The following is a 72,089-nucleotide window of genomic DNA, read 5'->3' on the forward strand; positions in this document are numbered from 1 at the left end:
TCATTAAAATGATTGAACGTTAATACACTTCTTTTTATTTGGTAAGTTTCTTCCAGATTTTGTTGTATTATAATGTACTAATATATTATGTTCTGGTTAAAACTAGTACAGGGCCGGCGCTTTTTCCGTACCGATACGACTTGGGAACTTTAAAAAAAAGAGCCTAGACGTTTCTTAAAGGCCGGCAAAGCATCTGCAAACCCCTGGTTTTGCAGATGTCCATGGGCGGTAGTAGTCACTTTCCATCAGGTGAGCATCCTTCCCATTTGCGACCTACAGCATAAAAAAAATAATATTACGAGTATAATCTGATACAAATCTAATGTTATGTTATTTTAAAGTAGGTATACATACTTTTTATTTATTTACTATTTAAATAAATAAAATCGAGTCGGTATATATTTTTAAAAGAATGACTAGTAATAAAAAATCAAGGTGCCTGAACTGACCATTAACGTGAGAATCAATTGAGTTCACATATTCTAATAAGATACCGTTCCGTATTCGTTTACGGCTTGACTTATAATTATTGTTTAAGGACTGTTTATAGATACTAATATAATTGATTCTTTCGAATATCAAATCGATTATGAACTGTGATAAGGAAAGAGCAATGTGTGTTGGATTAAATATCGTTCATAAATAAGACTATTACTTTGTTAATGTCATCAAAGTCATGAACTTCATTGATGAAAATGACCGGGTAACATGACGGTTAATAGATTATTTTTATGACAATATTTTCAAAAAAAATATTATGAAACTAACATTTACAAAAAGAAAAATAACCATAATACAATTATTTATCTATATAATTATATTCCCCATATAACAATTATTAGTGATTCTAAAAATATATCTATTAATATTAAAGAATAGGATAATATAACTCTATTACTAAAACCTACAATAAATAAAAAAGGCTTTTATTATTTATAAATAATACCATTTACGAGAATTGTAAAGTTGTAAAATTACATACAAAAAACGATAAATTTTCTTCCCTGTAAACATCGTCTCATTTTCATATTATTTGGAAATGATGTAAATACAATGAAAAACTGGCTGTGTAAGTTTTTTATAACAAAATATTGCGTAGAAGATAAGTTATTATCATCTAAATATCTGTATTATTGACTTAAAATGTTCCTTGAGCGTTAATTTTCTAAGATAAATTAAACTGAATTACTGAAAAAGAAAAACGTATGAACTATTACTATTAAGGTATTAAGTATTAAATCTAATGAGATTAAAATTGTCTCATTTCGTAAAGGTTTAGGGGGACGAAAACCTTATCGCCTGAAACATATTTCCAAAAGGAAATATAGGTATTCGCGTCCAAGACGTGCAACTCTATCGCACGATACGATTCGGGGTGAGGGTTGTATGAAACAGATAGTATTTTTGAAAATACCTACTCACACCGCGTATCGGCACTTCACAATCCTCTTAAAGGACACCAAGTCAACACCAATATCTTGGAGCAAGCAATATGATATATTATGAATATCCTCTAGGTATGACGGGTTTATCAGATTATTTTTAAACAATTACAGTCACGGCAGGCATTATTAACAGAAAACTACCCAACTGCATGGGACTTACAAATACACTCTAATAATTCTATGACCATAACCTGATATGATCCTTTCCGGTTTAGATATATGACCAATATAGTTACGTGCTTTCCGTTTTCCGAGGGAATGTAAAAAAACAGTTAAGTACCGAACACGAGGGCTCCTGCTCTTGGGAATTTTAGTTGGGAACACTCAATAACTGTATTTTTGCTTAATGGATATTGTAACTTTAAAGATTTGTTTGTATTTTTGTGCTAACATATGAATGGTGAGAGTGACACTGTAAACGAAACGACAAACATTATTCAATACAAGATTATATAGATGATAAAAAAAGCGTGGAGCTAATACTTGTTGACTTCCAGGCAAGATATATTACATACATATATAATTGTATTTAACTGACATGACTTCGTATTTTAAATGTTGAAAATGTTGAACCGGCAAGAAACCTCTTGCCGGTTGTTCTCGTTAGTACTAGTAATGTTTTTTTGGAATTTAGTCATTAATTCCTGAGATTACCCCCTACATACCAACAAACACATTACACGTCTTATAAATAATATTATAGATAATATTTGTCGGAATTGTAATTAAATATTGACCTATGATAACAATTTTGTATCGCAAACTTCTAAAGCCAACTTAAATTTTACGACCCTTCGCTGCAGTTATCATTGCAAATGGTATTCACGTCTGTGATGAATGTAAAGGCCATTCATTTTTGTGGCTGTACAGGTAATTTGTATTGTTTTTTATTTCATAGCCAACATATATTTTAAAAAATTAAGGTATGTGGAAAGCGTCATATATATATACAACCTTTATATTTACATTGAAAGTTAAGATAAGGTTATTTAAAAATTGGGTAATTATGCTTCATTTTGTTTATTTATTAGTATATATGGTACTATATCAACATAATATATACAACTTATAAAGTCAAGTATTTATTTTGTTTTTATAATATATACAATAAAGGAAGTATTATTCGCCTGTAAAATTCATACATATATACGCATCCATTACCCTCCATTAAAGTAAAAAATGCTAAAACCATTTATTCGCTCACGTTATAAAATTAATCAAATTTCTCCGTCCCACGGTCAGTAGTTTGAGCTGTGCGTTGATAGAGTCAGTCAGGAGAAACGGTTTTAAAAGTACTTATGTTTTCAAAAATACAGAGTAAATCAACATTATAAAAACAAAGGAACAGATTAAAATATAATCGTCAAATTAAATGTTAAATAAATAACAATTATATCACCTATTTACATTTATTTATTTGATTATATATATATTATTTAATTAATAATGTATTCGTAAGTAGACGCATAAAGTTAGTATTCGTTAATTTATAAATATGATAAGAGATAATTATTATTTGTAAATCGATTAGTATAAACTGGTCGAGGATGATTCACGTTTGCGTGAAGAGGGTTCCGTACAATAATAAAATATATATCAATAATTCCCTATATTAATCTCTCTCGATTACGTCTCAATTATATATATTAATGTAATAATGTTGCAATATTATAATAAGGAATTAAAAAAATGTACATTCGTCGTTCGAAACGTTTTATGCGAATGCCTGGAATAGTCACAATGAAAAAAAAACAACCTTTAAACTATTCCATGCACTAAAACTGTATCTATCAGACTGTATTGTGACCTGCACCAAAAGCGTGCGCATAAATTTCAGTCAAATTCTGTGAAAATAGTTTTAGTTCAATTGTATGCTTTGACTGCCAAACATACTAAACAGTGAAAATAAATAAAAATCTCCTTAGAAAAAAAAATTTTAATGTCAACCTTTCAAAAACAATCATTATCTTCCTAGATATTAATATATTTTTTTTTTTTGTATTAATGGCTTAAGAAAGTTTATAGTGTCTAAAAAGATTTAGAAAAAAAAAATCTTTATTATGCTCCAGATTATAATACAAATATACTATGCTTTCGAATTATTATTTTCAATGATGATGATATAGATCATGTATGCTCATAGGTTATATATATTTTTAAATAAAAATCAAAGACGGTACAAATGTTTTTTGTTTTAATCTTACGATTTGGGAAGGTCTGGCCGGTTCTTGTTGTGAAATCTTCATTCATATATATTATAAATGCGAAAGCAACTCTGTTATCTCTTCCCGCTTAAATCGCTGACCTGATTTAGATGAAATTCGGTATGGTGATAGCTCGAGTCCGGGGATAAGACAAAGACTACTTCTTTAATTCACCCCTCGAGGATGTAAAAAGGGGGGAAAGTATAATCTCCTATAAAATTTTGATTCAATAGCATTTTTGAATAGCCTGCTTGAATAACATTGAAATATTTAGATATAAATATTAATATTTAGATTATAGGCACCGTTATTATTTTTCTGTCACAACATTAATATCATTCGAGGCTGCAATATGCATTTATTGAACAGATATTAAAAGTTTAAATGAAAATATTAAAATAAAAAAAATTCAGACTATAAAATAATATACAAAGGAATATGAAAATTGGTTCACTCCGACTACACTTATTGAAGAATGAATCGTCAATCCTTTCCTCTTGGAAATTGTGGAAATTCCGATTCCTGGCAATCAAAGTTCATAAAGGGTATACAGAAATTTCATAGGCATTGTGAGTTCCGACTATCATTATGATTTTCAATATCAATTTTGTATTTTTTTTGTCTGTCAATTTTGGCCATTTCAAAGTTATTTAAAACGATTATTCGCTTGCAGTACCCTGATATATATGCACTAAGCATAAAAGTAAGGCTGTGTGAAAAAAGGGCGAATAATTGAACGGATACTTTATAAAAACGTAAATACGTGTCTTTGTTTTTTGACGATAAATCGTAGTAACATTGGCGTCGAATGTCAAATGCTTTTCTTTATTTTATTTTATATCAACTAATCAGTACAGGAATGATTAGATAATAAACTTTTACAAAAGTGAGTTTTATGGCCTTTTGAGGAACGTTCGGTTATATTTGAGTATTTCATGTACAACAAGCTTATCTCTTTTATATGTAAAGCCTTAAGTTTAAGCCTTAAGGTATACGTTGAGAAATAAAAATAAATAAGAATACTGGAATAATTAAATAATATAAATGTTAACATTAGTCAAAATCGATATTACTTTTAAAAAAAGAATGGCTGTCTATTCGGTACCATTTTTATTTTTTTTATCGACACGTGGCTAACGAACACGAGGCTCACCCGATGGAAAAAGACTACCACCGCCCATGGAAACCGCAACAACGTCGGACTTGTAGGTGCATTGCCGGCCTCTAAAGAGGATTTGTGTAGAACTGTCTGGGTACCATATGTATATATATATCAGTTTTTTTACCATCGAATCTCAATACAAAAATTATTTTAGTGTATTGAAGTGTTCGGCTGGGTGAGCCAGTGTAAACTGAAGATTATAATATCCTATTTAATTTTCAATTTTCTTGTCAAGCAAATTATACTTATTATTAAAATAACATAATTATCCAACGTATTATGTTAGATACCTTACCGAAATAATATAAAATGTATCTGAAAAATAAAGTAATTATTTTGATTGGTCTATAACAAAAATAATCGACGTAAATATATTGTGTTATTTATTACCTTTGTCAATTAAAACTAGCTTGGTAGAGCGCCATTTCATTAAACATATTACATATTATTTAAACGATTCTGGCATTATAAATTAATTTTGTCCCTATTTTAGGATAACTCTACAATTACATTGATTTTATAGTATGTATAGTATACGTGCTAATAAGTTATGTAACAACAGGTTCGCTGTTGGCAAAATGCCCGTCCCCGAAACAAAAGAGGACTCCAATTCTAAGGCTTTGTAAAAAGATTATCCGATAAACGCAATGTATGGCTCTAGTCTTATTTCATGTCGGAGCACTTTCCTCAGTATCTAACTTGGGTTATTTTTGTGTTTCAAAGATTTTTCAGTTTCAAATGTTGTTTAAGCTTTTGTAATAGTATATTAGTATGAAGTCCTCCATTTTCTAATGAGACTAGCCAACTGCGACAAACATATTATATGTCTGCGCAAGCCCACAAAAACAACAGAAATTCTTCCGAAGACGTTTAATCTTGAGATCTAATGGTCTTATTAATCATTACTTTCTCATCTCCTCACGGATTTCGGCCATTCTCAAGTGAGACTGCAGGACAAATTATAGTGCACAAGTGCGTGTACAAACACAGGTGGGCTCTATTCCTTCACTCTCACAATCCAACGGATTTCCGTGCTTTCCGAGTACGAACTCTAAACAGCAACTAAGAATTTCTCGACTGAAAAACCCAATGACTATTGATTAGCTGGCCCTGCACTTGAACTAGGGACCTCAGGTTTTGTTACCTTATAAGCGAGTCACTAGACCAACAAAGTGTGGTATTATGCATTGTAGACAAGAATATTTTAAGACGCCTACGCTTACGTTAAAATGATATTAATTGTATAATTGTATCCAACACTATTTAGTTGGCACAGACGCCTGTAGAATGCCATCGAATCCGTATTTATAATGATCTAATTTATTTTTATATCAAATGCTAACACATTTTGTTCGTAATTAATACTTTGTCGGTGTTTTGATTTATTTTAATTTAAATAATTTAAAAAACGATTTTGGGTTTGAAATTACGTAATGTACCATTCATTATTATTTTCCGAGTGACCGTAACCATGATATACATTTAATTTAATATTTGTCAATATTACTTTAATATTTTTTTTACTAAGTGGCACGGCTTTCTACCCCACTGAGTAGGTACCACTTATCATATATTTTACCACTAAATAGTCACTATTTGTATTGTTGTGTTCTAATTTGAAGGGTTAGTGAGCCTGTGCAACTACAGGTACAAGAGACATAACATCTTAATGCAGTAAGAATTAAATAATTTCTAATTTCCAAACATTGGTCAAATTTTTGTCTTTGTATTTTGTTTAATTTTGTTGCTTTGTTCCGTTTGTTTCCTTAATAAAATAAAAATAAACATTAATAATAATTGTTTTATCATTTTTTTGTAATACAGATGGAATTGAACGTCTAAAAACCGTATCTACTGAATTCTTTAATACGGTAACTATTCAATTCAATTCTTAGTTTAATGGCTTTTAGTTGTGCCGACAGGGCACAGATTATTTCGCCAATGTCACGTAGGACGGAGAAGACACGAAAGAGATTGATCGGTACGGTTGAGGAAACAAACTCAATTAAATTTTGAAGACTAGCATAGTAGTATTTCCTTGTTAATCCTTAACCTAGAACAACACAAACATTAAGGGTTAATAATAAGGCAAATTAAAAATAATTGTTAGTACTCTAAACTATATATACTAAAATGTAACACTCAATTGGACTATTCACAACTTAATTTTATTACATTTAATATATTTACATAAAAAAGAACAAAATGGACTAAACACAAACGTCAACAAACATTCAACATTTATAGGGCGATATATGAAGATCAGCTGCAGTTAGAATGCCGTTCCTCCATAGTCTATAGTCCTCCATAGTCTTGTGAAACAAAGAGGGTGTCGATCATGGAATCAACAGACTCAGCATATGCAGACCAGTTAACATTTTTTAATTTAAATTTTAATAAGAGATTTGTTTTGATATGGGGAATGGATCGGTGATTTAAAGAAAGGAGGATAGGAAAGTGGTCACTGCCAAAAGAGGATGAAAGGACATTCCAGGATATTTGGGTAGCAAGGACTGGAGAGGTTAAGGATAAGTCTACAGCGGATTTTGGGTTTTGGTTAGGGTATACTCTACGTGTTGGTGAGCCATTTTTGAGGATGCAGAGGTTTGCATAATCAAATATGTCCATCAACAAGACAGGGTCACAGAAATGTGAACCCCAGGTGGCGTGATGGGCGTTAAAATCCCCCATGACTAGGATAGGACTAGGGTGAGAGGAAATGATGGCAGATATATCAGGAATTAAAGCTAGATTAGGATGAGGAATATACTGGGAAAGAAAAGAGATGTTAAGGGCTCTAACAGCAACAGCATTAATATGCTGGCTGGGAAGAGATAAAGGAATTTGGGAGAAGAGAAGGGAGTGCCGAACGAAAATGGCACTCCCAGCATAACCATCACTTCTGTCATCCCTCAAACAGGAGAAGCCTGGGACCCGGAATCGGGATCCAGGGATCAACCATGTTTCAGAGATGGCAATAATGACAGGTTTATGGAGGTTTATTAGATAGAGGAGTTCATGTTTTTTAGGCCGGACGCTCTTGCAGTTCCATTGAAGGAAGCTGATTGGGGCCATTGTGAAGGATGGATAATAATTGACATAAGTCTTGAGCAACGTTGGAGTATTTTAGTTAGCATTTCTAAGAAGTTAGGATTGTTATTAAGAGGATTAGGAGTGTTTTGGTTGAGAGCGCAACCATTAGGAATAGAGGGACAATTACTAACGATCGATTGATGGGCCTGCTTATCATACCCTTTCCCAAGACGTGATCTTGGGCGAGTACTGATAACAGTCTTCCGATAGGACCTGGTAGTTGTAGGGATAGATTGACTAGGGAGAATTGGAGAATATGTGGGAGGGGTAATCATCTCCTTTGCAATCTCTGCATAGGATCTACGTACAGGAGGGAACCGAGAGGATGCTTCGATATATGATATGTTGTCCTAAGACATAACAATTTTAATTGATTGTTGGCGAGAAAACTCTGGACAGTCCTTGTCTGTTGTGAAATGGTTACCAGAGCAATGTAAGCAAGTGGCGTTATCCTTACTTACACTACAAGACTCACCTGTGTGGGATTTGGAGCACTTAAATCACCTAGGTTGAGATCGACACTGAGTTTTAATATGACCATAACGGCAGCAATTCAGGCATTGGATTGTGGGAAGTTTGTAAGTTTCTACTGGAAGAGACGTATGGTAGGAATACACTTTTGAGGGAGCATTTGACCTCTAAATGTGATTACCACAGATTGGGTAGGAACCCATGTAGTTATACTGTCAGTAATTGTCTTTCTATTTAGACGTCTTATTTTCATAACTTCTCCACATCCAGTGCAAAGCTCGAGTGACGTTGCAAGTTCTTCCATCCTCCAGTCCACGGGAATACCCTTAATCAATCCCAGTCTAGTTACATTAAAAGTCGGTACAGTATCTTTATACTTTCCCATTTCAACAATAGGGTTAGCTAGAAATGAGTTTGCTGCTTGGGATGTTGAAAATTCAACTGAAGTTTTCTTTCGGCCTATGTTTTTAACACCATCGTTAATAATTCCATAAATTTTATGTGTGTGCAGGAATTGTCCAAATTTAATAGCCCGTATAGTAGTTCCTGAAGCTGGGTCAGAGACTTCCCGGGACACATGAACGATGAAAGGACCGTTGTCATCATCAGAATAAATTTTTGGGCCTTCAGAGAAGGATCGATGAGTGTAAATCGTTTGTATTGAAGGATTAGGAGTACTTGGATGTATTATGTTTTTTTTGCATTTAAGTCGGAATTACTCGAGTCATTACCTTGGCGTTTTCGAGAAACGGGTATAGAGGGAGGAGGACAAGTATCGGGAACTGATTCTATTGAGCCACCTGGATCAGGGGGTTCGGGAGGAGGATCTACCTCCATTATAAAATTTAGAAGCTAAATAATATTAAAATATGATAAATACTTACAAGATTTACAAATATTAATAACACCACTTAACCCAACTACCAACTAAAGCACTATTAACAATAAAATATACTATAGTACTAAACGAAAACACTCAAAATCTCTTAACACGTTTGTTAACCAACGTTAACGCAAGCGAAAAAAAAACTTTTCTCACGAATAGAGAACTGTCAAATTGACGTTTACATTTTTTAATTAAAAACACTAAGATGCGTTATTTATCCTACTATCCGTTATTCGTAGCGATACGGAAGTTCATGGTTATATATGAATTACTCGCAGACAGTTCTCTTAACGGAAACAAAATATCGATTCTTAGTAACAGGGCATTACCCAATGTAATTTTTAAAATACAAATTATTTTAACAAAAATAAGAGATATTTTTGAAGTATGTCTGATATATTTTAAACGTGTCAACTGGAAAGGCGGAAGTTTAGCTAATTATCACTCCTGAAACTGAACGGTTGTTACGCAACGGCGAAAATACACGCTTTCTCGACCCACAAACGTGACCTTGATGACTACGCTGATAGATCACACGTCTACTTTGAACTGGTAATGGCCGCGCTGTTTGGGTGTGTGTTTAAAATGAGAGACTGTAGTGTATTTATACGCGACATTGTTTGTGTGTGTTTGAAATGTGAGAATGTGTAACATCTGCACGTGCCTATTTATGTTTGCATTTCTTCGTATTTTAGCTACGTTTTATTTATTAATTTTATAAAATACTTCCTATGTTATTTTTTTAATTAAATCCAAGTGTGATATACTAGCTGTGCTACTCTGCGTTATTAGCGTTAAATTATTATTATACATGAATTAATCCTACAAATATTAACGAAATAAAACCAATAAAACCCAATAAAGTTTTTTTTCAGTTATTACAATTTCCGTTCCTATAAGTATACACTTTAAACATAATATTTTGACAACGCCATATTAATTTAAAAAAAAGTCATTTCTCTTTATAGTTTATGTATTTTATTATATATGTATGTATGAATTCCTTTTTAATTTTATCGTCTGTTAATTCAACCTTCCGTGCCATATAGGCCCCGTGCGTATCGCGATGCGCCTACTGTTGCGCCATCTCGCGGAACAGTGGTGCCCAGATGACTGGCGCCTTCCCAAGTAGTATATGATACATACGCACTTCGAGGTCATTATTAATCGAAAATAATTAATGTTATGACCTCGACGATAAACCAATGTGGTTCTCAATCAATCTATTTACATTTTTTTCGTGCAAAATCGATATCAAAAGGTAAGTAATGTACCAAAAAAAATTAGAAATCCAACTCTTCCGAGTGAATGTGTTGCCGCTTATTATTGAATTGAATTTTAGGTAAAAAACTATTCGAAATCAGGCATGTCTCCAACGTGAGAGAAATTATCGATGTAGATGGTAAACGTATCATCGAGGGAAAGTTTTACCACAAACTAGGGTAACAAACCCTCCGTACGATGTTACGTTGAAGGTCTATGAAAAAAAAATGTTTATTTGAAATTGTATTATTAAGATCTGATGCAAACGACACTAAATCATGAATTTTTACAGTTACTTGTATATACAACTCGTTGAAGCAAATATGCAGGATCGTACAGTCAAACTAAATAAGTATTTTTAGAGTAATTGTAGATTCTAGTTTCATATCAATTTCACTAGCCTCTTGCACTTATAAATGAATGCTTTGCTCTTTCGTTTTCCTCAAAGCATGATGGCGCTGGTGCTGTGGTCCTTGTGTGATTAAAAACATAATTTTTGTGTTATTTTGTTCATAACTATAAATTAATGAACCATTCGACATTTTTTTGTATCCAGTGAACACTGAATATTTCATTGGATCAATTTCTTTATCGCTTGGCTTTTTAACTCTTACACTATTTTATTGTTATAATAATAAGAATGCATTTTTATAGTTGAATGGGGACGCACAATATCCACGACGCAGTGCGGCTGCAAGGCCGGCTTATCGCTTCGAGGGTGTAAGCACGTCGCTGCTGATGCCATTTTCATAACAATGAAAGTTCAAATTCGAAAACTGATCAGCCACAAGTTTGGAATCAACCAAAGAAGAGTCAGGTTGAAAAATATAAAAAGGTGCTACGATAGAAAGTCTCTTTCCTCTTCCTATCCACTTTTTCCTTCGGTCAATTTCATGGCTTTTTCTCGGAAACGAGTAAAATTTTAATTGCCGACTATTTTGTTCGGAGTTGTTGCACCCAATAACACAACAATATCTTTTGGCAGGCATTATTTTCCGATATTTTTAGGTATTATCACAAGTTCAATCCGTATGCACGAGCTCACTCCCGAACGACGGTTGTCACCACATGGCCACACGGGCATCTACTAACTTTCCGATTGAGCCGCGAGGGCGGCGCCACATGTGACGCGCACGGGGCCTATATTTCGAAGAACGGAAACAATGAATGCAGGCAATTGAAAAGCTATGATTGTTAATAAAAAAGATATTTGGTATTTTATTTTTCGTTTTCATTTATAGGTTGTATATATTTTTTCCAACATTATGATTTATTAATTTGAAATTTGATGTGTATCTTTTATTTTTTTTTAAAACGTCGTATCAAGTTCTCTATTATATCTACTTGTATAACATAACATTAGAAGCCTGTGAATTTCTCACTGCTGGGCTAAGGCCTCCTTTCCCTTCGAGGAGAAGGTTTGGAGCATATTCCATCACGCTGTTCCAATGCGGGTTGGTGGAATACACATGTGGCAGAATTTCGTTGAAATTAGACACTTGCAGGTTTCCTCATGATGTTTTCCTTCACCGCCGAGCGTGAGATGTTATAAATTCAAATTAAGCACATTAAAATGCAGTGGTGCTTGCCTGAGTTTGAACCCGAAATCATTGGTTAACTGTCTGTCTATGTATTGCACTTGCACGTCCAAACCACTGAACCGAATTTGATGAAATTTGGTATGAAGCAAACTTGAATTCCTAGGAAGGACATTTGATTTGAAGGATGAATTTGATGACCAACCAGACTGTAGTTCATATTTTTCTTGCAAATATATATGCATATAATTCTCAAATGTATCGATTTGGAATAAATATATTTATTATATAAGAATATTTAATTTCTAAAAACGTTTCCATTACTTATAAATGATTCATTACACAATTTGAAGAATCATAAAAAACAGGCGAGTTATTTCATATATTGGAAATAAAAACCTTCATTATTTTAAGACTTAAAAATGAAAATCGATGTCATTTAACCATATTTGATAAATTATATCAATTCAACGATAGATAGCATTAATTGTTGAAATAATTAATTTGTATTTAAATGATATAAAATTATGGTTATGTATACTTTCATTAAAATTTTATATTATTTATATTCTACATAAAAAGATCAAAATCATCAAATTTGATACTATTACTATAACTATTACGTAATCTTATTATATTTACTTAAATCGACCCAAGCGAAACTTTTATATAATTTGTCTTTGAAAATGTATATCCATTTTTATCTACGACTTCTTGAACTACGAGTAAAATTCATGCGAAGTTACCGTCCCCATTATGCTTAATGTTTAAATTTTCAAAAATTCTTTCTTAGTGATTAGTCTTTGTTGCGAAAGGAGTAACTATGCTGAATTTCAAATCAATCGGACTTATAGTTTAGATCTCGTGATAAATCAGTCAGTGGTATTACGTTTATATATACATATATATGTATATGTGATAATATCAGTAAGCAATTATAATGCTTCTGTGTTATATATGTTCTATATTGAATAAATAATTTGCCTATGACTTTGACTAGATACATATCTAAATATACTGTTTATATAACTAACTTTAGTTATGTACTAAAATAATACGCGTCTACCCAAATTGCTTGCTGTTTTCCTCGATGGGAGCGTTTATTTGGGGCATAAATTATTTACTATCTAAATGCTGATTTAAGCGTAAGAACGCCGTTTTGTAACGATTCAGGAAATCAGGTTGTTAGGCATTCATCATTGAGGCTTTGGGGTTTCCTTCCTCATAAGTAATAGAAATACATAAATACAGTATACAACCGTGAAAACGGAATTTTCACGGTTGTATACTGTAACAACAAACGTTTGCCGAATTTGAATGCTTTAGAATGTGCCCTGAAAAGTGGTTGTTAGTAAGTAACGCAGTTTGTTAATGATAAATTATTGTTATTATTAATTGACATGTTTATGAGTTTTCAGCAAGAGACCATAGAGCTATAAATGTATAGAGTATTACTAGAAACATTTATTAGACTGTGGTGTACGGTTGTGGTAACATTTATTCAACCACCAAACATTTCTTTTTATTGATGTGTTCCGTTTTAAGTGACGATTGTAGTGTTTTACTTGGTGGTAGGGCTTTGATTAAATTTGTTTAGTTTAGTTTAACACCAAAATTTCGAGACCCAATATATGTATTTATGAGCGAACCAAACGATAGTGTGATTCAGGAACAAAAGTTTTCACACAAAATTTTAGCACAATTTTATACATATAGTAAGTAGTATTTCATAATTTATAAAATCGGATATCGTGCCTTATACAAAATACAAGATTGTTTTCAATACCAAAATACAAACAAAGTATATAATGTGATCGAATGTTATATATTGCGTTGTAAAACGTGAAATAAACACTGGCGAGGTTTATGGAATTCCCAGCGCAGACATAGTAACAAAACAAGAAAAACCGAAGATTATATTTTAGGAACGCTCGGATCAAGACTGGACGTAAACAGTTTTATTCTTAAGTATTTTTAAAGGGAAATTGTAGAAGTATCAATGTTGCGTATGTTTTATTTTTACTGTGTTATTGGCTAATATATTTCTAAAAAATTTTATAATTAAATACATTAAATTACTTATTTCAGTTAAGTGTGATTTGGCATTTACGTATTCCTTTAAATATTTATTCAAACTTGCAATAATCTACAAGATAAGATTTGACGTGATAAAAAGGCTGGATAAACAAATAAAACGGAAATGAAACAAAAATTATAAATACGAAAGTAACTCTGTCGGTCTGTGTGATGTGGTTAGAAGCAAGTTTGAATCCCAAGCAAAGATATGGAATGCTTTTATTCGCTTAAACGAATTTTACCAAGTATATAACATTTAAATAAAACAAAACATTAAAAATATCGTCAGTGGGTAGAACGTGTGGATCTTAACCGATGATTGCGGGTTCAAACCTAGTCAAGCACCACGAAATTTTCCTGTGATTAATTAGCGTTTGTAATTCATCTCGTGCTCGGCGGTGAAAGGAAACATTGAGGAAACCTGCATGTGTCTAATGCTGCCACATGTATATCCACCAATCCGCATTGTTGCAGCGTTTTGGTATATGCTCCAAACCTTCTCCTCAAAGAGAGGAGGCCTTAGACCAGCAGTGGGAAATTTACAGGCTGTTACGTTACGGTTCTGTCACATTAAATTTCCTGGTAAGGCAATAAATTATTTTGTAATAAAGTATTAGCATCTCTTATTCATTTTCTCGATAAATAATTTGTTTACGTTTTACGATCTCAATATAAGCATACAAACGAATTATATTTATATAACACTAGCTGGCCGATATCTTACAGATCCTATGAGAGGTTAAATAAGTCATTAATTACTGGTAGATACGTGAGACTCGCCGGAGCTGAGTGCGCTGGAATACCGATTAAAACCAGCGGTACCCACTCTGTCTCTTTGTGATGCATCACGAGGGCTTGCGTATACTACTGTGACGCCCTGAAGGTTGGCCTATGTCCTCCTAGGTCCTCCTTTGAGGAGAATAGTAACCGATCTATTCGCGGTAACACTTACGGTGGTCGAAGATAGCGTCTACGAATTTTTTTCGGTGTGATTCCACCGACAGTGGCCTTAGGAGTAAAGCTACCTAACGGGACCAGCTAAAGTAAAGACACAAATACCTAATTCCATAAGAATAAAAAAAATATTGTCAAACTATTTAGGAGAAAAATAAAGAACACTGACACACATATATTTTATAGATAAAGATGTTTGCACACGCATGTTTCAATATTAAAACTTAAGTATTTGGCACAGAATAGACCGTCGTAATGCGATTAAGTAACTTCATCTGTTGAGCAATTTTGTTTTTCTAAGAAATTTTCCTTTGATTCTGGGAACTGAAAATTGCTACGCAGTAAATAATTTATTCCTGTTTTATGAGTTCCCTGTGTGTATTCAGGGGTGGGATTAAGCCATGTTCGGCTTAAGATATTTAAATCGCATCCCTAATCTTTCATTCTAACTGAAAAACATTAATTGTTACTTCTTAAAAATAACAATTCTAGTTGCGTACCTTAATAAAAGAAAAATAGTAAATCAATTTCAAGATTTTTTTTATATTTTCATATTTTAGGAACAAACTTTAACTTAAAGAATATCCAAAGAAAATGATAATAATAGACTATATTAAATAAAACTATACAGACATTATTAGATATTAGATATTAGAAAAGAGCGTACACAATTCTTAAAGGCAGGCAACGCATCTGCAACCCCGGTGTTGCAGATGTCCATTTGCAGTGGTAGATGCGGCGACACTTTTCATCAGGTGAGCCTCCTGCTCGTTAGCCACATGTACAATAAAAAAAACACGCCATTCAAAAGTTTGTCCTGTGGCATTGTACCCAGGGCACAGGCACGCACGCACGCAAATATGCGCTTTGATATTTAAATAACGGTCAAGTAAAAAAAAATAACATTTACAAAAAATATTGTTTTCTATGATTGTATATTATGATGAAAAAACACTATGCTGGATACAAGTCAGTTTTTTTAGATCAATTCATTAATAAAATGTAACATATAAGAATTTAATATATCTGTAAATTAAACCAAATCAATAGTAATAAAAAAAAAAAAATTGAATGTAAAAATAAATAAATTGCGTGTGCGCTCTATTAATGTACAATAAATAATATACATCTTTATATACAAAATACGTCAAGACACAGCTACAGACTAATAATCATACTAAGAAGTTATAACATATTTTGAGCCAAAAACAAAATTCTAACTATGACTTCCAGAGAACTATTAAAAATGTTAACGGTCAAAGCGATGTACTCAGTTCTTATTTGATAACGAGATTATGTTAAATTATAAAAATCCTCCCACTCAAAGGATATATTTTAATATATCATTCATAATAAAATCTATAACCAAGATTGGGTATATTGAAAGTTGCTTTTTTACTTTACTCAACAAGAGTAGGTCTAGATTGACTTTGATGAATGTGAAGCTCGCTGGGATGTGGCTGTAGTCAAAAAATAATATAAAAGTTGGGAATTGCACGAAAATCCTTTTAACGGATCCAGACATTGACAAAACGGAACTGTTTTTAAGCCGGTTTCCAAACAAAAGTGTCAATAGATATAAGGACTTATCTATAGTTCTGGTTTCCATTATATTTTCTTCATATTTTATATGTTACTGTTACGAAAGCTGCTTCGTTGGTTAGCTTGGATCCCGGGTTCAAAACCGTTATTAAAATATTCTGATATCTATTTGGTGGTAGGGCTTGACCAAACAGTGTAGTAGAGTAGTGAGTGACCAAACAGACGGACTCAAAGTCCTACCACCAAGTAGAAGTCCTATGTAATCTATATTACTTACGCAAGTAAAAACTGACTTTATTTATAAGTAGTTTTTACACTTGGAAATGAAAGAGTTTCCATTTGTAAAATGTTTTTCTATTCATGCCAGGGACTCTCAAACTTTATAACATTAAGACTATTATTTATTACGATTATATGTAAAAGTCAGACCTTGAGCAACAATATATTATCCTAAGTTATAAGAATAAATTATATTTTATGTAGTTATAAATAAATTTCAGGAAGGACCATTGAACTTGGCACCCATTTAGATCTCACTTCTTTTGTCGTTGAAGACAACAACCAAGGTATATATCATAATAACATTGGACTTGGCTCTCATTTTTACATTTATGTTTTTGATGGGATATCACTACTATTTGTATATAAATTATTCCTGTCAAAAGTGGCTCCAAATGATTCGTGTAATATTACACTCGCTGCTGCTCGCCAGTTCTGTTACTTGAACTTGGCTAACACCCTAGCGCGTGTCTAGATATTTTTAATATACATATATTTTTTTTGTATCCCTAAAAGTTACCGTAGCTCATAAAATATAACATAATCAGCCTGTAAATTTCCCACTGCTGGGCTAAGGCCTCCTCTCCCGTTTGAGGAGAAGGTATGGAGCATATTCCACCACGCTGCTCCAATGCGGGTTGGTGGAATACACATGTGGCAGAATTTCGTTGAAATTAGACACATGCAGGTTTCCTCACGATGTTTTCCTTCACCGCTGAGCACAAGATGAATTATAAACACAAATTAAGCATATGAAAATTCAGTGGTGCCTGCCTGGGTTTGAACCCGAAATCATCGGTTAAGATGCACGCGTTCTAACCACTGGGCCATCTCGGCTTCATCACCGTAGCTCAGCAGTCTTAAGATAAAACTTTAAAAAACAATTTCATTCCTCATAATAAAGTAACAGATTGACTTAATAATTAGGAAAACACCGTGAGGAAACCTGCATGTGTCTAATTTAAACGAAATTCTGTAATAACATATGTATCCACATGCTGAATGAGCGCTAATTCTTCTATTGAAAGGGAGAAGAGGCCTTACCAGGAGTGGGACATTTCCAGATTGTTTACTATGCATTATTATAGATTATTAGGTAGAAGTACGAATTAAACTTCGATAATAATTAACATGATTAAGGCGCCATTTTTGAGCGCTTCACTTTTGAAAAATGTTGCTATTTTGAAAATTAACAAGTCCTTGATGTATTTTATTATTTGGCTAAATTAAACACTTTCGATATTCTTTTATAAAATTTTAAAGTCTAATAAAAATAAGTAATACTAACTTAAACATTTAGTACGTGTTTATTTTTTCTTAAACCAATATGACAATGTCAATACTATTTTTATTAATTTTTCTATCGCAGGCACATCAAATCAAATCAAAACAAATCTTATCAGCCAGAACGGTTATTTTCAGCCAATAATTAAAATACCATTTAAAAGTGTTACTTTATATAAGTTTCCATTAAAAGTAGTCTTGTATGAATGTACCCTTAGGGTTCGTCTCCGTTTTCGTTCACACTAGAAGCAACAACATTTTGATGTAAGGACTATACGATGAACTTGCTTAAGATATACTGTTACCAATTTGAGAAACTCGTACTTTGTTAGTTACCGGTGTAAACTCAATATAAGATTCGCTGAAGACGTCTGTATTCAATTACAAGCCGGGGTTGGTGCAAGTTAATTTAACTAAGATTTTTAGGTTAGTTAGTATATATCACTTTTTTGTGAAATGTTTATTGATTCAAAAATAATTATTTATTAGTAGCAGTTAGAAGAAAGTTTTGATTTTATAAAAGTAGTTTAAATTTTTATTGTTACACGAATTGTCTAATTTAATCGCTTGAAAATATATTTACTTTGTGTATCAAAACGAAATGAATGCAATTATTATCGCATTTAAGATTTCTACAATTGCAAAATGTAGTTATATATATGTCGGGGAAACATCGTTCTTGTTGACATCGTCGTCAATGGTTACGGGCTTAGTGGGCGTCATTAGGGTAAAGAACTTGCACAATACACAACACACAGTTTTTACAGTATTTTTTATTTAATTAAAATCAAACACTTTAAAAAGTAACTACACCGACCAGCGGGTTCAGGGCACCGATCTGACTTTTATAGGCAGCCTTTTACACTTTTCAAGATCTATCCCTTTTTCTAATCAAACAAAATATGTCTAAACTGTCACCATCCCTGTCAACCAGATGGCGCCTCGACCCCGCTCGAGGCAAATACTTCGCTCTGATTGGTCGTTACCAGAAATACCATATTCATATAACTTTTATAAAATTACTATGGTTTATAACGTCTATCAAATTAAATATAATTAACTCAAGAATTTTAAAAGATATTAAAATGTAAACAAATAATATTATGTGTTATACATGCAAACATCAATCAACCCGACTCATAGCTTCCTCCGACATATATATTTTGTTAATTTATTATTTACTTGGTGATAGTGAATACTTTGGGCAAGCGCAAATTACACATATGTCATTATTAATAAATTGCACCCGTGCGAAGACGGGCGTTTTGCTCGTATGTTATAAAAGCAATAAGAAAAATAAAAAAGGAAAATATGGTGTATATAAGTTAAACTAAAACAAGGAACTAACTAACAAAGAAAAAATATCCCAAATTTTATGTTACCCCACAGATAAATGTTTTACGAGCGTATTAAAAATATAATAGATATTTTCTAAAGAAATTGTTTATTACTTTGAGAGAAAAATAACTTTTTTTTAATAAAAAGTTATTTGATATTTCATGACAACTTTTCAATATTTAACTGTCATAATGATACCAATCTAGACAAAGGCATAATACATAATGCATAAGGCGTAAGGTATACAAAATGAAGTTTAAACAGTTCTTATTATTATTGGAAACGTTAAACCTATTTCTGAGTGTGAGCGATGCGTTCAACTCGGAGCCTCGCGTCATTGTATACAAAGCGTTATTATATTCTTAGCTTAATGTGTTCTATAAACATTGATCGCGTTTGCGGTAATTAACACGCGTTGAATTTCTTTGAAATTAGGACAAACTTCGAAAAAACCTAAGGCCGCGATATAATTATGCCTAAACAAAATGTAATCTAGTCTTATTTTAAAAAAAGTTTCGTAAATAATAAGAACCTCATTTGTTCCATCTAAAATACATTTTTGTACTTAATTTTTTTTGTAAATCGAATACTGTTTTTTTTTAATTATAATCAGTTTAAAAAGCATCTGAATGTACTGAACTGAAATTCTAATCGCATTTGAAAAATAAACAATAAAATCCACCTAAAAAAATTTATGAGTAAATTTTATGATAGTCTAATACGGACTTCCAGCCGGTGACGTTGTCAAGGCTAGTGGGCCCGATATACAATAGTCTATTTGTGTTATTTTAGGTTAATTCTATGTTAAAGGTATTTGTGATATAGTGTTGTTTGCTCACGAGACTTCACTGAATTTTAAGGTAGACAGGAAAAAAACTGACTCTAACGATGTCAACGGTGCATTATCACAGATACACGATTGGTTTACAGTAAATAATTTAGTTTTGAATACTTAAAAAACAAAATGTAAATTTTTTACCCTAACCAATGTTAGAAAGGAAAATTATAATATATCTTTAAATGGTGACCGTCTTGATGTAGCCGATACTACGGTGTTTTTAGGAATAGCATTGGATTCCAAACTTCAGTGGAGTCTCCATTTGTCGTCCCTGACAGGAAGACTCAGCTCCGCAGGATACGTGGTTAGAAAAGTTAGACGACCGCTCGTCTAGTATATTTTGGTTATTTTCACAGTATTATGTCATATGGCATATTACTTTGAGGTAATGCTGCAGATATTGAATCTGTTTTTATTTTACAAACATATGTAACGCATTTAAAAATAAATGAAAATTTATTATGACAAATGATTACAACATACTCACATTTTGTTCGTTAATTTCAAAACTTGTTGATTTAAATATATTATGATTAGCTTCATATTATTTGATACCTAAGATACCTTTTCTTGATTCAGTTTGATACTCAGGTAGGTAGTATACGTTTACGTTTGCCTCTGAATAAGCTTGAAATTTAATATTAAAATCATACAATACACTAATCTTAACTGGTTGATTTTCGTGCAGTATATAGGTTTAGTTATGAGTATTTTCTAATATTTTAGCAAAATTTTCGTATATTTTATATAATAGTGTTTTCTGACAGCGCTATTAAAACCTTGTATATGAAGTTATTGTATGAAGTTTTATCAGCAACCGGCGAGCTTTATGGACTTGTTTGTGAACGCGTGTTTTATAATAAGAGATAATTTTAGTTTAGTTTGATCTACACGTTACCATCAATATTGCCAACATTCATAACGGAGACGACCTCAAAATAGATTTGATGTACATTTTGAATCTCACGCCGAATATAAAGGTCACCGTATTTCTAAAATAACGAATACATTTTGAAAATCTTCTTAAAATGATCGATAACTTTTCAGAGTCCAATGAAAGCACTATTAATATAAAGTTGAAGCAAAAAAAAAAAATGTTATGGAGCCGAATATATTGCGATTACGTTATCTCCAGTCCAGTGAACAGGGAGTAGTTCCGACTACACATTCAAAGTGTTGCGTCCGGCGGAGCTTGTCGCCTTTGCTAGAATTTCGCTCAAACAATAAAATTATAAGCGATTTATAAATAGAATCGTGGAGCGCTGCCGGCCGCAGTTCGGTGAGACTTGGTAGTCCCAGTCTGGAAGATTGGAGGCGTGTGGTGCGCGCGCTCAGCGGCTGTCGACTGCTCGCAGGTTTGTATCACACCTGTCTCACCTCGCAATGTCATTATCACTATTATTATAATACACTTCGCATAGATAACAAAGCTTCAGTCATCGCCCGCGCGCCTTCCCCGACCGCGACCCGTGTCCGCGACTTTGACGCGTCGAATATCTGTTATGAGTGAAATAAATCTTTACACTAACAAAGTAAGTGAATATGACGTATTAATTAAAATAGTTCTCAAATGACTTGAACTAATTATCGTGGACTTTATGCGAAACAGTTGTTTTAATTAAGCGTATTCTTCAGGTGCTTAAGTTTATCGTGTAAAATTGTTTTTCGTCTACGATAAAGTTTTTAGTGCTTGAAGCTCGCTAGCTATTATAACTTTATCATATTAACTTAGCTCATCTTGAGAGTCAGAACATGTGTAGTACTTTAAACAGCAACTAAATTAAGTATTATAGGTAGATAATTTATATTTAGTGTAATACCTCCTTAGTGTATTGGCGATTTTTTTTTTAAAACGTAAGAATTCATATGGCAGTCGCCAGTTGCGTGGAATATGTAGATTATTTTCGATGATAGCGTGGGTGGTGTTAACTTTTTACGCGCTGTCGCAACATAAATGCAGTATGAAATTAATTCTGAATTTATTTTGAGTGACGACCTCGTGCCAATTTGAGGCCTCATCCACGTATTTATTTTATATTTTGTAATAAACACCCCGGATATTAATTAAATAGATGGTCGTTGTACTATATATTTTTATTTGAATTTATTACTATTGTTAACTTTTACCCTCTTAGGGGTAAAGTTTCGTAAAGTCCGTTCTTAGCGGATGTCTACACCCTATGAGGAATCGTTGTCACCCTAGTGTCATCGTTTCTGAGGTTTCGTGATTAATCAGTTAGTGGTATTTCGATTTTATATATTTAGATTTTAACATACTCCTTTGTTCATCAACGTCTATATTACATTGATAAATTCGTCAAAAGTTTTCATCTTTGACGTATCATGTCTGTTAGGAGTGGGGGGTAAAGACTAATACGAAATACTGAGCTATAGTTTATATTCATGAGTGAAATGACTTTCACTCATTCGAGCATTTGAAAATTCGGCATGTTAAGTGATGTACATACAATTTAATATAGATAGCAATCTTTTTTTTAACCTAGAAATATTACAGTTGTATCAGACATGTGATTTAGTTTGCGTCATGCTAAAAATATACCACGTGATAATTATACTTAGAAATAAACTGTTAATATAGTAAAAAGTTAAAAATAATTAAAATCTGTAATCAAAAACAAACATAGAGGCGTATCTTGTTATCCGAATTGTGTTGCTTATTGCCTCGGAAAGAATGTAAAGCCTGTCTCATCTCTTTCCGGTCCCTTCGGATTATGAGTGCATTGAGTATTTGTGCACATATTGTGCACAATAATATCTCCTGCGCAGTCGTCCTGACCAGTGACCGAAATCAGAATGTAGGTCATAACCATAATCAAGATGAGCTTTCATCTACGAAGTTGCATTTTCTTTGACCCTCAAACCACTAAACTAAATTTGATAGGACAGGCTTTTTTTTACTAATACCAAAAACGCGAGCGAAGCCGTGGGCGATAATAAGTATGTGATCTAACGTAATACCTTGTTATAGTTTTATTATATATGTACACGAAAATTATTTATTGTAAGAACGTGATACGTTCCAACAGATTTCGTAATAGCTTCGGTTAAAAAAGACGTAAACATTTCAGTGCCAAACATATTATTTCATTTGGCAGACGTTAGGTAATAAAGCGAAAATTTGCTGGAAATTATAATACACCGCAGACGTTTTCCGTCTGCTTGAATGATATTCTATTGTAATACTGATGGTGAAATTAGTATCGTTATTTGCTTGGTGAAATCAGTATATTCATATTATCTTACTCGTTTCCATTATAGTTTGATCACATAAAATAAATAATTAAAAAATAAATAAGGCGTCTAAACATAGTTGCTCAGTGTCTATGGTTAAAGAGTCGGACTTTGTTAATAAATAATTAATCATCATTACTGCTGGAATTTGACAGTCCGTCATTGGCTTTGCAATGCTGCGTCTATAATAACTTTTTTTTTTTTAAATTAGAATAGTGTCAATGCCCCAAATTAATTAAGGAATTAGTAATATTGGTATTTACCTCTAATTTTTTTATCACTTGGGCGAAGGGACGATGACAATAGCCCAAGATATAATAAGATCTATTGACGCTTAATAACATGACATTATAAATACATGGTCTGTATATCCATGCTATTTTACGTCGTTACCTGACCTACCCTGCTATTTAAAACTTATAATTCACGTACCTTCTTTTACAATGTGTTCGTTGGTGTGTATCTATTTAATAAATACTACACAAACTCCTCTAGTCATTGCTTTTTCATCGATATAATATTTTGCACATTGTACCTTCTTATCGACAGCCTACGGTTCACGGTTATCGAATTTTTAATGTTTTTATTCAAGTAAGTTAGGGTAGTAAAGTAGTAAATAGGAAGAAGTTGAAAAAGTACCGATGATAAACATCAACAAATATAAACAAAAGCCCCTCGGCGCGTCTGTCAGCCTGACCGCGATAACAGTGTGACCACAGGCACAAGGGACATAACAACTTAGTTCCCGAGGTTGAAAGCGCTTTGGCGATGTAAGTAATGGTTAATATTTCTTACAGCGCCAATGTATATTGGTGGTGGTACTACTTAACATTGGGTGGCCTATTTGCCTGTCCTACCTATTACATAAAAAAAGATAATCTCAAATATTACCGAACGAATTTTTATACGACTTTCACCAATGGACAGAGTGATTCGTGATAATGGTCCGATCCGGCTTCGTATGGATGTACCTAATTTATCAATAAAGGTATGTCAAAATTTATCAGCCAACGACTATTTGCTTGCACATAATTCGGAATCGGTGTCTTTTAGAGGTATTGTGTTTTAAGACGCATTTCTCTCCGACTTGCTAGACAAAAATTCTAGCTCGGTTCATTGGTAATATAATTTCTACCCAATAACACTCAGGATTAAGGTAGCTCTATACCAAAGTTTTTTAGAATTCGACCATTAGTTATGGAGATTACCAGACAAACAAACAAATTTTATCCCTTTATTATATCAGTATAGGTTATGATTTTGTGTAGATTCGCTTAAAAATAGCAATGATAATGGAAGATATCGGAAAAACACACGCCGAGCTTTACTGGCGGGCGCCACGTAAACCAATAGCTTGACTGGCTACCCGTCTCGGCTTTGCTAAGCCAAGCTTAAGCTAATAAAGCTTATCTTCTTATTATTAATTTGAAGTCTAAAGACTTAAGTATAACAAACTATATCAAAGTATATAACTATCTCTTTCGCTTTTATCGACGGAAATGAAATAGGTATATTTGTTTGGAGTTTCCTCACAATTTACACCTGAGTTGAGTCGTTAACTGTACGTAATTATGACGTATTAGCGGCAATGACGTTACCGTAGGTGGGTCAGAGAATTTATGACATTGTCTGGATGCATTTCAAATATAACGATACAATATAATTTAGCTTTAAACAATGAGGAACTATACCATTTGACAATAACACAAACAACTCATTTTGATTGTTTATATGTAGATAGACGATCGAAGTTGACGCGTCGAAAAATATTGTCGTGAACAGTTTGTCACGAGTACAGTAATAAAGTTCTATGACGTTTGGCGAGTCAAGCGTAGCTGTCATTCACATCAAGATAATAAAATTGAATCGTTTGATTTAGATATTTTGCAGTACGACACTCTATCTAAATATAAAATTAATCTAAGCCACACTCTCACACACTCAATATATTATTTTATAACTTATAATAATGAGATCATTACGGACTCTCACGGAGAATAGTAAGGTTTAACTTCTTTACTAAGGTCGTTCGTTTAATAGTATTTTTAATTTTAATGTATATAGTAAATATTATAAACACACAAACACATTTACACTTTCACACACACGATCAAAAACACGCACGCGCGCGAACGTTCACACACTTTTATATAAAAGAAGGTACATATTGCAGGCATATTTTTTGTCGTTATATATCGTCATAGGTAGTTCGGTTACAGCCCTTAGATTTCCCATTGCTGTGCCAAGGCCTCGTTCGGATACGACACGAGCGCCATTAATTTTATTTTTGTTTTTTTGTTGTAAATTTATTTTAATAGAAAGAGAAAAATAAAACGTATTACGTTTATTTTTTAATATTTCATTAGGAAGGAGATATTTAACTTTCATTAATCATCGTTAAAATAATGTTTAATAAGTACAGTTAAAAATTTCACGACTTTAAGACAAGTGTCAGTAAAGTTAAGCGATTCGTGTTATCTGTAGCTTTTGAACGGATGATCAAACGAACTAATAATATCATTGTTTATCATAAAATTATAACGGCTTTTTAAATCATAGGGAAGTGGTATTAACCGTTTCTAGTTAATAATGTTACTGCGAGAGATCCAAGACAGTCAATAAAAATACATATAATTTTAGGTGATATTATATTATATCTAATCGTAGATATATGTGTAATGTGTATAATATATGAAAATGTCCCAATTATCTAACCTTTGCAATACTATATATACGAATAACGGCAATAAATGGAGACAATCAAATTAAAAAAGAAAAAAATTACCAAGGAGGATGAATTGGAGTAACCTAATAGAATTGACTTCAAAGATTATTTGTATGTAATAAAGTTTCGAGAGGGGATATCGACTGTAATGAACTCTCGTCTCTATCTAGATTTCTCGTTCTTTGAAATCTTTTGGTTCTTCGAGTGCCAGAACTGCGCACAAGTTACACAAATCTGTTCGATGGCCTCGAAGTAAACGAACTATTCGAAACATGTTTACACTTTGAAAACTTTTATGTTGTATGGGTTATGCTTGCGGTAAATTGTTTACTAAGATATAACAATTCGATCAACGATACATATTTACGTTAGATAATAGAAAATACATCTACCGTAATAAAAAATAAACGCACACGTGTCTAAATAATTTACTTTCACCTAACTTTTTGTTTATTTTTTAATATTTTTCTATAATCTGTAATGTGTAATCTCGTGACGGTAAAATTCTTCAAAAAAATACGTATGAATTAAAACCTTTATAAAACATATTATGCTTCAATTTATGTAACGTTTAAAAATGACAATTTAATAAATTTCACTTTAATCTGAATTGTAATTGGTCGATGGCAGCTGATGACGTAAAAGACGACCAATGAGCGTTCCGTATTTAGTCAGATTAGTAAATCTGACTTTGACAAGTGACAATTTACGATAAAATTATTTATATGATAAATAATATTAATAAAATATGAAACATAACTCTTGTCTGTTATTATTTTAAACAAATTACACAATTAATTAATAATATTCAAGTGAAATCATAAATTGAATGGGAGGACACTAATGATCACCGTTTTTAACACATTCAATAATTGAAGTATACGTAATAGAGCATCGTCTGGGCTAAGAGTGCAATTTTATAGACCCATCTCAGATGGAGGTGTGCCAATATCGTGACGTCATGTTAGGTCAGCCAGGTGGGATGTGCCAAGTGTTAATGACCTCCAACGTCGGATAATCTTTTTCCATTTTTGAAGACGTCAGAACGTACTTGTAGTTCTTAAATTTTTGGTAATTTAGTCTGTTTTCGTAAGGTGACGTGATTGTTTGGTGATGAGGAATGTTTTTTTGTTTGCGATATTCTAAATTTTTTATTTGTATGCATTTTCATCACCCTTAACGTAGACTGACTAGGTGCGCACGAGGTATTATAACGAAACGAAACATTCTAAAAACCCTATGTACTACAATATAGTATCTTTGTATTCAGACGGGCAAATGAAGTATCTAACGGTAGGTACGTGATAAACACTACCCATCGGCATTGGCTCTAAGAAATATTCCTTAGACCACTAAATTTGGGCACTTATGTGTTATTTTACCCCTTGTGCCTGTTAAACTGTCCCACAATGGGGGTACCTACTCAGACAGGCAAATACATGAACTCTGTGTATCTTCATGCTTATAATTAGATTGGATGCCCTTTCGACGTGGGATCAAGTCTTGTGCTTGAGGACTGCAAGCGACATTACGTGCTTTTTAAGAAATGGGATAATGCTGTCAACTTAAAAATGATGTCAACACTGTAGTACTTATAATATTTATACAAAACAAAACAAAATATCTTATATTCTCGATCAAAGATGCAAACCTTGGATCCTATGAGCTGAAGCTATGCAGCTAGACCATTTAGGCGGTCATACGTTAGTATAAGCTGTAACTACACCGTTTTAGAAACCATGATTAGGTTAGTGAGTATGAGCGCATAGACACATAAATTGTCCGTGTGGTTACAACAGCAACTTGTAGTTTAAATATATCTCATGATTTTTGCAGCGATTGTGCTGCAAAAATCAGGACCACGAAGTAAAATGTCATGTATATAGCATTTAACTTGTGATACCCTTCCGGGTAGATCCCACCCACGGATCAGGTATTCTACCGCCAAGAAGCAATACTTAATATAGTTGTGTTCCGGTTTGAAGGGGTGAGTCAGTCAGTTACAGGCACAAGGAACATAATATCTTATTTCCCAAGGTTGGTGGTGCATTGGCGATGTAAGGAAAGGTTAATATTTCTTACAGCGCCAATGTTTGTAGCACATTTGCCCGTCCGCCTCTTGGCAAACGTTTCAAATCATTCCGTATAATAAATATCTGAATTTATGAATAGGTTCATCCTTGACTTTCGTAAAAGGGGGAAAAGTATATGCTTAGAATTTCGGGGTCATAATCAAGTTAATACCCATTTATATTTTGGGATAAGATGAAACTGTGAGAAATATTACATTTACGAGTTTATTATATTCCACATTGATGAGCCATAATAAATCTGATATTAGTATCACGTTAAACGTCTTGTTATTAGTTAAATCAGTTAAAAATAGTTATATTACAGTCGTATCTATTAGTCCGTGCCCACACCGTGCGCAATAAACAGTAACATGGCTGCAATATTTCAATTCCTAGGTCTCGCATTCCGGACACTATCACGCTAGCTAACGATTTATAGATGTTCAATTTTGAGATTAAATTCAAATTTCCGTATCACAAACACATATTTTAGAAATACTTATTTGTTCAGTTAAATTTATATTATAATTATATATTTAATAAACTCATATATTGTTATTGTATCCGATTTCATAAAAATAAGTGTAATCGATTTCAGAACGTAAAAAAATGACTATACATTTACGTCACTTTCATAGTGACGTAAACGTAATGTATACCACGTGACCAGTGATCGACTAATGGAAAATGACAAAGCCAATACCAAAAATATACAATTTTTAATATTATAAAAAAAAAATTTAACAAAAAAAACCGACTTCAAATAAAACACTATTCCAAAACAAATTAATATGCACTAAAAAGTAAAAAATAATAATTGCGTATTCTTCTACAACTTAGTAATCAACTTACTTTTTCTACTCATCAATTTGTAGGTACGAGCTATGAGTTTACCACTGGAGAAGATAGGTGGGTACCTACCCACTTTAAATCTAACTCAACACATACCTATGAATAACAAACAATGATCAAAATATTTTTTAGAGTTCTCCTAAGTTAAATAAAATGAAAAATATTTTTAGATTTACGATAATAGACTGTAGTTACAATTATTGTTAGTTTTGGAGTGGTGAAAAAAAAACAGACGAATTGATAACCTCCTCGTTTTTGAAGTCGGTTAATAAAAGAGGTTTCGGTTTTTCATAAAACGTAAATAAATTACTTTGACACGTGACTTTGATGTATTCTGTTTGCGTATCTTTTTTTTTAACTCTTTGAATAGATGAATAAGAAGCGAATCTAGAAATGTATTCAACGATTGCATGCGTTTTGTCCGGTTTTACTGATATCATGTTAAAATTAGTATCGATCTACGCGATCATTTAACCCAGGACTTTTTATCATTTGGTATGTAAGACAGTCGGTTGTTCCGACAGACGGGAGTCGAAAAAAGTTTCAAAACCCGCAGCACCACCTAGTTAGTCTAATCTAACTCATCCACCCGCTTAAACGCACTAAAAAAATACACAACATTTAATTTGGGCATACACGTAAATCGAAAAATTATATTATATACAAAGATAATCCCTAAATAAAGAAATTAATTAACGCAGTGGTTAATCTTTTATTTTATTGTTATAATGATTATTATTATATTACATTTATTTAATTTTACATTTTATTATGACAATGATACGCATTTGATCCACTGTGTTTCATTAGCTGGTTTGTTTTATGTTATACTAGCTGTTCTGCGACTTCACTTGCATTTTATGGATTGTCCGTCAGATTAAACTGGAGTTCATGCTTGCTTCATACCAAATTCGGTGAAAGAGCAACAGACCGACAGACAGACAAAGCTACTTTTGCATTTATAATATCAGTATAGATTATTTGCACTTTGCTTAAACTAAAACTATATAAACACATTTTTCCTACAAATCCAACGTGTATCGTACTAGAGGAGTTATTAAAGGCACATACATCTCACTGCAGCCGTAATTGCAGTAAATATGGCAGCAACAGCGCCCACTGGCGATAAAATACACATATGTCGGAAAAGACGGTAGCGTTAGCAAAACAAATTTTTATTTCGCTACGATTTTTTTTTGTCGTTATTTATAGTAGAAAATATGTGTCGTTTAAAAGTATTTATGCTATGATATCGGCGAATTTAATTTGTCGATGTTTATATTTAGATTTATTTCTGTGTTAATTATTATTACATGCAAATTATTCCAATGATGAATTAAAAATAGTAACCACTGAATTACTGGTTCTTCTGGTATAAATTACATTCAGAACCGGTACTATATTTTATAATTAAATTTTACCTTCTAAAATTACGATTCGAAGGTACTTATGGCAACTCACATGAATAAAGTATATTTTGATTTGATTTTATTGATCATAATCAGGCGAAATTGGTGATGGTTTTTTTTTAAACTTTTCTATACTTGGTAAATATAGTCGAAATTGGTGTTCTCATGAATGTTAATGAAGTCAGATACAGCTTCGCATACAATCATAAGTCTTATCAAGATCTAATTATTGAATGAGTTTTAACAGCACAGGATGAAAAACTAAGAATGTAATCTAATTTCATCCCAAATGTGCACTTTGTTGGTAAACTTAGTGAGTTGTAGCGGAGTTAATAAAGGCATTCTTCTCATTGCAATCGTAATTGCAGTAAATACAGCGGTAACACTGGCCGCAGGCGATAAACAAACACATAATTATGTAGTGAAACAAGTACTGTCAGCAAAATAAAATAATTTAATGATTTTAATTTTAATTTATATCAAATATTTTCGTTAGGCTTAGAATGTTTTGGAGAATGAATGTTGTGTATATAATAATTGAATTTCGACTTAACATAACTTTATATACGTTTCAATGTATTTGTCGTTGTAGCGGTTTGATTGTAGTTGTATAGTGTATATAACATACGGATCATAGTCGAAGATCGTGAGTTAAAATTAAGGCAAGCAGTACTATCTATTTGTGTTTATACTTTACCTTATGAGTGAAGGTGAAAAAATATATATCTTAAGAAAATCAGCATATGTCCGCACTTAATATATGAACTGGTTTAATTATCAGGATATTAATGGTAACTTTATTAACAAAAAAAAAAATAGCAACATATGTCAGAACAAACCAAAAAGTCCGTATGAGTATTAACTGAATCAAAACCTTCAGCTGCTAACTGTACCGACGTAAAGACTCATGTAATTGTGATAGTAGATAATAAAACGTTGTTCTCACCATTCCCTCCATTATAGAGGGGAATTTAAAATAGTCTAGACGAATTTAAAATACCGTTTTATTTTGTTTATCTTAAATATAAGCACTCATAACATAAACATAATCAGCCTGTAAATTTCCCAATGCTGGGCTAAGGCCTCCCCTCCCGTTGAGGAGAAGGTATGGAGCATATTCCACCACGCTGCTCCAATGCGGGTTTGTGGAACACACATGTGGCAGAATTTCGTTGAAATTAGACACATGCAGGTTTCCTCACGATGTTTTCCTTCACCGCCGAGCACGAGATGAATTATAAACAAATTAAGCACATGTAAATTCAGTTGTGTCTGCCTGGGTTTGAACCCGAAATCATCGGTTAAGATGCACGCGTTCTAACCACTGGGCCATCTCGGCTCTAGCACTAAGCACTCATGTAATGTACCAAAGTTTAATATTAAGAAGATTAAAATTGTTTGTTAAATATACATGTTAATACATGTTAGTACAAGTATTAACATGTATATATTTAGGTACTGACTCGGATATATAGACACGGTCTCTAAATATATATAATCGTTATTAATTAATGTAACTTCTTATTTCCAATGTTGGAAAAGAGTATCTATTGAACTTTTAATATACGTTCTGTAAAATGACGATTCAAAAGTGCTTGTAAAATCCTACTTGGATAAAGAATATTTTAATTGATTGAAAATTTGAATGCATGTATTTTCTACTAGCTGAACACGCGGCCTTACCTGCGCGTAATTTAAACTTTATAATACTCTCGCCTGCGGTTTCGCTCGTTAAGTGGTTGGTTGTCAGGTTTATATTCACACAATATCATTAAAAATTATAGCTTATGTATCATTCTGATATAAGCTATATTATTGTAAAGTTTCATTAATATCAATCCAGTAGTTTTTGCGTGAAAGAGAACATATATACAAACTTAAAGTTGCCTTTATAATATTTAAAAGCATAGCAAGATTTTCGGTCAAACTTTTATGTTCCAATAAAATTGTTGGACACACACTTAGGAGATTTTAATCGGACATATTCAGGTTTTCTCACTCACTCGATCTCGATATGAAATATAAAATGTTACTTGCATGGGTTCGAGACCGCAATTTTCGATTAAGATTCTCGTTCTAATCACCACTGGCTTTATATAGCGAGATCCAGAATACGTGCGTTAAATAGGCAACAAGCCAAAAGTCGAATACGTTTGAATTAGACAATAACTAAATCGTGTCCAGAAATGTATTTCGTCGACAACTAATAATTCATCTAATTGCTTAATGGACTGAACGTAATGTATGTTATTTATTGTTAACTGACTTCCTAACTTTCTGACTACGTTTCACTTGGTTTGTTTTAAATAGAATTACATTGAAAAAAAAATTAAATTAAATCAATATCTATAAATAATATTACAAAGTAGCTTTCTGTGTCTGTCTGTAACTCCATTAACTTCTAAGCTAAGACGGATTGAACTAGAAACTATGACAATTTTGTTGTTGTTTTACCCAAAAACTGTTTTCCTACGTTTACATAGGTAACGCTGAATATACCTTAGGAGATACATAAAAACACTATACTAAAAAAATATTTTTTAAAAAGGACCACAATTTGTCTATCTTTTAAACATAACCCATAATATATATCAATAACAGATTAGTAAAACACTATAGGTTATTCCCGAAGCATTTTTTTCCAAGTCATTATTAATCCTCATGCGTATAAATGGATTGGTTATTTGTGTGTTAATAAAGCTTAATATGATTTTATTAATATGATTTATTGTTCGGTTAACATTGACTCAAACCATTTTTCATATTTCTCATTTATGAAATCTTTTTTTTGTTTCATATTTTTTAACGTTTATACTGTATTCAAATTTAGACCTTAACTATATACAAATAAGAATTAAAAATAATTACTGTTTCATACTTATATAAACCAACAAATAAATAAAGTTTATAAAACAATTGCATATATCATATTAATCAATAAGTTAATTAAAAATAACATTAAACGCAAAGCCACCAAAGATATTTAATACGTAAACTTTTAATCGCTTTATTTGTTTAAGCAACAATAAATCAATATTGTACAGTATTTTCTTAGTAAAATATAGTTTATACTTTTATATGGATATTTTTAAATCAATTTCATTCCTGTCCGTTTCATTTATAAGCGATAGAAAATAAATTATTGGGATGTCGCGAACAATAATGACCTCTTAGTAGTAAGTAATAACAGATGCATTAGCTTTTATGGTTTTCTACTTACTTTAAAGGAAATAACGCTGATGCAAAATGTATCTTGAATTAAATATTATTTATATATTATATGATTTGATTGCCTCGTTGGTCGTGTGTATAAGGCCGAAAATCACTGGGTTCAAACCCCATTGAGTCGATAAAAGTTATTAAGTTTTTTTGTCGAAAAGTTCTCAGTAACAGCTCGAAGTTTGGAAGTTGGAAGTATGTCCGTATCCGTGAGTTGGATTGCACGTAAAGCCGTTGGTCCTGTATCTGAACTCTTTCTGGTCGGGTTAGATTTGTTCTCCCATCGGGTGGCACACACTTATGGCCGCCGCCGTCGGTCTGGACAACATCACCATCGGAATTTGTCGAATAAAAAATATTTTATACGCTTGTATTCATATGCAGCTTTTAGTATGCGTGGATTCATTTTTGCTACTATATTTTAGGCCAGTTCTATTTAACCGCCTGAGCTGAAATTTTGCAAGCACTCTTTCTGCCGGTGACAGTACAAACTAGTATAAAATAAGAACGAAATCATTGTATAAATATCTAAATAATATAATTGTATTACAAAGGAACAAGAATATTAAAAATAAATACAAAAACTAAAAAAAATATATTTTTATAACTTTAACGTTAACCGGCTAAATGTTCATGTTTCGTTAAGTTATACCCATATTTTCTGTTTGATGTTGTAACTAGTTATGTTACAAATCGTTTTATAAGAGCTTGTAATGTTAATAATAAATACAATACCCCTTACATACAAACAAATTTCAATAATAAAAATTGTATAAGTAAGCCGAGATGGCCCAGTGGTTAGAACGCGTGCATCTTAACCGATAATTTCGGGTTCAAACCCAGGCAAGCACCGCTGAATTTTCATGTGCTTAATTTGTGTTTATAATTCATCTCGTGCTCGGCGATGAAGGAAAACATCGTGAGGAAACCTACATGTGTCTAATTTCAACGAAATTGTGCCACATATGTATTCAACCAACCCGCATTGGAGCAGCGTGGTGGAATATGCTCCAAACCTTCTCCTCAAAGGGTGAGGAGGCCTTAGCCCAGCAGTGGGAAATTTGCAGGCTGTTTATGTTTATGTTCATGTTAATTGTATATCCATAGACCATGGGTTCGTGTTTTTTTCCATTATTTATTGAACATAAACTTTTCGCCCTGTTAACTGGGAATTAATTTAAGCACATCACACTTCAAAATAATAGTAAATTTTGTTTGTTTGTACGTAGGCGACAATATCCAAAAAATAATATTTGAATAAAAAAATATATTGGTTAAAAATTACATGTATTTTTTTTTTATTTGCACCCGTGCGAAGTCGAAGGCTCGTTTCGCTAAGTCACAATTTACATGGACCACATTCACATATACAATGACATCTAATTTTATTAATATTCTTAAATACTATTATTGTTTCCCTTCCTTCGTTATTATTGATGTCTTCAGCATGAGAGTTGACAACACTATGGATATTAGTACCGTATAGGTTCCATTTAACAGGTGACATCAATTCTGTGTACTGTGAAGTTACAGTGATTATTGAATCATGATCAATTGGCGTATTAATTGTTAGCGATCCATTGCCATTCGAAATTGCCAATGATAATAACCCAGTGAGACAAAGACTGTCATGTATCATTATTTATTTACAGAAAACTATTTACAAAAATAAAATCACAAACCAATTATGTTTTCGCAAATAAATAAAATGTAATTTATAATATATTTTTGAGACGGTAACAAATAAAATAATAAATTAATAACAAATTATAAAATAAAGTTAAATTTTATGCAATGACCTTTATTCATTGAGTAAAAAATACTTTAATTATAATTCGTTTTATATTTATTTATTTTTTTATTTAATATTATAAAATTATATAGTCAATGACTATACTATACTATATAAGTCTATTCAAGTGGTGGTAGGGGTAAGACTGGGCTACCAACTCATCTTATATTTTTCTGCCAAACAGAATAATATTTGGTATCTATTGTTGTGTTTGGTTTGAAGGATCAGTGAGCCACTGTAATCACAATCCGTATTAGTAATATGAGGAAAGACATATATTTCTTACAGTATCAACCATGGGCGGTGGTGATCACCTACCATCAGGCGGCTCATTTGCCATTACGTCATAACCAAATCAGTCAAGACATAAGTAGCGCCACTATCATCATACGATAATAAATTTTCCGGACTGTTTATCGTTATAAAATTCAATAGTTTACTAAACGAAAGTTGCTCAAACAAAAACACAGTTATCTAGTAACTTTATAGATATAAATAAACGCCCGAAAAAACAGGACGTAGGGCGTTTGGTTAAACGTGTTACCCAGTATCGGCGAATGCATTGCTTAACTCGACAGCAAGTGTATTAAAATATTTTTAAGTATCTTATTATTTATAAACATCTCCAACAAAATACAGTCACATACATACTTGATGCTTATTAAAAATTCATAATTAAAATAAAGTCTGGTAAGATCTCAGGCAGTCTAGTTAGCAGGAAAGGTGACCTTTACCCAGAACGGTTACTGATAGAGAGAAAATAAGTTTAACCTTGTGATATAATTTAATGTTATATTGAGCGGACGTTAACGTATTTTGTTAACAAAGGCAAACAGATGTTTCCTGTAAATAAAAGTATTTGCAGTCTGTAAGATAAACTCTCTTTAAACAAGACGTTTTTGATTTTGTTTATAATACGTTTTTAAAATGTCGATGTTAATATTATATATTTATTACATTTTGAAGGTGCAAAATAGATAGTGTTTTCAAACTTTGATTATAATTTCCGTAATAAAATTAAGCTGTTTATAATATTATCTAATCTATACTATACCTATTACGAATTTGAATTCGAAAGTAGATCTCTGTCTGCTATTCTTTTACAAACCACTGAACCGATTTTGATGTAAAATTTGGTATCAAGCAAACTTGAACCCCAAGAAAAGACAATGGCTAAGTAGTTCGTCAGGTGTAAGGCATAAAAAGTTTTATGTCCAGCCCTTAAAATGCGAGTGAAGCCACGGGCGGCTACTAACTACTAAATTTTATTATAAATATATATATATATAAATTGATTAAATATTTTTTCTCAATCTCAATCTTAAAATATTCCAATAGCTTATGAGTAATTTGGTTATTATAATACTGACAAAGGTAGCAAATTACAATATTTCGATAAGATAAGATCAAAATCCGCGAGATATAAAAGACAATTTATTCAAAACCATTTATACCATCGAGCAACGTGCGATCATATTATACGAGGTCTACTGCCGGAGGAAATCTCATCCGAACGAACTTATCCCGCCAGCATTTGCCTTTCAAACTATGAGATTTTTCCGCAATCTCGGTCATTATTTCGTATAACATACGGCCTCCACGCAGGTCTATTCGGAGCCAACAACCAATGTGGATATTTCTTCCTTCACTCTGGGCTATATTTTATCGAAAGTATCTTTTAAACCGGGCGCAAATCGCTTGCATGTCCACTGCGATGTAAAATGGCGTGGCACGAGCGTGGCGCGTCCGATTTATTAGAGCGCTTTTATTTTTAGGTTTCCCTCGCGAAAAAAATAGTTTATTACACGGATCTTTCCATTTGCTTATGCATGAAAGCTGGATAACTCTTTGATCAGGGTTAATGCTCGTATCTTGTTGGATTGCTGCCTAATGCTCACTTGACACGCATGATTTGTTTGTTTTTTTTTTTGGGAACTCGTTAGAAATAAATGCACTAATGCAAACATGATTTGATATTTCATGTAGAAATATCATGCAACTGATAGTTATCCTTCATAATGTGTACTGATATTATGAATTCGAAAGTAACTCTGTCTGATACCTCTTTACGGCTTAATCACTGAAATAGATGATATTTGGAATGAAGCAAGCTTGAACCCCAAGGAAGACATATCCTTTTTTTATATGTAAAATCTACGACCCCCCCCCCCCTAAACGCGGCGTGTCTATGATAAATAAATGAGATGGTATATGAAAACTAATTATATTAAAGTAGGTTTCGAATTATTTTTTGTACAGTAATAAGTGAACTTGAAAAGTAGATACTACCGAAAGAGCTGGTATGAAAAACTGAAGTTCCAGTGTTGTCTGTGGGTAGATTTCGCTGATCGAGGATTTGTAATCTAACATTGTACGGCCAAATGTTTTCGATAGCCATGTTGGATACACGGCTATCAAAGCGATTATTGATAACTTTCCCAAACATTTTTCTACAATATCTCATGATATTGTTAAATTTTCGTACAGTTATAATTTCATAATTGAAATTATTATTTACGTCTTGACCCTGCGATTTGTAACAATATTATAACGATTCGTTTAAATTATACAAATGGCCTCAATGTGAATTGAAATATAAAAATAGCTTCTATAAATAAAAATCACGACCTCGTGGAATGGTGGCATGAATGCTAGCAACATCTCCCCGTTGAATCGGAATTCCGATTCTCTGTACGAAAAATTAACCAGCCTTCTTCGTACACACATTTTTTATGAAGAAGCATTAATGTTTGAATGATTTCATTGTAAAGAAATCGAAAACATTTTATGTTGCTTATTTGAAATAAACTGATGCGCGTAAAGGTGCAAGGATGAAAGTGAAGTTAAACATCGCTGAAATCCGGATGTCGGCAATGCAATGTACGCGAGTTTGAGAAGTTTACGATTTCTGAAAACGAGATCTATCGGTCTGAATTGTTGCTATTTTAGTTTGGAAGGAAATTATTTGTTTTTATGACTCGAATGATGTTGTTATTTAATGATAGAATGCATTGTATTCATTTTCAATGAACTTGTTCAAACAACTTGTATCGTAATTTGACAAGGTTAAGTTAAATGAACCGGTTCAGGAAGTTACATTATAAATTAAACTAATTATCTTTTATGAGAATTAGCCAACGCTTTTTTCTCATCTCTTGTATTGTACATACACCATGTTTTCATTGCTTGACTTCGTTTATCAGGCTGATAAATAAAATATGATAAATGCTAAAGTAAATCTATCTGTATGGATGTTACCTCATCACTACTAAACCGATCGTAATAAAATTTGACATATGGGTAGTCTGTAAACTGGAAAAGGATGTTGAATTTAGTTAATTCCAATCGAAGAAGAAATAATAAATAATTAAATCTTAGATTTATGTATTCCATTCAATTTACTAATAGTTCAACTGAACTCTACGCTACCAACAGTTTTTGATTAATATATATAAAATAAAAAATAAAATAAAATAAAATGTATTTATTATATTTTTATTTAGAATACCACTTAACTACTTATATACACTTTAATTTCACTTCCAAACGTTGACGTTTATAACGCAATTTTTTCGTCAAATCAATTTCGGTGTGATTATTCAAGCTTTCGACCAATGATATTCCGGTAATTCTTTATCAAAACTTGTTTATTTGGATTTTTTCCTCTTGTGGTTGGAATGCGCTATCCGTGATATCATAAAGAAAAATATAGCACAAAAATAAAACGGATAGAGCCGCGTGTTACTTAAATTGTATATCTAATAAGTTTTGGCATATCAAAACGATTTTCCATATCGAAAATCATCTTTAGATCCAAAAACATATGCAAATCGAATCATATAACAAATATTGTATATGAAAAGTTAATTCTGTACCGCTGTGAGAATTATAGTGGCCATAAATCCGAGAATTTACGTATTTTGGCACGAACAATAGCAACGTAAGTAGTTCAATCTAATTGTCCAATGACGTATTAATGTTTTATTTACATTTTAAATATTTGCACATTAAAAAAAGGATGTCAAAAATGTTGCTATTTCCTCAAAAAATATCTTTATTCCCTGTTCTTCTTCTGACGCGGTTCCCAAAGGTTACATTAAGTCTAAAAATCAACACAGTTGTATGGACAAGTGTTACCGTGGCATCTTTCGATGGGATGGAGAGGGCACTGCAGGTTTTCAGCGGATATCGCGGCACTCAGTTTTTTTTTCATCTCGCTGTAAAAACTCGTTACGCGTTTCCTACATATGAAGTGGGTATACTTGCCGGTGCCGTGAACGCGTATTGCGACCTAGTGCACCGGAAACCAGCGGTACCCTCTTTTTCCCTTTTCGGGCGTCACGGGGCCGCTTAAGCATACTACCGTGACGTCCTAATGTGTTAAAACTGGAAAAGCACCACTGGATTTTCATAATTATTTTATAAGACATATTTATATAAATGTACAGTATATTAATAGCTACCAACGACAGAAAATAACAGTACATAAAAATTCCACAATAACAAAACAATCTGTTGATTAACAGATCAAATCTAAATCAACACTGAACACGTTAATAAAACCGTCTTATTGTGGAATAGCTTTATTTATTTGTCATTGCGATATGCGTGCATTTTAAAAACATTATTTTTAGAAGATACAATCAAAGAAATGAAATTGTTTATTTTTAAAAATCTAATTAATGCTTGGCATGCGTTGCATTCTCTTTAAACTTTATTACACGCAATTATCTGTTACGCCTCGCATGCTACTTACACTGTGCCAGCAACCTTCTGGCACGTGCCAACAACAACTGTACAATGTTTCAATTCCATCGAAAGCTTGAACGGAAATAACTTACAAGAACTATCACCAATTAAAATTCCCATTAATATTATAAACGCGAAAGTATCTCTGTCTGTTAACTCTTCACGATTAAACCGATTTAGATGAAATTTTCTATGAAGTTAGTTTAAGTCCCGTGGAAGGATAAGTTAGTTTTTATATCGAAAATCCCTTAAAGATGATCAATGTTTGAATAGGGGTAAAATTGAGGTTGGATGTGTGTGTGTGTTATAAATGATACATTTCCCGCTAGTTACCTATATGGCCCAGCCGAGATAGCCCAGTGGTTAGAACGCGTGCATCTTAACCGATGATTTCGGGTTCAAACCCAGGCAGGCACCACTGAGTTTTCATGTGCTTAATTTGTGTTTATAATTAATCTCGTGCTCGGCGGTGAAGGAAAACATCGTGAGGAAACCTACATGTGTCTAATTTCAACGAAATTCTGCCACATGTGTATTCCACCAACCTGCATTGGAGCAGCGTGGTGGAATATGCTCCATACCTTCTCCTCAACGGGAGAGGAGGCCTTAGCCCAGCAGTGGGAAATTTACAGGCTGATTATGTTTATGTTATGTACCTATATGTACATGATTATTTTTTACTTTCAATTTTGTAGTTAGTTTACTTGCTAGTAAGACGTTTTGTAAGGCCATATGTGTACCACTGATTAATTACACATCGTTTAACAGTAGTCTTACTTAGTTGTTATGGTTTGTAATGTAAGGGAGTCGGTGTAATTACAGGCGGACTATATAACATAACAGAAGCGATAGATATTAGTGCTGTAACACATACATATTAACCATTCCTCACATCGCCAATACGCCAACCACCATGGGAACTAAAATTATATGTCTCTTGAGACTGTTGTTACAATGACCCAATCAACTTTCATATCGGAACACAACAATACTGAGTACTGTTGCTTGGCTATAGAATAAATGATGAATGGGTGGTACCCAGACGGGCTTGCACAAAGCCCTAATACCAAGTCTACGTTACCATCTTGCAAGTTACCATATAATATTAATTGAAAAATATGTACTTACACACATAAGTATATGTCGGAGAAGTAGTCGGGTTACAGCTTCCATCGCAGTGAAACGCAATCAACTTAAAGAATCTTTATTCGTTATGTTAACAATTTATTGTCTTTTCACAAAATGTCAATGCAATATGGCGTTGCTATAACAATGCCCGTTTCTAACGCGTCCTCTTCGAATTAATCAAACGGATATTCATAACTTCACACTTTTTATAATAAATTAATGCAATTACTGCAAATTCATTCTCAAAATATAGATTAATATTAAAAATGAATATCTATTTGGTTCTTATTATTAAATATCGCTCTTAATTAATTATAATTGAATTACTTAAAAAAATAATATAATATTTTTATTACATAGTCCGTTATGACACATTACAGGTGGCGCTGCAAGACGAATCCAAATTAAGTTTTACTTATTGAATAATAGTGTTTTAGAAATTTACATAATAAAATATAAACATTAAAATGATAATTGACAATATATAATTATTATTTTATAGTATTAATATTTTAAACCATTGCCGATAAATGGCGACTTGCGCCCATATATACATAGTCTTATTTTACATACTTACATACACGTCTGATATAATTAACATCTTGTAGTTTTGGAATGAATATATCTTATATGTTATGTCTATATGTTTCATTTATTTCCCGCATATTACTATAAAGTAGTTTAAAAAAGTCTATATTTATTGTTCGGCGGAAAAATATCTGACGAGAATGGTACCCAGACGATCTTTAAAAATACCACCAATACAATTAACGCGACGCCATCAAATAACAGATTTCATGACGATTTTATTGTTATTATCACGATTTTTGATCCAAAATATCCGATTAATAATGCACCGATAACCGTCAAATGAAGGCAACGCTTAATTTTATTAAACCATTTTCCGATAATGTTGGATTTACATCGAATTAAAAACAATGTGTGCATACAATAAAGGTAATTCAATATTTCTTGTCGAACGTTCATTATTTTTCATAATATAATTAATCACGGTGGGAATTCTATTAAAATCAAAGTACAAAGAAGATTTCGTATTACGAAAGTAATTGTATTTGTGTTATTTTCCCGTTCGCGTATCGCGTATTTACGTTGACTTCGTGTTATCGATCAGTGGCTATTAATAATAGCCTTCATCTCTACGTCTCGGCGGCTGTAATCTTTGAGTCTAATGCAGTGATAAACGAACACATTCATATTAATATTAGTGAGGATGTTGTCAGTAAATCGTATCAGGTTGGGAAGTATAAAGCTTATGTTGTAATAGAAAAACCTGACAACCGTTGTACTGTTTGTGTATGTATGAATTTTCTTATTGTAGAGCAGCGCTATCAGGCGGCGAGTTACAAGAAAACGAATCATATAAAAAACTAATCTAAATAAATAAATAAATATTGGACAACATCACATACATTACTCTGATCCCAATATAAGTAGGTAAAGCACTTGTGTTATGGAAAATCAGAAGTAACGACGGCACCACGAACACCCAGACAACATAGAAAATTAATGAACTTTTACTACATCGACTCGGCCGGGAATCGAACCCGGGACCTCAGAGTAGCGTACCCATGAAAACCGGTGTACACACTACTCGACCACAGAGGTCGTCTATTAAAATATATGTACATACATATCAGTACAAATGGTATGTTTCATGGAGTAACAGTGCAGAGTTTCACCTTATGGCCTCTACTGATGACTGATGAGATTCTTTACACAAATAAATGCTACCGGCATTCTTGCCACAGCTCAGTTTCCACGCGGTCATAACTTGTACATTAATTACTTTTAATTTTGATTTGTATATTAAGCCCCAAATGTAAATAATGCTTATGCAAATAAATGTATAAATATTTCCGACACCTAAAATGTAAATAAAAATTAATCAGGGTAATATCGTTAGTGTTCGTATTATTGTTTTTGATTTCGTGCAATTGCGCTAATGAACCATATAAATGGATGATCAGTGTCATTTAACAAAAGCTAAATAAATAGAATACTTTAATAATTGTATACTGATTAAATGGTTTCAAGCCAAAATATCTCTCTGCCAGTATTAGTCGTGATGTATTTTGTACGCCAGTTATTTTTCCTTAGCGAATTATCACACATTTTGTTTTTCATTTGTAAGATATCATTTGTACTGTTAATTGTATAAAGACACAACATGTTTTACCATCATTTTGAACCATGGATAACAAACTATACTCCTCAACATTAATAAAATTGCAAACAATGATAGAAATTCAAGGCAAATTGCAAATAGCAGCTAAAGTTGTCGTAATAGCACAATAATCAACAAAATTGGACTTCATCTTCAAATATAAAAACACTCCTTTTTTAACGCAAATCAAACAGAAACTTCTGAAGATTTTGACATGAAATTTGCACCATTATATTCAGCTTGTTTCCGAGAAGGGAGTATGAAGATCTTTAGTTATATGTATTTTATATATATATCATTTAACGTAACCACGGCAACGCGTTACTGGGTCTTCTAGTTACTACAAACAATGTATTTGACTCTACAGAGACCGATTGATTTAATATGTTTGATTTTATTATTGGCATACGTTATATACGGCATAGGTAGCCGTCGTTACAAAATACCTTTGTCTTCTTTTTACGATTGTGTAATTGTAGATGACAGAGAGAGAAGCAATATAAAAATATATTATTTGTGTTTATTTTTTCAATAGGGAAAATAGCAAACGTTTAAACGTTTGTAAACTATTCTCGTTTTGGCGAAGTGACTCGCCCCTCAGTTATGTTTTTCCTAATACGCGCAAATGCGAAATAATGATTAATTGTATGAAAATTAAATAATATTTGTAATTATTCGGTTATTAAATTAAGATCAACCAAACCAAACGCCAGGTCAGACCGATAAATAGTTGGGGTTTCCTGTCGAATAATTCTCAGTAACAGCCCGGAGTCTCGAAGTTGGAAGAGTATACGTCCTGTGCCTCAGAAAGTTTGTGAAGCCGTTGGTCCTGCGTTTATAATATTTCCGGTCGAGTCGGACGTGCTGTTCTCTCAGATTATGAGCAAGGAAATAGGGTGCACCTAAATTTGCGCACACATTTATGCACTATAATATTTCCTTTGTAGTTGGCTGGTCTCTCTTGAAGTATGGCCAGTATGACCGAAATCTGTTAGGAGGACATGCTCATCATCATTATCATCTCCTGTTTGTATTTCATTTTAAAGAAAAACATACTTATATTTAAATCTGTAAATATTTATTTTGTGACAATACTTCTTTAAGTCCCCTTCGTATACATAGTGAGGTATCTACGTGTGCTAAGTTCCCAGTTCTCTGACTTCCATATTTAATCTGGTTCCAATCCTTCTTTAAAACAGTCACAAATATTTGTCGTATATTTAAGGTACAGCAGTTGATTCGTGCATGTTGTACCTCATCGTAAGACTGATAGGAATAAGATATCTTTGATATTATATTTTAATTTGAGCGTAACAGAAAAAATCATTCATTGTTGTTTTTGGTATCTATTTTATTTTTAATATGAATTTTAATGTATTTTTATTTTTTACAGGATGTCTTCTGAAGAGGAGTCAATTAAGAAAGAAGTGACAGTAAGTAAATATATGAATTAAGTTCTTTAAATTATAACGAAAATTAATATTACATTACAACATTAAGTTCTTTTTTTTTTATGTATTTAATTACTAATATTACAATCACATCATATTAGTTATAATATTAAAAGTCTATCGCCTTATACTATATCTAAAATAAGAGCTTAACAGGTAAACAATATAATATTAATAATATTATAATAGAATGATTAATTTTGGAAAATTGCGTGATATTTTAAACTAATTTTATAAATGTTTTGTGGTTTGATTGATTGATAGATAATTAAAACAATCTACCCATATTAATTGCATGTACAATAATATAATTGATATTTTATTTTATCGTAATAAATTACAAATATATTAAAGAGGTTAAAATAATAATTTAGTAAGCTTTTTAAAATGTATTCCACTCTGCTGAAAAATCATATGTCTTTATTTCTGTTAATATTTATTTAAATTTAGCGATTAATGTATTCAAATATATTTAAGAAATATATCTTATATATGGAAGACACAAATAAATATGTTATACATCATTTAAAATACATATTGCAAAAAACATGGAAGAAGAAGAAAGAACGCCACTGGCATTTACCCGCTGAATCGTAATTCCGATCATCTGGGCGAAAAAAAAAATAGTCAAGATTAAGTATACATGAGCTTGGAGTCAGTATATATACAGGATATTTGTATTTAATTATATATAATAATTTAAAAAAAAAATACATTTATGAGATTGATGAAAAATAGTAGCAATTTAATTTCTCGCCGGTTCTCAAAAGAACATTCTGAACCGCTTCAGTTTCTCTCTTAAAATGAGTGAAAATGGGATCAAATAAAAGTATTCACCCCATGTTGCTTGTGTTCCTTATGCTGTAGTAAGGAGTGTATATTGACATATATTTAAAAAACAACGATATTTGTCACATGCGTATCCACCAAACAGCATTGAAGCAGCGTGGTGATAGAGACTCCAACTTTCTAAAGGATCTTGATGTTAAGCTTTTAAGGACGGAAAGTTAACTAAAGAAGTTATTGTATTAATGACGCCTTTATCTATATAAGCGTGATTTAAAATGGTTTTACTAGAATATAAGAAATGGCAGAGTTGCAATTTTATTAAAGGAAATGCTGAGGAAGTACTCAGGCTATGTATGCTGTCAAAGGGACATATATATTTTTAAATAAACCCCCATCTGTTCATTTCATTTTAATAAGGAAATTCCGACACGAAGGGTTTGTTAAAGGATTACGTATGACTAAAAAACCTCATGAACTAATTACGTAACGTGGGCGAAAAAAAAAGCTCACATAAAAATATTGGAATATAGTACAAAATCGGTATTTAGTATCGTAATAACTACAGCACCGCTGTATTTTAGTGTGCTTAATTTGTGTTTATAATTCATCTCGAGCTTGGCAGTTAAGGAAAACATGTGAATCCATCAACCCGCACTGGACCAGCGTGGTGAAGCAGATTCCGAACCTTCTCAAAAGGTGTGGAGGCCTTTGCCCAACAGTGGGACATTTACAGGCTGTTGCTTTACAAATATATTTCATCTTATATATAGGATGAACGAGAAATATATTTAGTCTAATACGAAAAATATAATTTCAATAGTAATTGTACGTAAGGTTAATGAACTTGTAGTTCCAAACTTGATATTTCGACGGAAACAAAACATGGAACAGATAAAATAAAAATTAGTAAAATCAATTATCTATGGTTTCTGAGAAGGGAAAAATACCATTCTATTATACATATCTCAAATCTCATAATATTGAAATATTGGTGAAGCTTAAAATATAACGCGAATGAACAGGTCAATGGACTTTGGATTACAAAAGTCTTGTTGTCTTTCGAAATGATATATAAACATATTTATTTCATTTAAATATAAGTATTTTATTTGTTTGTGGTTATTGTACAGATTAAATACATTTTTGGATCATGGCCAATGAAAAATGGATAATCTTCTTTAGCGGATTCACATTTTTCAGATGAAAATTTTATTCTTATGACATCGTGAAAAATATTTTTGAGATATAAACAATGTCTATTTAATTACATTCCTTAAATATTATTTGACATTTATTATGTCATATTGATGTACGATCAATGAGTCTTATTATATTACTGTTTTAAAAGATGCATATATTACTAAACAGTTTGTTAATAACACGCGATTAAATGTATACTTTTATTTTCCTAAAAGGCGGGAAGTAAAAGAAACAAGTTGTTTATGTAATTACTAAGAAATAGCCAAAGGCAACCGTCATACTGAAGAAATCGTAAAATATAAAATGGCAAGTTTCAATTCACTAACGTACTATAATTGCTTTGATAGCTTAGTTTAAATCATTGTATTAAAAAAAACACTTGTTTTTCTTAAATAATCAATCGTTTAAAAGTAACCATAACGTACTATAATTGCTTTGAAAGCTTAGTTTAAATCATTGTATTAAAAAAAAACACTTGTTTTTATTAAATAATCAATCGTTTAAAAGTAACCATAACGTTTTTGTGACGATCCGCCCAAGACAAATTGTAGACAAGGCGCCCGTTAATATTGGGGTCGCGACCAAAATACATGGCGGTAGCGAGCAAACGGCAGTAGGCGGCAGGCGGCGCACGCGCCGACCGCGCGCAACAATTCCCGGATTCAAATCCAGTGGCTCATTTACTATCCCTGTGCTATATTTAACTTCTACCAAATAATTTGCATGGTCCATCTCAAAAAGTTGTCATTTCCCTAAGTTACGAGTGACGTGAAACATAACAAAACAGTTAGTGTTGTATCTGGTTAGTGAATTGTATAAATGTGTTCGCAATAACCCAAATATTCATGACGTTACAGTACAGGAAGTAAATGTAATAATTTACCGTTAACGTCGACTCTAGTGAGTATCTCATATCTATTTTTTACTGTACTTGTCAATTTGCCAAATGGCTTTCTAGCTTTCGACGTTATTTATACCGTAACAGTTAAATCGAATAGATTAATGTTAGTTATGTTTAATACAATACCATTGTAAAAACTCCTTTCAGCAAGATGAATACTCCGCCAGCTTTATACGGAGCTATGAATAAAGAACGTAAGCCTTTCACATATACGCCAGGAGGACTGGATCTCTCTGAGATTAAGTCCGAACGGATGGCTAAGCGATTAATGAGAAATGCTATGAGCGAAGGAGTTTCGGAGACGCCAGCTCAAACTCTTAAATCTCCTCCGGTCACTCCTGGTACGATACCGAATTTCAATTGCTTACCGGTGCAAGTTTTTCCTACATTTCAATTACCAGCTAATCCCAAGTCTTTACTGAAAACAAGGAGTATATCGGATGCACCTAAAGTGCTTCCACCAAGTAATATTTCTCCAGTATCTACACTTCCGACTAATAAGTACGGTAATGATTCGTGGCGAGAAATAAACAAACCTTCGTCGGAATTCTCTAATAACAATATAAGCTCTAATTATAAACCGACTGCAGTGCACGATTATAAGAAAACAACTAGTAATCCATCTACGATACTACCAAGTTACGGTAGCTATGATAATACAGATATAACACTGCCTGAAATAAGTTACGATGCTAAATATTTTCAATCTGAACCTCAAGGAACAATCAAGGAGATCGGAATAAAAAGCGCTGGTTCTCAAGAAAAGACTCGGCAATATGAAAACTCTCAAGTATATAATCCAAATATTTTACTAAAGAATGCTACTGATAATGAAATAAATCCAGTATCCAGTATCAGTATCCAGTTAACATCTACTCCATTGCAAGATGTAGCGACAAATAATTATGAACAGGTCGATTTAAAATTACTGTGCTCTTATTATATCTGTATTTATATGTCTGTTTACATTGTATGCTATACGTATTTACTCTACAATATTAAAGAATTCAAAAGAATGCACTAATACTAATTGTGAGTTTATTAACTTTTCTTATTACTTTAAATAAATTCTAAGCTTTACTATTACTATAACATCTTCAAAATATTGATGTCACTAACTATTTCAATATTAGGTAATGTTTTTTTTTATGTACTTGCTATAATTATTGTTTCTTATTTTCATTTAATTTCTTTCAGAAACAAGTGAAGACTGTTAAAAAACAAAGTAACACGGACAATGAATCAGATAAAAATGGTGACACTGAAGCAGCAGTTTTTATTAAGCTACCTACCAAAACGTCAGCCGCAAAAACTGAGACTAAAGTTGAAGTTTTAAAGAAAGTTTTACCTGATGGTACAATCGAAGAAGTTAAAAAAACAATTACGAAAACTACTAAAGATGGTAAAACAGAAATATCTACTAAAACGGAGACTCGAACAATACCAAAGGAGATCGCTGATGATGTTGTCGAAATCGAAGAAGAAGAAGAGGATGAAATTGAAAATGTTGAGGTAAACGATACTGAAGATATTGTCGAAATTTCAAAAGAAGTCTCTGAAAGTAAAGGAACCGAATACAAAGAAAACGGAGAAGAAGTTGAAGAGCAAAGCGACGATGAATTGATTAGTGAAAAACCAAAGACTGAAGTAAAAGAAAATGGACATGTCATTACAGGTGAAGAAAAATTAGAATCAAGCACAACAAAAAAAGTTGTTGTAATACAATCGACTGGCGAAGAATCTGAGGAAGAAATTGAAGAAGAGGTAGAAGAGGAGGAACAAGAGGAAGATGGAGATGTTGAGGTAGAGGAAGTAGTAATAGTTAAGAAGCCACCAAATAAACAATCTGAAGAAAATGAAGATGAAACTGAAAATGTGGAAAATACTGTCGAAGTAGAAGAAAATGATAAAACGAAGGAAGAAGAGCCTGATCAGCAAGAACAAGAAATAGAACAAGAAGAGGAGATTGAAGAAGAGGAGGAAAATGAGGATATTAAAGAATCGGTTTCTAATGAAGAAGTAGTAAATGTGGAAAAAGAGATTGAAGTTAGTAATGAAGAAGAACAAGACAAAGAGGAAATAGTAAAGGAAAAGGAAATTGAAAATGTCACGAGTGAAGTTCATAGTTTAAAAAAAGAAAGTAAAAAAGAGGTTGAGGAAAGTTATGAAGACGTTGAAGATCTTGAAACGAAAGTTGAAATCAGGGATAAAACTTCTATTACACCTACAGAAGAAGAAACTAAAATTGAAATAAAAATAGAGAAAAAGCCTGAAGAAGAAAATAAAAGTAAAGAAAAGGTTGATACATCACAAGAACCTGTATCCGAAGCAATGACAACAAAAGAAGAGCATAAAAAACAAGAAATTGAAGAAGAAATTCTTCATAAAACAATTAATTCTGAACCGAAGGTATCATTTAGGGAGCCTTCAATACCTTTTGAAAAAGTAGAAGATATTGAAATCAAGCCTATTGGCCCAGCTCAAGAGATAATCAAAAAATCTCATACAGAAATTATAACAACGACAACAGATATACCAACTGGAGCTTTAAGTACACAGACTGAATATAACAGAATAGAAAATTTTGTGACGGTAAATCGTACAACAAAAACTTTAGATCATGCTTATGAGCAAACGCAGCAAACAATTCCTACGTTGAAAACTTATTTTTCACCGATTACCGATAGAGTATTGGCTACTCCTCAACCAATATCGAAACCATACCAGCCTGTATACACACCAGAGCCCCCAACAGAGAGACGTCATAGCTTACTTCTTGAAAGACTTAGTGTGGATCGTCAAGTTCCTACTTCAGATATATATCAAAATAATTATCAAAGTAGTCAGAGCTACGAACAAAATCAATGGTCGGAAGAGCCACAGTCTGAAGTTTTGACAGTAAGCAACGTGAAACCTAGCACGATAACTAAAAACCAACAATGGTATCAACAAAATACAAGAGAAAATGTCATAAGCAATACCGTAACACCAACTCCTGTTCTTCCAAGCCAGATTTGGAATCAACAAAATCAAGTTCCTTCACATAACCAAATACCAACGCAACCGCAACATCAAACATACACACAGCAACAATATACACCTAAACCCGAGTTCCAATCAACTTACGTGGAAAATAATTCTCAAAACATATACAAAAGTAATATCAACAACGCTCAATCTAACATTTATCCAACTTATACTGCAAAACCAAGTTGGGTAAGTAGCACATTCGATACAAAGCCAGTTTCCAATACTGCTTCCAATCAATACTCATCACTACAAAAAGAGTCAACAGAAAGCTACCAAAAGTCCACACAACAATTTAACTCATCCTATGTTCCACCCCCGTGGGAACAGGATTCTAGTTACATCACTGAGAATCAAAGTTACTATCAGCCACCCCCTACGGTATCTTATACTCCTAACATAAACCAAAATAACCAAACCTGGAAACCAAAACCACCACCGGGGAAGTTTTCAAAACCGACACCAACTGCGTACATACCACCAGCTCCAAACCAATCTTTTGTTAAACCTGTGACGGTTGATGATACATCTAAAATTTCTGGACGAAAAACATACTATAGTGAATATGAACGGCGTTATATATCTGTACCGGAATCAACTTACATACCAAACGAAACTAAACTCTCAGCACAGCCTGACCCATCGCCTCAATATTATTATGATAATAATGAACCAACCGAATTTGTAGAGCCTCAATGGAGAAAGGAATTAAGAGAGTTTACAGAGAAGGCTTCTCAAACGACTACCCAAACTGAAAGTACATCTATAAGACCACCTTGGGAGGAAGATCCTAAGTATGCTGCTTCCAATGAATATCCAGCGACAGTGACACCAAGTTGGACGCAAACGTTAAGGCCACGGTCATGGCGAGAAAGAAGCTATGAGCCAGAATATGTTGGTTCGAAAGAATGGCCAAAAACAAATACTATTGGTCGTGGACGGCCACAAAGTTCGTATGTTAAGAGTAATATCAATACGATACAAGAGAGACCAAGAGGAGTATCGGTTGATCGATACAACCCAAATAATTACCAGTCTCCATTGCCGTCGGAACATCCGCCCGTTCAGAGCCACACGTTGAACCCGACTATTCATCCAAAAACTTATCATAATCCGTCTGTGCCTGCATACCACGGTCGTGCTTCTGCAGAACCTAGGTGAGTTTTTTTCTATAAAATATTGTTTTCTGTTACTGTTCTGTTAGATATAGAGATGATAAGTGCTAAATTTAATAATCATAAGAAAAGATTGAGCTTATTTATCCAATATTCTGTCTACTCAATACAGATAATTTTAACAGTAAATTGCGCTTGCAAATCAGGACAAATTCGTCGACATATTATTGAGCGTATAATTATTTCTTGGCAATGACGGAGAATATCCTGAATAAACATGGATCGGATGAATTTCTGACATTCATCAATCTTTTTATTTTAGTTCAAATCTAAGGCTGTTATAGTTGGTACTAGTGCAATTCAATAGTCACAAAATTTCGATTTCTTTATTTTCAAGAATTATTACATACTTGGAAATAATTAAAAAATACGGGATATTTATTTTTCGTAAGCGGATGCTTCTGATTTGCATGTTTCATCATGTAGCTTCAGATCCTCATATGAAACCGAAATAACAAACAGTTATAAAGGAATATTTTTGTTAGAACTGTATATTATGTTTTGTTTTATTACATTTAATGTTACATTTAAGGCTATTTATATAATTACAGAGAGCAAACAACGGCGTACCCAAAACAACGGATGAGAGTAGACACGAGAGCTCCTCCCGTCCAGTCAAGATCGTTTAAATACCTCCAATGGATAACCGGTACCGAGGATTAAGTAACTTAGTCGTTAATATAAAAGTACTGTAATTATTAGATTTAATATTTGCTAAGTGTATTATCGAATGATCATTAAAATATCGAAAGCGAAATATTGGTCTAAGCTAAGAGCACAAAAAATAATGTTTCATATTAAGATTTTTATTAATTGTTTAATTATTAACTACCTTACTTAAAGGTTGTTTAATAAATCATTTATCTCTTTCTGTTATCATTGATTTGATATATGAAAGGAGAAGACATAAATAGCCCAAAAACAACCTATAAAGGTAAAGGTATAATTATTCATTTTTATTATTATACTTTCAAATTCTCAAAGCAAACTTATTTCAGCAATTTTCTTAACGTTCCTATTTGTTGAATTATTTATTTATGTTCATAAGTTTTTATCAATAATCAACGTTATTTTACAACTAAAATAGCCATCGATCATAGAATATTTGTATGTAACACGCAGTATCATCCTAGATTAAAATCTCTCTAGTCTTAGTTTTAGAAGAATTTATCAAATTGGTAAAATTAATAAAAACTGTTTTTTTTTGTCTTTTTATACTTACATTTGAAAAAGGAATTTCATTAGCTGTCATACCAAATGTATGCACCTGACATACATATTGGGTTAACCAAATGAGTTTTAAGTGGGTAGAAAAAGGTTGTTCCGCGTATACATTGAACCGCGTAAACATCTAACGTTTCAATTTGCCAGCAAATTAATTTTGTTAACGCAAAAACTTAAAGCCGTTAAAGCGAAAATTTACGAAAATCTACTGACGTCTGAATTGGTTTGTATTTCTTTGCCAATTGTGAAGCAGTTTTTAAGCTATCGTAAATTTTTCTAACGTATTTTAATGTACAGTGTTACTTTACGTTTTTTTTGTAATTAAAAAGATGTTTAATGTGCTCCCTTGTACATCGATGATTGCTTATTTACTTTCATTATATTTAATATAATTAACATACCAAATAAATTGTGCCATATTTATTCTTAAACAGTTGCATGAATCACGTTATAATAATTTATCGTTTTATTTAATTGTGGATTATTGTTGAGTTTTATTAATAAAATATAAAATATTTTTCACGTGTATTATTTAAATTCTTTATAATTATGCTACATATATATTTCTTCTCTTTCTAGTCTTTACTTTGATGGTTTTCTTATTTACTCAGTATTTTTCAATTTTAATTCTAGATCCTGAAAGACTTCTCTACCATTTCAGATTTAATTTCTCATGTAAAGAATTGCAAAGTTGAGCTTGGGTCATCAACGTTATGGTTATGACACATGTATGCATAATAAAGCTATGATACACCGAGGTCGTTATTTTTTTTCAGGTCCTCATATTTAATGTATCTTGGTTGTTATTTACGAAATATTGTCATTTGGATTTTATGATGTTTGAAATCTTTCGTTTTCGATGATATTACTGCGAGACTAGTCTACAAATTCAAAGTCACTCATCATGCTGTAACGATACTAACCCGGAAAAAGTCAGCAATACCGAATACTGAAGTGGCAATGGGCTTGTCTCGTACGTCAACTGATGGCCGTTGGAGCAAATGACTCCTAGAGTGGAGACCCTCTAGCCAGGCGGAACGATGATTTCAAGAAGGTGGCGGATATAACTGGATGTGGAAGGCGGAGAATCGGGAGAGACCTGTTTTGTTTGTGGTGTACAATAAAGTATATTTCATTTCATTTCACCTATATTCAGCAGTGGATGACGATTGTCTGATAAATGATAATGATGGTTTATCCAAGTTAAATAAACGAAATCATCTATACTGTGTATTATATGACTTTATTTAATTATAAAATTAAATGTGCATGTCCAATCACCTCGATTGAATTTTGCACTTTAAGCTATTGTTCTTTCTCATGTATTTTCATATAGTTTTATTAGCGTATCTTACTATTTGTCCTGGGATCGGACTCTGGGTCATTCAAATAAAAGTATCCTGACAAGAAGATGGTATTGGTAGGTGGATCGGCAAATGTTCAGGCTACCTGATCATAAATGGTCACTACTGTCCATAGACATTGGAACCACATTAAATTTTAATAATTTCTTTCATAACCAATGTGCAATCAACCTTGGAAACTGAGATAAATAATCTGAATAATGTCTATTTTACTTTTACGTGTTTTATTTATTTTATTTTAATAGTAAAGTTATCTTGTTGTATTAATTTGCCTAAAAGTTAACTAATAATATGCTCAAGAAAGTCTTTAAATAAAATATATAAATATGTTATTTTAAGCAATCGGTTTGTGAATCAAACATGAACTGAAAAGACAGTGAAAAATGCATTAGTATTTTATATCTAAAATATATTGTTACCTAAAAATTTATATGACAATTGTTCGAATAGATTTTGGTCGAATGAAAGTTCCTGCATTCGTCTTTAGAAAACTTTCGGGTCTCCGGTATATTTTATCGGAAATAAATGTAGGGGCTTGAGCTGTCAAAACTTACGTTATGAGGTAGTCGTGTCCATTCCGAGTTGCTTTATTCGAGATATATTTTGCAGTAGTTGAATTGTTGAAATTTTACTAAAGTTTTTTTTATAATAAACTCATAGCCAGGGTAATTTTATCATAATATAATTTACTAATAATTGATCCTGGGTCGGTGATGTATGACACATTCTACCGCTAAACAGCATGTATATGAGTGAGCCAGTGTAATTTCAAATACAAGGTAACTTTTGAAGGATCACGTGTGTAAAACCGTGTGTATCACCTATTGAAGCAGCGTGGTGGAATAGGCTCCAAAAAAAGAAGAAGAGGCATTATCTCACTAATGAAATTATCCCGATCCCCCTCCCCCCCAAAACATAATGGTTGTGCAGAATTTGGTTTTATTATCCCAGGAGGGTACCATCAGCGACTGCGGTGGAGAATCCCTCTCTGGGCATCCATGCTGAGGACGTACACCACCTGAGCAGGAATGCCCAGGCTGCCCTCCGAATCCTCGGGGGCAATTTAGCGCTCGCCACTGTTCGGTACTCCTTCCTGAAAGGCCCGCAACGCACCTGCAAGCCCCCCGGTGTTGCAGATGTCCATGGGCGGTGGTAGTCACTTTCCATCAGGTGAGCCTCCTGCTCGTTTGCCACCTATAACATAAAAAAAAACTTCACTATAGTTTACAGGAAACGTTGAATCCACTATATGATTTAATTACTATGTATACTAATATTATAAATTTGAATCTGTCAGTATGTTACGATTTCACGGTCAATCAAGTAAGCTTGAACCATCAGGAAAGACATAGGCTACCTGACGACCAACCCGTAAATCATGAGTGAACCCGCGGTCGAAAAGTAGTTTTTAATAATAGTATATATTGTTTCCGGATATACTGACTTTATATCAGAATAGGTCGTTTAAAAGATATTTCAATATTTTACATGATTTCTTTTCTACGTTATTACCTTATATGATATTTTATTCATATGACGAATTATCAAATTTAAATCAAATGCTTAATAGAAAATTTAGTAAAGCAACCTTCCTTAACGTGTCCACCCAAATAATTCTTCCTACGTTGCTAAAATAAAACAAAAATTTTGCAAGCGCAATATAAAATACCTAACATTTTTAAATCCTTTTAGTTAAATCAAATGCAAGGCTGTGGTCACGTACCGGCGCAAATAAGGATATACGCCATCTCCCCGTTCCTCCTACACCGTAAAAACCTCTTTTTACAGTCGTGTTACAACGAAACGCTCTCGTGGCTCCAAACTATACCACTTAGCTTATATAGGTATACTAGCTACGGCTTGCGGTGCGATTTTAAATGCACTGATTTAATTTATCTAGCCACATTACGCCTTTTATACGGACGCTCTAAATGGGCGTGGTTTAAATTTTAGAAATGTTTTGGATCTTACTATAATATTTTAATAAAATAATAGCAAAAGATTTAATGCGTTTTGGCTTTCGTAATATAAATTGTAACGCGCGTAATGACTTAACTGTTAAGCAGAAAACATTTATTATTGGTTAAATTTGTAATTAAATATTTAGATATATGTTCGAAGTAGGCTTTCGAAGCTAGAGATAGATGTTATATATTTTCCAAGGTGGAGAAATACGTCTTGTGCGTTCAAATGTAGATTGAATAATAATGTCATAATTTAGTTTTCAAATGGATGTCAAAGATTAACTAATCTAACTAAATACCTTTTTTTATGATATCGGTAGGCGGACGAGTAAATGGGCCACCTGATGGTAAGTGGTCACCACCGCCCATAGACAATGGCGTTGTAAGAAATATTAACCATTCCTTACATCACCAATGCGCCACCAACCCTGGGAACTAAGATGTTACGTCCCTTGTGCCTGTAGTTACACTGGCTCACTCACCCTTCAAACCAGAACACAACTATACTGAGTACTGCTGTTTGGCGGTAGAATATCTGATGAGTGGCTGGTAGGTACCAACCTACCCAGACGGGCTTGCACAAAAACCTACCACGAAGTAAGCCGTACCACAACTATACTGAATGCTCATTGGTTTCTTGGTTGGTTGGTGATGTAAAATTAGTTAATTTGACAGTTATCTGGATTTCAGAAGCGAGAGTTTAAAGAATGAAATTAAAGGTTAGAAAAAAAAAATGAAATTAATTCTACTATTAAGAAGTATGATTTAAAAGAACTTAATGTATAAATTAAGATTGAACCTTTGCTAAATACATGAATAAAAAAAAACCATCAACCAAAATCATACAAAACAATAGACCGTGAATGTCCTACTCCAGGGCTAAGGCTTTTCCTATTTACAAGGGAAAGTTTGGAGTTTATACCATCACGCTGCTATACAGCGTGTTAGTGCATATGCACGTGGCAGATTTTCATCTCCACCCTAGTTTCCTAATGATGTCTTCCATCACCGCTAATAAATATCAGCGCAGCTTGAGTTTGAACTTTGAACCTTCGGTTAAGGTTCACGTAGTATTCACTTACTGCTTATTTATTAAAAGCCATCCAATATAATCAAACAATAGATACAGGGAATGGCGATATCATTATATTGCTGTCAACAATAAGTATTAAATTCGTATAGAAAGGGATATTCGGAGATGGCGACGAGCCAAAACATTTATCATGCAGAACAACAAACTGTTATCTCATCAACGCATCATGATTCTGGATAAATATCACATTTTAGAGGAAATATCTGATCATAGGGACCATTTTCGCTCGCATCTATATTTCTGAATGATAATTGCGTTGTTTGTATTTTTTGGAGATGTGTAATTATTAAATTAATATTGTGATATATAAGAGTTATTTAGCTCGAGATAAAATATTTATGAAATATTTAACACTACCCAGTCTCAGCCTTGTCCCTTGTACTAGTGTAACTACAGGCACAAGACAGAAGATATGACAACTTGATTCCCAAGGTTGGTGGTGCATTGGCGATGTAAGGCATGTTTAAAATTTCTCACAGGGCCAATGTTTACAGGCGTTGGTGAACACTCATCATCAGATGGAAAATTTCCCGCTGTTTTATATTAAAAAAAACGCTCTTATTGTGTGCTTGCCGGTGACAAGAGAACTGATTCATTATCCGTCCATTTAATCGGAACTGCGATTCAACTGTTTAATACTGCTAAAGTTACCAACATTAAACACGCATGAGCGCGTGACGCATTTGTGCAATAGGTTTTTTTTTTAATTTGTTTTTTGTGTTAATTTTAATAAATAGAATTTCCACTAATTGTAATTATAAAAATACGTAATCTGCATTAAAATTTATATACGGAAATAATTATATTAATTAAAAGTAAATTCAATGTAATTATATTATTATGTAAAACGTTGTGCGCCAGAAACGGCTGATTACATATTGTGATCAAAACAAATATTAATATAAAATAAATGTTTGTATCTATCTTTATCAATAAGATATAATTAGTGAAATAATGCTGGGATAATGTTTTCCGATCCCTCTTTCTCTAGAGAGAAGGAGGAGGTTATTATTCTACTTCTGCAACACTTTAGTAGTTGGCAGGAATTCATCAGCATCAACAGGTTATTTCACCATTGACCACGAGATGAATTATTATAACACAAACTTATAAAAACACTGGCGTTGACTGGATATGAATCAGCGATCGAGGTTGCGATCCATATGATCAATTCATAAGTCTTTCAGATCTCAGTGTTAGTTTTAAACAGCTACAATATAGAACAAATGGTTATCTTTATCGGTCGCCAGTTGAAAATTACTGGTTAGAATTTTCTGCATGATGTTCGTTTTTATTTTATATGTATTTTTATTCCATGAAAAGAGTCATGAGGGGTTTATTAATTTGGAGTAATTGTTTTGTTGTTTCGAGTATTATTTCATGTACATTAGACGTTTATTACGTTTTAAATATTTACATGGTTTTGCTTTTAACTGGTTTTGCGAGTGTGCCCGTGGTGGGAAGGTGTGCGGTACCCTTTGTCCTTTTCTGAATCGATAGGGTAGTTAAGACGTGAAAGCATAACAAATGAACAAATAAACGATCTCACTTCCGCTTTTATAATATTAACTAGGCATTCACTGTCAAATACCAATTATTATTATTGGTGTTTCGATTTAAATGGAGAGTCATCATCCTCCTGCCCTTATCCCAATTTTACTTGGGGTCGGCGCAGTATGTCCTTTTCTTCCATACTTCTCTGTCGGACGTCATCTCACAAGTAACATTCTTTCTAACCATATCGTCTTTCACACAATCCATCCATCGTTTCTTTGGTCGTCCCCTACCTCTATATCCATCCACATCCATTCTCAAATCCTTTCACACAACATGGTCCTCATTCCTCCGCATAACATGCCCATACCAAGACAGCCGGTTTCCAGATAGCTTCTCGGTTATCTGTGCCACTATCAAACTTCCTCTTATGTACTCATTCCTTACTCTATCCATTCGCGTAACACCATACATTCCTCTCAGCATTTAAATAGAGAGTGACCCAGTATAATAACAGGCAGACCATACAAATATAGTAACTTAATTCTTACTTTGCCAATGTCTATGGGCGGTCAATGTAGTATGCTTGCTGTGATATATTAAATAAATTAAAAAAAAAAGGTTTTACATCGTGAATATGTGCTGCATCTATATTCAAAAATTGATGAAAAAAGCTCCACACCTTCCCTACAAGAGGCGATTGCTATTATTAAACTGTTGCGGTTAAACTGTTGTTAATTTAAGTTTTTAGTTCACATTATCTTGTTTTCAAGTAAGTCCCAAGTAAGTTATTAATTATGGACAGAATAGGAACACAATATAATATTTTATACTTTATCTACGCGTAGTATTCAGTTTTTTTTTATTTAAAATACAAGTGACTTGTATTAAGAATTCATTAAACAAATAAAAAATGCCTTTTCCAAACATCTAATTCATTTCGCAACGATAACAAACTATAATTTATCGTATAATATTTACATATCTGCGTCATCGGAGATTTTTCTTTACAAAACAACCAATTTAAGAGTAACAAGCAAATTTACCGAGACATCGCAATGATGGAGCGTTGCCAACACATTACGTATTGCATCCGAGGCAGTTATCCAATTATTGCATTGTGTGTCAAGTCAAACATTGCTGTCTGATATTTGATCGTAAACTGGTGCTAACAGACGCTCTAGATAAATGGCTCTTCTAGAACGTGCTCTATTATTTTAACTTTTATAAAATACATTTGATATTCGATATACATATGTTTGTGTTTTCCAACAGTATTTAAATTGCGATCGTTTATATATTTTGCCAATTAATAAATTTAAATGTATGTTTTGATTGATACAAAATTATGTTGATGATAAAAAGCGTTGAGTTACATTTGATTTTCAGAGTGGATTTATAAATTCAATTGTATTTTACTGGCGTGCATATGTTACTTAATTGGTGGATGAACTATTTAGTTTCCCATTGGTTCTCTTTAGTAGAATCTATATTTCGAATATGTCGATAAAAATGACTTAAAAGGCCTACTCTATTGAAATATATTTAAATTTTTAGATGTTATTTTTTTTTTTAAAGACAACCAATAAAAATATTCTTTTTTCAAGTAGGCTCATAAAAGCAAGAATTCCAGAGAATATCAAAAGTACAATTCAATTTTTGTATATCGTGCCTAGTAATCAATAAAAAATAAGTTTGCCTTTTTTATCTTTAATAAAATCTTGTATTGGGTAATATACCTTATTTATCATTTTTAGTTTTTTTAAATAGGTCAAGTTAAAAATAACTATAATATCATGCCCCGGGAAGATGTTTTAACTTTGTGTCGGAAACTAGGTGTTATTAGTTTACCTTTCCTCCTCGTGTCTATAAAATGCTTGTAACCGTTTCTTTCGAAATTATCTATATTATTGTGCATATACATTAATAACATTGTTGTAAATATATTGTGAAGCACGGTATGTATACTTTACTAAAAATATTCTGAAGGGGGTCTCGACTTTAATTATACACAGACCGAACACCTCTAATTTGCACCATGAAAACAGTTACAATATCCTCAACTTTACCCCAAAGTAATCAAATCAAAATCAAAATATAATGAGCAGTACCATCACCAGTAACTTGTCTAACTTTTCGAAACGCGTATGCTGAGTAGCCGAGTTTACCTGTCAGGGACGATAAATAAAGATTCCACTGAAGTTTTGAGTCTAAATTGATTCCTAGAAATACTGTAGTGTCGGTTACATTTAGATCACTATTGTTTTAAGTTAACTTGAAATTTTGCTTTCTTACATTAGGTAAATACTCATTTTGTCTTTTTGCATGAACAATAATAATGTTTTTTTTTTTTAACATTAGCAGCCTGTAAATTTCCCACTGCTGGGCTAAAGGCCTCCTCTCCCTTTGAGGAGAAGGTTTTGGAGCATATTCCACCACGTTGCTCCAATGCGGGTTGGTGGAATACACATGTGGCAGAATTTCGTTGAAATTAGACACATGTAGGTTTCCTCACGATGTTTTCCTTCACCGCCGAGCACGAGATGAATTATAAACACAAATTAAGCACATGAAAATTCAGTGGTGCTTGCCTGGGTTTGAACCCGAAATCATCGGTTAAGATGCACGCGTTCTAACCACGGGGCCATCTCGGCTCTGTATGAATTATTATTATTAAAACGAAAATAAAATAAACGCAAATTAAACACATGATAATTCAGTGGTGGTGTAAGATTAGTCTCATTCTCTTTATTTTTCCTACTAATATTATAAATTTAAAACTTTCGAAACCTAGGATCCAATTTATGAACAAAATAATTCACTGGTAGAAAGTAAAAATATATCTGTTTATTATTGGTATAAATTATATTTATACTAAACCATTTTCGTTATTAATAATGAGCACCCGAGCGAAGCCAGTTCGGGTCGCTAGTTGATCACATATTTTCAAATATAATATAACCAATCACTCAGGATAATATAACTTACAAAGAAAATTCTCCGGAAGGCGTATAGATTAGAACAATTTACTATATATCATTTCTTCTAAGATAATGGGCCTCCCTCGGCGAGAGATAACGAACATCGTGGATTGGTCTCGGCAAATTGTAGAGGGTTACAAGGTTGTAGGGTTCCGTGGAAATGAGTGTGATGCGAGTTTTTAAATTATATATCGAAGTTGTTATCGTAAAATATGATATACTTTTTGTAGGTATAATAAAAACTCATTTGTAATTATGAAACATGAATTTGAAATGAAGAGGGTACAAAATGAAAGTGAAAACTGAAACAGATCTGAAAATGAAACAGGAAAGCACCATTGATTTATCGTGTGATAAATATATGTTTATAATTCATATTGTGTTGGGGAAAAGAAACTTGTGTGTGGACGAAAATGAACCGTGGTTGAAAATGTACCGATCCGCATTGAAGCAGTTTGGTGGAATAAGATCTAAACTCGTTTTTTTTAATTTTCGTCGTTTTAATACTAAGTATACGGAATCATAATTCCTAAGCATCTCGGATTAAGTAGATTTTTATGCTGAAATTATTCCACTAACGAAGGTAAAGGAATTCTCTTGAGTGATGTTGTTTAGTGGTTAAGAGCTAGCCCTTGTTTATATAGACTATTAAATGGTCCATCTAAAAGGCTTCTATTGCCATTTACTTCAGAGCGGGGAGCAAAACAAATTATTGTTAATGAACAATATACACTTTAATACATGATATATAAATTATCATAGCATGACTGTATTTTTAGATATTGAAAATGAGTAACTACTGAGTTTCTTGCCGGTTCTTCTCGGTAAAATCTACATTCCGAACCGGTGGTAGCTTCCGTAAGAAAGAGCAAGGCCGGTTTCGCCATCTCAAAGTGAAAGTGAACGGCGTTCAAGTTGGAGTTGAGTCCCCTTATGTTGCAGAAGTCCACAGTGTGGGTGGTAGGGGGTTACTTTATGATGCCTACTCCGCTTGCCCCGAACAGTGGCGATCGCTGAATTGCCTCCCCCAGAATTTGGAGGGCAGCCTGGGCATCCCTGCTCAGGTGGGTACGTCCTGAGCATGGATGCCCAGAGAGGGATTCTCCACCGCAGTCGCTGATGGTACCCTCCTGGGGTAATGAAACCAAATTCTGCACAACCATTATGTCTTGGGGGGAGGGGGATCGGGCCTCCGGGACTCTCACATACCGGACGAAACGCGGTAGCATAGCTACCACTTTACGCCGATTTTGAGTGACAGAGTGGTACTTCCCCGGGCGTGCCGGCCCATTCGGCTGCAACCCGAAGGTATGCAGTGTGGCACTACCACTAGTAGCCACCACTGAATTTTCATGTGCTTAATTTGTGCTTTATAAGTAGTCTCGTGCCATTACCAACCCGCATTGGAGCAGCGTGGTGGAATATGCGAATATGCCCAGCTGTGTTAAATTTACAGGCTGTTAATGTCAAATAAAAAAAAAATGTACCAATTTATCGTAAATAATGCGATAGACATTACGATTTTACGTATTAATATCTGAGTGTATTGTTCTTGGCCTTAAGACTGTTTCATATCACGGTGGAATATTACTCGATGGTTGTTCGCGTATGCATCCGACTTAGTTCTCACTTCTCACGTTAATTGAATTCCACGGAGATCTCCCAAAGGCTGTCTGTCAATACTCGCCCGAACATGAGTACCAAGAACTGTTGGAATTAAAGCGTTATTGCTTTTGATATTAAATACGTAAATAAACCACTAGAAATGTATTCATAATATTATTTTTTTGTGTTATTTTTATTTAGGTAAATAATAATTATAACAAATGAACTCATTAAAAGTGTAACACTCTTGTTTTTATGATATTCAAACCCACTGGGTATTAAAATATACTTTAAATCAAAAAAAAGGAGGAGGCATGAACGTATTTCAAAAAATTATTAGTGTATCCATCCAGTAATCCAAATTATAGTAACCCTCTTAGGACGATTCTGCTTCGATAGGTCATAGTTTTATGCAGTTTTCACGTGATTTACGCAATTACGCAAAGAAAAACAAACATTAGATATATATACATATCGGTTATAATTGGTACTAGACCACGTACATCGCGTTATGATCCATCTGTTATAACCACTGACCTTTATTTACTCCATCAGTAAAATAAAACATGTTATAACATATTAAATAATTTATGTTATGCGAACTTGTAACTAAAACGATTTTAGTGGGATGTTTTTTGATAATACCCTCACAGACCCTTTTCCTCTCAAGGGACATCTTATATTTATGGTTTTCAAAAGATAGGGTTGGATTCCAACAAGTTTCCCCGGAATGGCTTAGCAATGTCTTCCGAGATGTAATTGATTTATTTTATTTTTTTGTTGTAAATATAGTCTGTACCTGTATATTTATTTCTGATTTCAAAGAGATGCTACTTTTTTAACATATAAAACAAAGACGCTAATTCGGTCTGTTCTCGCGCTTAGTTCTACATGCGGTTTTCAATTTTCGAGATTTCTTTCATATTTATTGTGTACATATTCTAATAAATTTATCATGAAAGTCACAAGTCTAGGTTTTTCAATCAAAATCAAATCCTGATCAAGAAAACATGATATTCATCCGTTTACAAGGTTTATTATGACTACATTGTTAGATAAACAAATATGATAATGGCAATGACCACAGGAATGGCCTCTTAAATCGTTATTCTTGAAAATTTCAATAGATAAGTTTAAGATGATGTCCATATGTACGTGTATGATATAGTAACAGTATCTATCACTATTTCACTTTAAAATAATTTGTCATGAACTCTAATCAAAATAAACAAAGTATTAAGCGTTTTCTTTAAACAAAATCTGCCGTTTACAATTTTTAAATTTCACTTGTAGTTTCAGTTATCACAAGATATTTGATACGGAAGAAAATAGAGCGGAAAAAAAAAGATGGCGGCCACCTTGATAAGTGTTAACGCTTGAACTCTGCCAATACAAAATGTAATAAAGAGTTTCAACGTTAGTAAAAAAAGTCAACTTTCTTTGTTTCATAACCACATTAACAACTTCGCATATGGCTTTAGAGTGACAAATCTTTTGAGCATGTTTTTATTATACTATAGTAGATCAGAATAGAAGCACAGCAAACGCTTAACAGCTAATCTATATATTTATATTATTTTATGATTTAGTCCGTCAATCACGTGAAAATTACTGAAAGTATCGGTTTATCTATGAGCAATCGACGCGGAAACGTCCGTACATAGTTATAGGCTATTTATTTTTATATTCCATTGATCTCTCCCCCTTTTTTCCAAGCGGCCAAGTAACAATTAGTATAAAATAAATAGTGTTCATTACTTCCGTTATTCCATACAAATGAAATAATCTAAAAGTCGATATAATTTTTTATCGCAATTGAATTTACCGATTCAAACATACATTTCATGACGTCATAGTCAAAGCAATTAAAAATAACATCGAAACTTAATTAATAAAAATTAATAAGAACAATCACGATCGATAATTAACGAAATAATAAAGACAGTGTTACAAAATTCAATACAAATACGACATATTACATTTTAGATCTGGGATGAGTAAATTCAACAAAAGGCTTCGCAAAAACAACTGACACGTCTACTAATGAGGGAAATGTCGTGTAAATACAACCTTTATGACACGGCTGAATATGTGAGTAGGAGACTCTGACCCGGCACAATTAAAACTAGTTGACACAGAATCATAAACACGTGTTTGCTATTCGCGCGTTCAAGACACATATTCTGTTTTGAGACAAATTTTTGGCTGAGCGAAATTTAAAGTTTATAACGCGATAATCAAATCTTAGTATTCGTAAGGTTCATAAAGGCGCCCATGAATCGTCATACATGATTGAATTAAATATAAAAAGGTGATGTTTCAAGCAAATATTATAAATCTTTATGCTTGAAAATCAACAAATACTAAATCCACGCTTTTCTGTTTGTCATTATTAAAATCTTGTAAAGAGTGCGTACGAATTTAATCAACTTGCTATATTTTTGTGCTGATATAATTTTTTGTAAATAGTGACCTGATTTATTCGAATTTTAAATAAGAATTACATAGTAACGGTATTTTTTAAAATTTCGCAGATTTCGAATTTACCTTTTGTATTCGTACAAAAACATTTACTCCATATAAAATACTAATATTAATGAAGATTTTCTTTGTCTAATATTTGAATAAAATTCAAAAACCTACAACAAATACAGAGAAAGAAATTTGGTTTGTAATGTATATGGCTTCCACGAAATTTATGAAATGTTTTAGGACTTTGAACATAAAATTATATAATATAGATTATAAATATTTATACACATACCCTTGGGCTCTCTAGTACAAATTACTTTGTCGCTATTGCTCCAACATCGCCCATTAGTAAATAAATAAATATTTCTTTGTCTGATATTTTGTTATTAAGTGTGCAATAAATTATATCATTGTTATTTCTTTTAACATTAATTATAAGCTAGGTAGTTTGAAAGAACTGATAAACCTGGCGTTAGCATCCTTGATCATCAGTTGGCTGATTATTATTTATCTGTAAAATTAGATACAAAAGGTTGAGCGTAGATCGTTGAATGAGAGATCACATCTGTGTGGGTGATTTTTTGGCGTGACATCCGTTTCACGCTAAAGAAACTGTCTCGCTGCCCTGCATTTGTTTTTTATTATTTAAGCAATAATAACTTAATAATAGGTCTGGCATATGACCCGTCTGATAAAAATATATTTATATATATATAGCGCTGTAAGAGATATTTATCTTTCCTCACATTGCCAATGCGCCACCAAACTCCGAAACTAACAGGTAATTACACTGGCTCACTCATTAGTCAAATTAGATAATACTACGTATCACTATTTTGCGGTGATCCTTAATCAGACAGGCATGCACTAAGTGATGCCTCCTGCAGGTATTATTATTACATAACGTAATTTTCTAAGAATTCTGAGTGATGCTAATGCGAATGAAGTTTTAATATAAAACGGTGTGAAGTCGCGTATTGCACTTAGACTCCACGAACTTAGACGATGTGAAATGTAATTTGAAGATATAATCTTTGTTTTGTTTCTTCAATGTTGTCATAAAACTTTTGGTCTTGCAGTTCATTTGCAAGTTTTCGTTGCTGCAGCTGTTTGAAATGTTCATGTCGCTGAGTGGGAACTGTCGAAAGATGAATTATTCAAGTCTCCTATTTAAAATAAGTTCAGTAAGGCCTGAATTACAACAGATATGAATGCATGCTTTATATAGTGAATGAATGAGAGCATGTTTCAGATACAAAAATATGTTAACGCAGCTAATTTCAACTCGGCTACGGTAAAGCCATAGAAAATAATTACATCTTTGGCAGCATGCGTGCGAGGCGGGCGAGGCGAGTGCGGCCGGGCCTTTCATTTTCGGTACGTATCTATTTGCAATACCAAAAAAAGGTAGATGCAAATCGATGCTGATTAATATTGTTACAATTTGAACGCATTTGAAATCATTTTATTTTTATTATCACCCTACCGATGTGACGCTGCTCTCTTATTGCCATTGTTAAATGCGTCATATATATTTTTAACTATTATAATAAAACTTAAATATTGTTGATACAAATTCTTTATTTGATGAAAAACATATGTTGCAGGTCTTATGTGTTTGGAATTAAGGAATTGTGATCATTGCACGAACCTCGATGTTAGGCTTTTGTACATCCACGATAAGAAAAACCATACGTTCACTGACATACCTATTTGACCGTTTATCACAGCCTAATTTATTTGAATGAATTAGACGAAAATTTATACTTACATAAAATTCAGCTGCTTAAAAACATTTGTCAAGCTAATTCACGAGTTCTGTTTCAGGATGTTAATTTAAATATTTAGTTAAAGTAACAAAAGTATCAACGGATTGGTGGCTATTCTCATCCAACACATCCGATTTCCTCACGATCTTTTCCTATACCGTAGAGCATGAGATGAATCATAAATGCCAATTAAGCACATTAATTTAGTTGTGCTCGCCTCGGGGTTTGAACTTAGAATCATTTGTTAGGATTCACGTCTGGTAACCACTAGGCTATCAAGGCTCATTAGGCAAACACGGCTCAAGAATTGCAGTACACAGAATAACTTTAAGCTTGTTTTTAAACAAGTATATTTGTAAGGACCAACGACCTATATTTAGTTTTATATATAATTCATACTGGAATGAAAAAGAGAATCAAAATAAAAGAACATTTACTTAAATTCTACAAATTGGAAGGTGTGAATTTTTTTTAGAGATATTACAAGATAATTTACGTAAAATAAACTCGGGGCGTGCAGTGAATCAGTACTTAAATATTATGCTAACATTTGTATGTATCGGTTAATGAATAAATTGCTTAGTCTGATACTGATTATAATAGATCATGGGTTAAAACTTTAAATGAATCATGAAAATCGGTACGGGTAGTGAGTTAAATAAAAAAGTAGAAAAGGGAAGTAAACAGTAAATGTCCCACTGTTGGGCCATTTTTGCTTTTGATGAGAAAATGTTGGTGCTTGTTTCTCCAAGCCGCTCAAGTGTGGGTTGGTCGTAATAAAGAGATCATGTTATGTATTTAGTTTTCTAATAAACGTCGTTTAGTGAGTCTAAGCGATGAAATATTGATGTATCTCGCTTAAGTCGTAAGACAAAAGTATCGTATAAACCGTCTCCGAAACTTAACGCATTACACCGACGATCATAAAGAGAAATTACAGTTAGACTCTGCTTCTTCTGTAATGCGGAACACTGATTTTATACGAGTCGAACTACGAAAATAATTTTGACGTTTAATTTTGAAGTGATTCATTACATATTTTAATTCATTCTGAAAACATTTTTGTTTAATTCTTGATTAAAATTAAAAAAGTGAAATAAATAGTGAGACTTACTAGTAGTTTTCATTCCAGTCGTCACCTTTGAGGATTTATTGTTGATTAGCATTTCCGAGTAATAACATAACGCTATCATATTTATTTTTCTAGATAATACCTACTATTCTCAATTGAATCTAAGACCTCGGAATCTTTTCGATAAAAAACTGCACCAACTGCATGTCAAATATTCTTATATTCTGGTCCAAATAAGTGTTATATACTAGACTAGTCTATAGTCTATTCCAAAAACAGAAGAAATCAAGTAATTACCGACAGGACCTGATCCCAAACCTTATGAGTATTGCGTTCGAATAATTATTAGTTAATTATTAAACGTTATAATCAATGTCCATTACACATTCGGAGATTTCACAACTGTGTTCTGCGATGAGTTTCGAGTTTTTTCTCACAAAATAGCTGTAACGAACTGAAAACAAAATTTAAACAATATAATTTTACTTGGTGGTAGGGATTTGTGCAAGCCCGTCTGGGTAGGTACCACCCACTCATCAGATATTCTACCGCCAAACAACAGTAGGTACTCGGTATTGTTGTGTTCCTTCTTGAAGGGTGAGTGAACCAGTGTAACTACAGGCACAAGGGACGTCAAATCTTATTTCCCAAGGTTGGTGGCGCATTGGTGATGTAAGGAATGGTTAATATTTCTTACAACGCCATTGTCTATGGGCCGTGGTGACCACTTACCATCAGGTAACCCATTTGCTCCTCCGCCTACCGATATCATAAAAAAAAATCCAAATTCCCAAAAGAAAATGATTAGATTATTCTCACAAATAGTAATATAATTAGAAAAAAAACATATTTAATTAACGTAACCGCAAAATAGTTATAATAATGTAGGTATTATATCAATTTATAATTCGATAAATTAATCTTTGAAATATTTAATGAAATCCCGCTAAGAAACGTTGAACGTTCCTACTCAATTACTTTGTAGTTCCTAACTTAGTAAGAGTTAACCATAGAACCATAGATGCTATGCTGATATCGTGAGTAAGATTTCTATAAAACCTTATTTAACATTATAGACGTGATGCGATATAAACTTCAATAAATATATTGAGAGTAAGGTTCATTAGGCATACAATAGCGAAACACGTTCTGGAAGCGATCGGCGATTCAATACTTGCCCACATTAATCTCAAAACGACGTACGGATTACGGAATTAAAATTGTTTTTGCAAAATTACATAAACAAGGACTACGACATCATTACGCGAAAAATTTAAAGAAATAGGTGTATTAACGGCTGCTTCACAATCTATTTATGATAATATAATGTTTATACAGAATAATATGCAAAAGTATTCCATAAAAGCTGATATACATACTATTAATACAAGAAATAAGAATAAACTTGTAACCCGTACTTTCCGTTTGCATACGGTACAGAGAACGTTTTTGGGCAATGGTATACGCATATATAATAAGATACCGGGAAATGTAACCAATTTACCATTTACGAAATTTAAAAAGTTTATTAAGACTAAATTAATAAATAAGTCTTATTATTCATTAAGAGTACTTTTTAGATAAAAACGCCTGGATTTAGGCTCGGGTTCCATCACAGGACACTAATTTTTGTAAAAAAAACAGCATTGTAAATTTGTTTATTTGAAAAGAGCAACTATGCGAGTTTCTTGCCGTTTCTTCTCGCTGGAGGCTGCTTTCCGAAACGGTGGTAGTTTTTTAATATAGACGATTCAAAAACGCTTCGTTGTGAAGTTTACTTGAATAAAATTGATTTGATTTGATTTGATCAAGTTAGCTTTCTGTTATTATAGAGCAATAAAATTTGTATGTTAATTATAATTAATATTATTGTTTGATGTGTGATGGCTGTAAATATAATTAAGTATTTCATTTAAACACTTACGTTTTTTCATGTTTCGAACTGTTTTGTTTACTCTTACGAATATTGCACAATATTTTTTATCGATATTACTGAAGCTAATTAGTTGTCAGCAAATAAAAATAATAAAAAAGAATTCAAAAGGACAAGGACGCAAGGACGTAAGTCTATGGAGGAAGGATTAAATATTAAAAAAAAAGCTATCAATAAATGTACTATATTTATTAATAACATGATATATTCGCATATACTTGACTCACTATTCAGATCGGGAAAACAACAATATTAAGTACATATTTCTATTCGGCGACGCTACAACTAATGCAATAAAAGACGATAGAAAAGTAAATTGTACTTTTTTAATGAACAAGTAGGTATTTCGTAGTGAACCAATTATTATTAGCGCACCTCGAGGGTAACACCGACCTGTGCCGCGACGGCAAAGGGCATATGCTCTATCTCAGGACTCCGTGGTCATTAGTAGATAAAAATAATTACATTTTCCAAGCCAAGACTTAATCTTCCAACACGAAAAGATTTATCAAAATCGCTCCAGTAGTTTTGGAATGATACGCGAACGAATAGTTCACAGATTTATATTTTTATTAAAATATAAACTTTCAGCGAGTTGGAAGCGAAGGAATTTAAATTTCTATAAAGTAATGGCCGTTGAATTAAAGTTAACATTAAAATTCTGGTTCAAGTATTTATTGTGTAACTATGTGCTGAAATGTTTTTTTTTTTTATTGTTTTTAAGAGGAATGTTACGCCGTGGTACAGTTTCCGTTCGAAAATTCTTAGTATTTCTTTAATTGCCGAATGTTATTATGATTTCGACCGCGGCTTCGTCCA

General features: G+C 32.7%; 1 protein-coding gene and 1 long non-coding RNA gene across 4 annotated transcripts; one reads left to right on the forward strand and one right to left on the reverse strand.

Annotated features, from left to right (window-relative positions):
- Positions 1 to 6,757: 6,757 nt before the first annotated feature.
- LOC135193858 (uncharacterized) lies at positions 6,758 to 9,398 on the reverse strand. The gene is made up of 2 exons (XR_010309483.1): positions 9,256 to 9,398; positions 6,758 to 6,864 (listed from the first exon to the last, which is right to left on the reverse strand). It is a non-coding gene; the product is annotated as an uncharacterized LOC135193858 (long non-coding RNA).
- Positions 9,399 to 21,536: 12,138 nt separating this feature from the next.
- LOC113392879 (uncharacterized) lies at positions 21,537 to 54,041 on the forward strand. 3 transcript variants are annotated; one of them, XM_026629486.2, is made up of 4 exons: positions 21,537 to 21,728; positions 45,150 to 45,189; positions 49,295 to 52,281; positions 52,851 to 54,041. In XM_026629486.2, the coding sequence occupies exons 2-4, from the start codon at positions 45,151 to 45,153 to the stop codon at positions 52,960 to 52,962; spliced, it is 3,138 nt and encodes a 1,045-aa protein (XP_026485271.2). In that variant the 5' UTR covers positions 21,537 to 21,728; position 45,150; the 3' UTR covers positions 52,963 to 54,041. The 3 variants fall into 3 exon arrangements, with proteins under 3 accessions (XP_026485271.2, XP_026485270.2, XP_026485269.2); XM_026629485.2 differs by lacking the exon at positions 21,537 to 21,728 and adding an exon at positions 21,812 to 21,905; XM_026629484.2 differs by lacking the exons at positions 21,537 to 21,728; positions 45,150 to 45,189 and adding exons at positions 47,797 to 48,096; positions 48,245 to 49,010.
- The last annotated feature ends 18,048 nt before the right edge of the window (positions 54,042 to 72,089 follow it).

Source organism: Vanessa tameamea, chromosome 20 (assembly GCF_037043105.1).
Source record: "Vanessa tameamea isolate UH-Manoa-2023 chromosome 20, ilVanTame1 primary haplotype, whole genome shotgun sequence".
NCBI lineage: Eukaryota > Metazoa > Arthropoda > Insecta > Lepidoptera > Nymphalidae > Vanessa > Vanessa tameamea.

Coding starts and splice junctions, on each gene's coding strand:
- LOC113392879 (XM_026629484.2), top strand. CDS start 48,249: ATGAATACTCCGCCAGCTTTATACGGAGCTATGAATAAAGAACGTAAG. Junction 49,011..49,294: donor CGACAAATAATTATGAACAG/GTCGATTTAAAA, acceptor AATTTCTTTCAG/AAACAAGTGAAGACTGTTAA. Junction 52,282..52,850: donor CGTGCTTCTGCAGAACCTAG/GTGAGTTTTTTT, acceptor ATATAATTACAG/AGAGCAAACAACGGCGTACC.